We start from the raw sequence: 67,381 nt of genomic DNA on the forward strand, positions 1-67,381 counted from the left end.
GCAAAGATGGCCTCTATTGTTATTCAAATTTAAGGAATGATGTATTTCTTCTATACATGGTCTGGGCATTTAATTGAACTCTTGATGGGATATAATATGCTCTCTCTACAAATACTGATAACAACTCATTATTTTCACTTGGCAACCTCCACATACTATCATACTGTGTCTGTTTGCCTTTGCTCTTGATTAGAGGGTCGACTGGGCAAGGCATCTGGCTCTGCCAGTGCATCTATTTAATAGTATTATCGTGGTGTATCAGCTCAGCTATCACTGAGGGGACTGCACGGGTAGAGGCAAATCCCCAGTGGGCATGTCCCCGTGCATTGAGTGAGTTTGACTCTGCCAATCCCTCCCCTGGGCACTCCCCGGTGCTTCTGGAGGCACCAGGACGTCTCCTCCATTAGCCTCCACTGACATTAGCATTCATGAAGTCTATTCATGGCAGTAGGCCTGTGACTGTACAATGCATACTCTATGTGCAAAGTCTTACTCTGTTACTCAATTTTGTTTCCCATGTGAATTTGCTTATTGTGTTATCAATATTTTATAGTGGTCCACTCTACTCTCGACGCTGACGGGTTATAAAACAGTGGGCTCCCTTCCGCAAATAGAAGCAAGACATCCAGTCTGAAATATTCACATTGTTGTTTTCTATTGTTTCCATTGACTGTAGGCATTTTGCATTATTCGAGTTTGTGTCTTTTTGTAGTTGTTTTGTGTTTATTTTGCATCTCTTTGCTGTCGTTTGAATATAGAAATACTCCTTTACACCTCCTTTAGTTTAGTGCATTCAAGTAAATCTCATCTCTTACAATGAATCATTCATTCAACAACAACAAACTCATCACATACATTCATTCTGAAAAGTATCGGAAAAAATAAAAGATTGAATGTAATATAATATAATTTAATCATACATTTCTGTAGCAGAGTTTAATTCCTTCAACCCTGGAATTCATCTTGTGACCGCTTCAGTTCCTCTTGTGATCCCTTGTGGACGTCTTCATTCCAAATGTGGGAACCACTGCACTTTACATCTATGTGTTTTATTTTGCAGTTGTAGTAGAAAATAGTCCCCAACAAATTCACTATTTACTTCCATTTGAGTAGCATTTGCAAAAAAACAATTTCAGTGCCCAGTTTTTTTTAGGATATTGCTATTCCTTTGTTTGAAATAGCACTTTATGTTTGTGACCTGCTTTTAAAGATTTACATTTCCAGGAAGAACAAATGTGCTTGGGGTGATAGCCATCAACTAAGTAGTAAGAACATATTTAAAGATGGACTAAAGCATTGTTGATTTAGGTATAATTATGGAATTTGTTGACAATAAGAAAAATATATCCCCAGCCTGATCATATATTCTCTGCTCTAGTTAGAAGAAAATATTGGAACTTTACGTTTCTGCAAACGATGGATACGTTGAATGTCAACGTTTTTGCACCAAAAAAACTTGTTTCATACCTTTCAGCCTTGTATCATGCTAGCAGCAACACACAATGTTATACTCATTATTATACCATAGAACCTTCAGTAATGGCCGCTCTCTGTTTCACTTTACTGAATGCTAAAACATCGACATTTTCTGTTTCATAATTCATAAACATTGATTCACTAATGACAACAGCAGGCAAATTGTCTTCTGATCTCAGCGTGAGGACAATTTATTCTTAAATGATTTCAAAATGTGCTGTCGAGGTGCCTCCTAAGGTGTCTCTTAGCTGAAGCGTTGACCGACTTTTCCACTTCAACATGCTTACACGAGGGAATCCTCTGCACTAACTGCTGATCAGTGCAAAGTCGTATCGATTGTCAGACACTTCAGCGGGCATCAGAGGATTGATTTCCTTTAGAGAAGTGTCAAATGGATTTTTTATTAATTGCGATAATTACCATAGTTATTATGGATTCATTTGAAAGATTTTACTGAATTATTTCATGTTCATGTTTCAAAATAAGTCATGTTCTGCATGTAAAACGAAGCTCTTCTTTTTCAGAAGACATAAAATATCATCAATGTGCTCTTGACATTGGCTTGCAGCGTCGACCCCCAAGTCTGTCCCCCCCTCCCCCCTTCAGTCCTTACCCAATCCACCCCTCCCCCCTCTGCTCCCTGACCAGCGGTACTTATTGCTCCCGTATCATTGTAGGCACAGTTGTGTTGATTTATTGGCTCTGCAGCCATCTTGATCCCCCTCATTAGCTTCTTCATTACGCCGTTGATCATTTCACGGTGGGCCATATTGTACACTGAGTTTTATTGAGCTGGCTCTGAGAACATTCTTGTGCTCGGTGGTTATATTGATACATTCCTTATTTTCTCACATTTGAGCTTCAGTTTTTAGTCACTTTGTTGTCAGAAATAAGTAAAAACAGTTCAAGCACCAGAAAAATGTCCTCCTTTTACTAAGGCTATAGTTTGGTTATTTTAATAGATACATTGGGCCAACATGACTACTGGACAGTAAGTTATTAACACTACTCAATCGCTAACATCCTGAATTTGAGACACACTTTGTTTCTGCTTAAACAAGTGCAATAACTGTATTTAACACTGTTACTGTATCTGCCGACACAAGACACTTCCGTTACCTCAGGTGCCATTTTTGTATTTCTTTTTTTATTACAACTTCCTTGTCTCCTCACTGTATTTGTGTGAATATCCTAAACTTTATAGTTCCTATCCACTACAGAAAATTGCTGGATTGGTGAACATTTATTATCCAGGAATTCACATTTTATTGTATTGCTGCTGCTGTGCCGCTTCAATTTCCCTGCATGTGATCAATAAAGTTGATCTTTTATCTTAAATTCAGAGGTCTTTCACCAAAGCTTTTGTTCTTTTCGTACTAATACAACAAACCCATCATATCAGGAAATGTAAACCATCACATGGAGCGGGGGAAGGTTTTAGTTTCTAAGTTGGTGTGATTCACAAAATAAGCAGCTTTAAAAAACATCTGTAAATAAGCCGGTGTCTGCTGCTGCTGCTCTATTCATTTGTCCAGTGATTGTTAAAGCAACAACACACAGAACACCAAATTCAAGGTTAAATATAATATCCCACTTTGCTGACTGGACATACTCTGCTTTACATGTTTCAATAGGAAATTGATTTTATTGAAAGTATCTGAAAGAAACTCATTGGCTCCACTGTCCCTAAACGTCTCAGGGTCGACTCACCATTACATTATACAGCAGGTGAGAATGTCACACATGAACCATGGAAATACAGTATGCAAAGCGCCCATTTTTCTGCTGTCAATCTGAATTATGTCCATCAAGACACTCTGCTGTTTAATTTCCACTGAATTGTATTTCATGAAGTTAATAAATCTGTCTTTCTTTATATCAATAACCATAATGAAGCATGCAGCTATAGTCTCCCTTCCACTGTCTATGATTGTGCTACTCCCGTTTTATATTCATCACCAGTCATAAAATAGAGTCAAGTCCATTTTTGTCTCAACAGCTGTATATTCCAATTTCTTCAGCACTAATTTGAGTCAGTCACCCTTTAATGGGATTTCCATAAATCTCCTAAATGGGTTTAAAAACAGCCTCACCCTGATGTGGATTTCAAAAATCCTTAAGTGAACTTTAAAAATGTGATCAAGATGCACAAAATTTGACTGAATTTGTTCTCGTGGTCTCGCACCCATTTTCTCCAATAGTGGTGTCTGAGCTTGATGAAGTTAATGGGATTACAGAAGAGGCTGCTTACCCACGATTTAACTATCAAATGTTTAAGAGCGGTGCCGAGCTAATGAGGGCACTTCTCATCACGCATGAAGGGGAGTGGAATTACTGCGGTTTATCAGATGACACTGGGGACTGTGAGGTCACCGCTTTTATTGGCGGTATTAAAGTCTGTCTTGTGCTCATAAAGTGTATTATAGCGAGGTGAAACGGGGATCGTGTCTGCCTGACAGGCCGACAGAGGCAACATAAAATCCTCAGCTCTGCTGTGCCAGCTGTTGACAAACCTGTGAATCCAAACACTGAGCTGTTAGTGGGACGGACGTGATTTCATCACATATATCGTCCTCGGCTGTCATACAATGAGCATCCACTGTAATCAGTGATGCTAAAGGCTAAATCCGGTGATATTCTGTGTAGCCCAAGTTTAATATATTGTATTTCTTTATGCTATAGAACTCCATTGATGTCCATATAAATGAAGCACTGTTTCTTTATTGAACACTGAATGTGTATTAATCCACTGCTAAAAATAGTCCCCAACAAATTCACTATTTAGTCCTGTTTTAGCAACTTTCTTTATAAAACCTACAGAGCCCAGGTGTCTTAGGAAATGACTGAGCTTTTCTAAAAAAAACTACACTGCATATTTTGTGAGAGATTTACATTTTGTGTCACAGACAGAGTTGGGAAGTCAGAAATTACTGAGAGACGGACTTTCATATTGTTGGTGTTGGTCTTTTTTATGATAATGATAATGAAAATGATCCTTTAAGACTCTCTCTTAAGTTAAATGTCCATTTACAGCAGACATTAAGGTGTTACTAATAACATTAACGATGGCTTCATTTTATTTAAGTGCCACTGTGTCAGCAGGGACAATAGCAGGGCCCTGAAACTGGTACTTGTGAGTGGAATGAAGTCGTTATTGTTATTAACTGCACCACTGTTTTTCTTGCAGTAACATGTCAACATGTCTGCTTTCACAGGACGGGAATGAAAATCAGAGAACATGATATACTGCGTTTTCTACAGATTCTTTTTTAAATCAAGATTATGGTCTCAAATTAATCTTTCTGGGGTGTCCTTTACATTATTTTGGACATGGAGATTTGCCTTTATTGATTCACCATCACAATATTGTCATGCAGATGAGAGCAACTGGGTCTGTTTACTCAGCTTTGTTAATTAGATCAGCCAGTATAAAGAGGAAAAATAACACGTTATCCACAGACATAAATTAGTGATCATGCACCATTTATATTTGTTTACAAATAACATCTTGCACGCAAAATAAGAAGAACAAGAAGACACATTTTATGAATAATAATTGAAAATGTCTTTTTAGATGCTGGCAGTCACAGAAACGCACATGTAGGAGCCTCAGATTGTCCCCAAAGTGGTGACATGAATGGGTCCTTGGTTTTAAATGACACCAAAAGATGACATCTCTTTAAAGAGTGACAAAAAATCTCTCATCTAATCCTTTAAAGTGTTTCAGGTCCTTCAAATTTGGAGGAGTAGGCATATGAGGATTTGATTCTCAAAAACAAAACAAATCAGTTTATCAGATGCAGAATGAGTCATCTTGTTCCTATACTTTTACTCCTTTGACATCTTCCTTTTCATTCCTTTCTTCGGATGTAATTGGATGTAACTTTTGAATAAATGATCCAGTATCTATATGGGTCGGTCAAGCTGTGTAAAGCATAGAACAATTTAAGATTACAATTTGAAAACAACAAAGACATCATCACCATTGCCGGCATATGGAAAAACATATTGAATCACAGGTTTTTCTCTAATAAACCCTTTAAAATCTGAAGCTTTTGTCCTGAAATCATGATCGATAGTTTTGTGCTCTTTCCTTTAACCGGGCTGTGAAGATTGCCTTGTTGTGATGATTGTTGCCACTGATTAGGAGACTTGCAGCTGCTTTCTTTCCAGCCAGCGAATTAATTAATCAAGACAAACAAAGACGAGCTAATCACTGTTTTAACATTCCCCCATTAAATTAAGTGATGGCTAATTACTGCTTGTGCTTTAAAGACAGGCTTTCGGGAAATTACAAATTGATTTGAAATCAGATATCATCATAGTATGATTTCTAAAATATCTCCTATTTTAACATTGCACTGATGCTACAGCATATTTTTTCTGCTAATGTGCACAGAGATACAATTACCACTTTATTTAATGTGTTTTGTATATAAAACTAAATTCTCCCATACAACATATACTTACAGTATGTCAGAGCTTTTTAAAACATATTGTCCTGCTTCTGGTCTAGTGGTGTCTGGCCAGGCATATAGTTTTTTTTAGTTTGTACATTACTTAATCTAAATTCTTCGGCCAAATATGAAAAAATACATATTTTTCCTCTTACCCTTTATCTTTCAGTAACAGTTTCTACATGAAACTGCTCACAACATGGTGTGTTGCTTATCTTGAGCAACCCGGTCATGAATTCTGGAAGGAGACATTGTTTGGAGCCGAGTGCCATATAGTCTGATAATATCGGACTCTCTCTACGGCCGATACCTCCAAAACTAAAACAAATCTTCTTCTTTTTTAATAATGTCGGTAAAATGACCTTTTAATTGATTATCAAACACAAACATTTATTTACTTACAGGCAATGTTGCACATTCTGAACTCTAGTCGTGTAAACATACGGCTCTGTAACATGTCAGCCATGACAGATATTGATCGGTCCACACATGGTGATATTTTCACCCTTTTATTACATTTAGGTCTCTGTGCCAACAAACCGAATGCCTTTCTATTGTGTGTTGAATCTAAAATTGCAATTCTCCACTATTCCCTTGTCAGGGAAGCAATATTGGGGGATTTAGGGCGACTTTATCCACAATCTCTCTGAACCAGGCTTTGTAAAGACTTTGACATTGTATGCCACAGAGTACGCCCTGATCAGTGCACTCTACAGCAGCAAAATGATTCAAGGAAAATGCTGTATCTTTATTTTGCTTGTATAACATTTCATTTGGATCTGCTGCATTCCTGTATTTTAATCATTTTTAATCAATTCAGCTCTCAAGCCTTCTGACTGGCTGGTTGGTAAACAATCAGAGTGTGATCAATGTCGGTCCTTTCTGTTCATCACGAGGAGAGGCTTACCCGAACAATCACAGAGAGAGACGGCCCCGATGATCAAAATGAGAAATGGTTTCCACATCACTGCCTCCAAGTCAGTGGCTTCCCACTAGGGCGAGGATGTGTCAGTTCACAAGATACAAAAGTCTAAAGAAAATGCTTTATTTGTGATTTGCTGCACAGTCGTACAGGGGTTGTATTCTCACACAGAAACATAACGTGTTTTGTCTTCACTTGCAAACTGGGACTGGATATGCAAAGCAAAAGAAGTTCTCTTGATGCACAATGAAAGTTATTTTTGGAAATGATGTAACAATGGCAACAGGGTATCCATTTATCCACATGAAAGAGATATTGTACAGATGTTACAGATATTTGTAGACAAGTAAGACCTTAGCTTCTTTATACTGAACCTTGACACTGACCTATCATGAGTTGAGTGCAAGTTGTTTACTCATCCGGTAGATACAAAGGAGGATAAATTAGTTTGTACGCTCACAAAGTCAGGCCTCTGGAGAAAAATGCAGCCCTCTTAAAACAGACAACTAGCCAGAGGCAAGCAAGGCACCGTGTCGACAATGAGCGAGTTTGTCCTTGCTTAACGGCGCAGGAAGAGATTGCGTAGAAACTGACAATTTCACATCGCTTTGAAATAAATTCAGAGAATGGTTCAGGGCGGTACTTGGAGCTGAATTACCTCTGCAGCAACTCTCCCTTTCTTCTGTCGTGAGTGTTATGTATTCCCACAGTGCAGGGGACGCGTGAATAATAGTGGTGGTGGTGCTGGAGGGGAGTTCAACTTCAAAACAAAGAGAAACTCTGTTTGAAAATCTTGGCAGATTACATTCATTATCCCGCTGCTTGTGTAATGTCTTACTGTGGGTATTATGTAAAGTGAAGGTGTGTTGGTGTGGACCAAAACTTCCAGACAAAATACTTTTACAGCTCAAATGATTATTTTTGTCTTTGTCTGTCTGATACATTTTTGTGTTTGATATGCTAACCAGCCGGCTGCATGGGGAGAGGATCATCCACAGACACCGGCTGACCAGATGTCCACCAGTCTCTCTGCTCTGGATCATTTTGAATGATTTGCTATTCATGGATGGCTGATTTGAAAACTGCCCGGAGCCAAATGCCTTGGATTGGACAGATAGAAATACACATATATTCATTCGTAAACTGCTGGTTTGTTGTTTATTCAACAATCAATGTCAACCACTTAGCCTTTGGCAGCTGCCATGATAGCGCACTACTGCCATACTGTTTGACTTTGGTCCCTCTGTCAACAACATGTTCTTTTATAAAGGCTTTTGTCTTACTTTCATATATTTGGAGATTGTTTCTATTGGTTATTCAAAAATTACACGCAATTGTTTTTGAAAGCTGAAATCAAATGTATCTCAATCTGATTTACTTAGTTTTACAAGTACACATACACAGCATCCAGTGCTCAGTCAAACTCAGGAAGTCTCTGTATGTCGAAAAGACACATGCTGGAACAATAATCCTTTAATTAAATGACTTTCACAACTTTTCCTGTCAGCACTTATTTGAAACGTGTGAAAACCAGAAACTGACAAATGGTAATGAGAATCACATGCAGAGGCGTCATTTTACAACTGATTATAGGAAAGAAAGCTGTCTAGTGTGAGCTTGATCTGATGTGTGAATATCACACAATGTAGCTGTCTGCATTTCAGGATGAAGTATGACACGGTCCTGAGTTCAGCAGTAGAGACTCCATAGTACAGTAAAGCGAGCACATGTCAGATGTCAAAGGTCGATGCTTGTTCAGTGCTCCTCGGAGTCTGATACCAACGCACCACACTTTCAAGTAACTCCAATGTAAACCCACCCGCGTCATTAATAGACGCTCAGAGCAACTGAGGTATATATGTGAGATATTTGACATTTCATGGAACACCGAGGAGGGCAATAGAGCAACGCACTCTACATTATTTAGTCCTCATCAGGCAAAAACAACAACTGTATTAAACATATCAAGAAAAAAGAAGAATGGAATATGCTGCTGAAGTGGTCTGAGCAGTTGTATGCACACCAACCATCTTCATCATTGGCAGTCACTGTAATGAATTCTAGCCACAGCCGCTGTTCTCTATGTAGGACAAAACTACCAGCAGCCTTTAGGCACACAGGGAATGAGTCATTAGAAGGGGGAGTTATTTTTACTCAACTGTCTGCCTCCTTCCTTACTCTGTCATTCACTGCAGAGGTGTTCGCGCTGCTGTTTCTAATACTGTCTGGCATTTTCATGAGCTGAGCCCAAAATATTTTTCGGGATGATTTCGGCTGCAGGCTCCTTTGCCACAGTTTTGGGGGGCTCTGCGCTCTCATAAAATGACGTTATTAGGTCTCATTGTGCTCTCTGATTATTGACTTTTAATCTTTCCTCCTGGTGCTATTTACAAATGAGAGAGGCATTTTATGAAGCACTCATTTGCAGAATGCAGTATGTTTGCAGTGCAGTGTAGTATAAAAAACACTAATCAAATTATTCATACATCAGCACCTCTAAAATATCTATTAACACTTCCTCCACATGGGACCAGTCAGCTAATTTCAGCTGATAGGATATCCAGCTGAGTATTAAAAAAGTCCACCGCCTCAGAAACATTGTTCTCATGGGAAGCTGGCACTGTAAACAGATGCTACTCTTCTGCAGTAAGTGATACACAATAAGATACAATATGGTCAGCACTCCACAGGTTCGTGTCCTCCTCAGCGCAGAGCAGACAGCGAGCAGGTTACCGATCAGAAAGTCGAGCCCCGCAGCCACAATGTGACGCTGGGCCACCTGTCCGCAAACAAAGGAGCTAGAGGAGCAGATCATTTGTGAACGGAAACATACATTTTTTACATTTCTTTTATGTTCTGGATGCTGTTTGAGTCTGTGAACACAAGTGACTGTTCACAGGTCATCAGCCTGTATACAGTGTAGTACAGTACATATGGTGCAAAACCAAAAGAATGAATGATGCAGCATTGAGACTACACATAAAGTAAAGCATGAAATAAGGTACTAAAAAGTAGTGCAACACGCAGGACAACCACGTAAGATGGTGTTGTAGAAGAATAGAAAAGTATAAATATAAATGAGAGTGTATGACGCCAGGCCAGTCTAGTTCTACCACAACGAACGCACAAAACCATCCAGCTTTGTGAATATTAACACAAGAAAGGACTTTCCCACCATAAATAGAATGCTAATGAAAAGTAATGATTTCTTGGAAGATTTCTGGAAAGACCTATGTAATTTGGTGCTATATTTGCAGAGCCTAGAGAATAACACATGTGGTTGTGTTGTGCAAATCGAGTAAATAATCATTCATCTTTGATTATTATTGGAATCTTAATTCTACATGTTGAAGTTGTATGCTTACCTTTTGGTTACACTAGCTTTGCAAAACAATTTAATTGGAGTTGTCGCTGTCACAATCTCTTTTTCAGCTGAATCCATAATATATAGCGCCAAACGACATGAATATTTCTGGGAAACTTGTAAAAAAAATGATCGGGAAATAATTTGCAATCACCGTCACCAAGACAAGAGAACACAAAATGAACGACTCAAATACTTTTGATCATATGTGAATCTATACTTTTGTTCTATAAATCATGTTTAAATCGTTCTGGTGGCAGAATATTTTGGTCTGCTGCCGTCATGTGTTCGTTCAACCATAATGCATTTTGTAACTAACAGGATATGAATGCATTGACATGATGAGCCTGAAATGCTAATCCAGATTTAAATCCAGTCGCTGCTGCACACCTAGCTGTTAATCTGGATGTTTAATCATATGTGTGAATATTCCTTTGTCTTGATTCCTACACATAGGACCTCTGACCTGGTGTCTGTTATTGATGAGACTCAAACTGATTGTGCAAGAGCTCATTGTCTTTACAGTTCAATATTTAACAAAAATACTTATTAACTCTTGGAAAGATACAGAATACCCCAAAATGTTAAACTATTCCTTTTAAGAATACATGTGAAAAGCTGTGCCGTTTAAGAAGTAAACGAACCCTTTACAGATCAGGCATTCCTTTGCTATTCTGTTAAAACACCCAAAGAATGTCCAAATACTTCAGGCATTAACACAATCATCCTATCCTGTTATCATCACCCTGTTGCCAAAATAGCAGAGGCACAAGGAGCCATTCGTCATGCTCTGAAGCACTGTTGTTGGGGAAAACTGCTCACCGCAGAACCACACAGAGATATAAGACCATTCAAAGCCTCTTAATTATTCTCCACAGCCATTTGTCATTCCATATAATACAGTCGTTCTTTATAAAAGTAGCTGATTCCCAAAGTAGATGGCTTTGTGGCAACTAAATTGATTCTCAAGACAGGATTAATGACAGCATTTGTACATGGCTGCCTGTATTTACTTTTTGTTATGGGACCTCCACGATTTTCTTCTTTTCTTCATCAGGAGCAAAGGCAGACATTCCTGGCTCAGACAAACGTAGAGGAGATTGTTTTTCTTATTTACAGCAGCTATTATGCTCTATTTTGTAAGCCAGTTGATAATATAAAGACTATCTGTACATCATTTGGGAAAAAAAATGAAAAGTTGCCAAGGAAAACTAAATCATCCTGTAAAGACTAGATTTTATTTTGTATCTAATTTGTATGTAAAGTTACATAACATACATAGAGGTAGAGAATTTGACGGAAACAGCATCACTAATCTCGAAACCTATTTTTGTTATACTATTTTGTCTATTTCCCATTAATAGAACTTTTGCACGATTAATTGGCGGTCAAAGAGACCGAGGGGGAATAACACAAAGTTGAAGGTATTTTCAAAACCTAAAAGACTTTATTTTTTTTGTATTACTACCAGCTAAGTATGAACAGAAACTACACCTTTTAAAGGATTTGCTGCTCATTGTGAGTGTGAAACATGACAGCAGTTACGTGATCACTGATTTGCACGTCATTGAAGCACTGAGTCACTGTTATGTTCAGTTGCTGATATTTTCAGACAACACTGTTTACTGTTAACAATTAGAATCAGCAGTGGGTTTATTGCCAAGTAGGTTTTCACATGTATTTTTGTGCATAACAATGCATGCATTTATCAGGACTGGTTCACTGAGAAAATATTCCTCTATTTAAATATACCGGTGGCACAGATCTAGCCATTGCAACATATGTCATGTAGGTTTTTGCTTAAAAATCACACATTCAAGATTTTAAATCTACAGTTTGAAACGCAGCTGTGACTATAACCTCACACTGTATTGTTATTATTGTAAAGAATGTGTCGTATGTATGCTCTGACCTTGCTGTGTGAATAGCAAAGCGTGATAGCAGCCTCCCATACATCACTGTCAAAACGCAGACTGTTCCAGCCACATCCAGGTAATCTATTTATCCTGGTAATTTGTTCCACGTTTCTAGCAAGCGCAGCAAAAAAAAAAAAAAAAAGCAAAGATTTGAGCTGCATCTTATGCATATGGGGTATTTCCCGGTGTTGGTGGTCGAAAAATATATCGCCTTTCTTTGCCAGCGATTCACATTATCGTCTTTACCTTTAGGTCCAATGATGGATGATTGTAGAATGAGGTGTTATTTGCTTCACTGTAAATGGCAACAAAATGTTAAAGTACAGACACTCCTGTCACAGTGTGAACAGCTACAATGCATGACAAGATTCAAGGATGAGGTTGGTGGATCAGCCGCCTTTTACATTAATTTGAAGCCTTTCAGTGTTGGATATGACTAAAACGGCATCTCTTTATTTTGTCATTTGCTTTGGTTATGAATTCTGATTTATGGATTAAGATGAAGACAACTGTTATGTATCTCAAATGAAGAGTGTTGCGTGAGAGATAGAAATCATAGCCCTGAGAGTTCACAGATCACGGGAGCGAATATTGCTGTCCTCTTAATGGGTCTTTATGCCGATGCTGTCAGCAGTGCATTACAGGAACATTTCCTTATGTAACAACCTTCCTAACCCACATAAGTAGTCACACCAACAGCTTAAGGGCTTACAAGAGAGATTGAAGAAATAATGTTTTAACAAAGAACATTTTGAGATCAAAATCATGTTAAATAGCAAGATTAAATAGTTTGAATCCTCGACCCTTTTATCATTCATCATGTTACAGTATGACAGAGTGCTTATTATTGGTGATTTTAATACCCATGTTTGTTGCCCCTTTTTTTATTTCTAATTGTATTAAACTTTTAGATTTTTTTAGTTTGAACCTGATTTGTGAAGCAACTGAGCCATGACAAAGGACACTAGACCTTGTGCTCTCCCATGGTTTTTGTGTGGATGATGTGAACTTAACTGATTTTGCAGTCTCTGATCATAAGGCAGTGCTTTTCTAGGTTCCAGTCGTCTCTCCTACAAACCCCCCACAGTGATTTGCCCCTTAAATTCTCTCTGGTTTTGCTTCTGCCGTGCTTTTACCGAATCACACACACCTTTTAATATCAGTGAACAGTTTGGCCTCCCCGTAGATGAGCTTGTCAGTTTAATTAACAGTTTGTTCACAAACATTTTGGATTTCATAGCTCCAATCAGGTGTAAGAAGCTGACATTCTTCTCTGTCATGGTTTGATGAAGATGTAAGGAACTTAAAGAGATGGACGCAGAGAAGGCAGAACGAAACTGGAAAAAAGATAAACTCAGTGACTCCCTTGCCTCTCGAAAAAATGTAATGTTGATCTGTCAGTACACAATTGAAGATTTCTTTCCAATCTGATCACTAAAATGGGTCACAATCCCAGAATTCTCTTTTAAATCATAAACTCTGTAATCTGTCCCCGTCTAGCCAGCCAGTTGATTCAACCCCAGAGAGATGTAAGGATTTTCATTACTTTTATAATGAAATAGAATTTCTGCAGCAGTTTGATACTGAACTTGTGGAGCCTGATGCTGACTCCTGCCCACCTTCAACACTAACCCACTTTACAAAATCTCTCTGTCACCCTTGGAACGCATTGTTGCACTTTCAAAATCATCCACTTGCAGGTCAGTCTGCATTCCCACTTGGTTTTTAAAAGCTGTATTTCAGACGGTTGGTCCAGACATTTGAGCCATTATTAACTGCTGTCTGTTAACCGGTAACTCAACTCTAATTTTAAACATGCTACTGTTTACTTTACTGTTTTATTTGCTGTCCGGGCCCTTCAGCTCTGGAACTCCATTTCTGGAGATCTAAGGCAGGCTCATACAGTATCCTCTTTTAAAACTCTCCTGAAGACTCACTTTTACTTATTCCTACATATAACAGATTTTATTTATTGCAAATCTTGCTCCATCTAGTTTGATCTCTTTGTTTCTGGATCTTATTTGCTTTTATGTTTTTATTGTGAAGCACTTTGTAACTTTGTTTTGAAAGGTGCTATATAAATAAAGTTATTATTATTAGTAGTAGTAGTAGTATTAATCAATGTGGCTGGATCGAAACATTCAAAGAAACTCACTTTTGCTGGCTGAACACGGATGGACATCACAGAGATACAAAAGATAGGATACTGTATACATCCATCCTCAAGAGTCCCATCTCTGGACATGTTGGGGAAACAAGCAAATCAATCAGAGTCAATTAGAGCTGCGTTCAAAGTAAACCACATCCTGGGACTCAGACTCTAGTTCTGCACTTAACAGCAGGCAACGCAATTATGCTGCAAAACCCTCTAAAGTGCTCAGGGTCTGAGAGGATGAACGGGTGCATATAAAAGACTCTTACTGTCTTTTATCTGTACCACTCCCAGGTACCCTCCTGAGCAGAGACTTTTGCCGGAGCATGAGAGAGTAGAGCTGCACTAGAAGCCCTCTGTTTCATGTGTTTCATGTTGTGATCTGAACTCCTTCATACACCACAGTTTGGGCCGCCATTTCACATAAGTACGCTGATCTTCAAAGGCTCCTTTTCTGCTGCCCTTCCTCTGTTCATACTCTCATTTTGATACCTCTCTGCTGAGGTGGCATGGGGGTCCTTATTGATTTCCATAGGAGAGTATGTACAGTCACTTCCTGCAGCTGCCCTCTGTTAAAAGGTGAGAACGCTGCACTTTAACAGCTGAGTCTGAATTAGACTCTGAGCCGTGGGAGCATAATCACATTTGACTTGCAGTGTGAATCACAGAGGCAGGTTGCGGATCCTTTCTCCCACATTGCTGTCTTGATGCTATATTTGATACTTCATTTGCATGCACACAACACAACGCTCGCATCAGTGTAAACCTCAAGGAAACAAACATTCAGACAAAGACTGCAAAGAAAAAGAGAGAAGGCTCCCAGCTTCCAGACAGACGTTGTTAAATTCTTTATTGTATATTTTATCTTAATGTAAGAAGATGCAGTATGCTGCTGGTAACAAGGAACATTGATACGATTCATCATACAAATGATTAAACTGGATAAGATTTCATACAATTTAAAATGTCTTGTTTAATTCCTTTAAGGTGATTTTTGTATTGTTTATTTGTAAGACAAGGCAAGCTTATTGATATAGCATATAAGGCAATTCAATGTCCTTCACATGATGCACAAAAGACATGAAATACAACATTTAAAGACATAACATTTCAAAGCTGTTTCATCATGTGTGGAGGATTAAAAACAAAGCTCAAGCTGATTTTGTTTCAGGAGTTGCTATATATTTCAGTTTATTCTTCATCATTTTGATTTATCATTGATATATTTAGATTTTTTTTTAATTTGTAGATCATCACTTTGTATCAAAGCGTGCATTCAAATCAATGATCCCATTTTTTTTGTTGCTTGCGTGCTTTTGTGTTCGTGCTCGTCGTGGTCCCAGCCATGACCAGTTTCTGTGGCAACATGATTTTGAAAATAGCTCCTCTCTAACGGCCCACTGCTGTCGCAAGTTCTGCAGGCAGCATCCCGCTCTTGATGCATGACTCATTCATTGCTCATTATCATCCCACCCTCATTTCATCCTACCCCAGGTCCCCATGCTTGGATATCTGATGGAGACGGTTGTGTGGGGGCGGGGTATAGTGCCTACTATAGAAGCCGGTGTGCCCATGCTGTGATTGGCTGGTGGGATCCCTTTAATCTGCTGTGACTACTACAGGGTCCGCCCCCGTACTCCTCCCCCTCGCTCTCCCGCCCTGACGGCATCCATACACAATAGTGTGCTGTTTCTGTTCCAGGGAGAATATCAGCTCTGCACAGGGAGGAGAGGATTAGCACGACCACTCAGCTCATCTGCATACACGTTCCCAGAGAACCACATGAGCACCCAAGGCTGCACCTCTTTTGTATAAAACCTGGCACTCCTATAACAGAGGCTCCATTTCATCTACTGTCACTGCTGTGAGAGGATTTAATAAGGACCACAGTTTTTTCCCTTTCGGATTCTTTAAAAAACACTTCAGGATCTTTTTTACCATTTAAATTTGCAATTTGTTGTCTGTGATGTCTCTATAATTGGGACAATGCAAGCAATATCATTTGATATAGTCTTGCTCTGAGCATCACACAGTTTTCCCCTCCTTTTTGGGACTTCTCTACTGAGGCTGTTCCTTCCTCTGGTTTGGGAGACTGTAGCACCAGAATGCCATCTAGAGAGTCCTATGAGGTTCACAAGGAAGAGAAGTCCCTGGTGCAGAAGGCCAAGCGAGAGGCCAATCAGGAGGATATTCTGGCGGCAGCTCTGGGGATGAGGATGGGGCCACAGAAACCTCCAGCCACTTTCTGGCAGCCACTTAAACTATTTGCCTATTCACAGCTCACCTCACTGGTTCGCAGAGCCACGCTGAAGGAGAGCGAGCGGACACCCAAATCTGAGAAAGTCCACAACTTCAAGGTGAGACTTAAATAATTATTATCAGATGTTGCCTCTCCAAAACGTTGCTTTAATTTCATCATATGTGGCCAGAGGGCTGCTTGTGAGAGATGGGAGGAGGAAGAGGGGGGAGAGTTACAGAGTGGGAGAGATGGGATGAAAAACAGAGCTGTTTTGGTCTGTCCAATGAGCTTTTATCAAAAGAAAAATCTGTTGGGTGGTCTGTGGACCACTGCTGTTAGTTTGAGCTCCAGATGGAGAGATTAGGCCGATGGAGAGGGCAAACAGTGGAGGAGTGTCTCCCTATTTGGCTCAGGCTCACTCTCCTAGTTTGGCTGGTTAATGGGATGGGAGCAGCAGGTGAAATATTACCTTCAAAGCATTCAAACCAATCTATTTCTGCTGCTTTGTTCGTTAGAATTAATGAATGTTGCATTTTAACAGTGTATAGTTCCTGTGATCAAAGCTCCCACAACTAAAGGATGATGTACAATGTGAGTGAATTTATAATGAGGTGAGTATCAACAACATCTGTGTGCTAAAAGAAGTCTCTGAATTTTAAACTCTCTAAATTAAGGTCCCTGGCAGTTAAACGTCACTTTTATCAAATAAACTATAGTTTCACTCTGACATTTTCATAACCTTCTGCCTCTAAAATGAATTACTCTAAATGAATACATTCACCGCCTGCTTGTAGATGTTTTTCTTGCCAGTAAACCGAAAAGGAAGACGTGATGCAATACGTATCACAAACCAAACAAAGAACAATCATATGATCATTTAAACAGCACAGATTGACTAGAGACAAATTGTAATGCCAAGATTCTTTAAATATGAAAAGAAATGTCACATGATTGGGATAACCATCAGTTAATATTCTTTAACACATTGATCAAACTGCACCGTGTTATGCCAGTCAGAAACTAGCAGTTCTTTATCAAAGCGGTTTGTTTGTCTGCTGTATCTGCTGTTGACTTAATAGGAAAACAGGGAGAGCTGTGGCTTGCTCGGGCTCCCAGAGGCCTCCCTGATTGGATGGGCTGTTGCAGCCTGGTGGATTGTTGGGACTTCCTTTCCTTCACCAGCAAGGTGGCCTCCCACTGTTTCCATAGCAGGTTTCCCTGACATCTTGCACCCTCAGTCTGATTAAAAGTCAAATCCTACTGTGCCATGATGGCAAAAAGCCCGAGTATTGTCAGTTTGAGGGTCTGTTTGAACAACAAACCTCCTCCTCCTCCTCTGCCTCATTTAAAGTGGCAGCACCTACAGGTCTCCTGACTAAAGAAGGAGATGTGGTATCTATGGAGCAAACGGCTAAAACTCCCCACTGTTTTCTCACTGTGCTTCATTACTAATGTCTGTCACTGTCCTCCTCTCTGTTGTAGGTCCACACCTTCCGAGGGCCTCACTGGTGTGAACACTGTGCCAGCTTCATGTGGGGACTGATGGCTCAGGGGGTCAAATGTGCAGGTACATCTTGTTCTCAGGCTTATATATAAACTGCCTTCATGGCACATTCATGGTATACAAAGGGGGCATTGCTGTATATGGGTTACTTGGTTATTAGTGCAACTGGAGCTGGATTATTGAGTTTTAATCGAAAATCCCAACAGTGGTTTCTATGGATTAGTTGTATAATAGAGTGAAATGAGAGCTTTATATGATGTAACATGTACTTTACACTATGTTAAAACCTGATTTTGACCTACTTTTTCCCCACTGCTTTGTGAATGGATTAGCTGTACAAACCAGCAGAAGAATCAATTTTAGCACCGTCAGCCATCACTGACAGCTTATTTAAAAAAAATCTAAAAGTAGCTCTTTAGTCTTTAAATAATAACTACGTTTTTTAGTTCAGGACTTGGGTTGTTCTCCTTGTCATTATTACAATAACAAAGGCACTCTGTGTTTCCACTTCCATGACTTTAATGGTTAAACATTTGCTGCATCATAACCTAATAAACACACAACAGTAGGCTCGCTACAGCAGCAGACAAAAGTAATGCGATTAAAGGTGATGTATTTGTACTTTTCAAAATGCATTTCATCATTATATGCTCCACAGTGTAAGCATATTTTGAAAAATATTCACCTTCAATCTGTAATAATGTTCATACTTTGTGTATGTAACATTCACACGTTGTTATTGTGAGGTGAATGCTTCTGTTGAATTTGCCCGTTTGCTTGTCAAATGCTCTGACGTGGTTTCTGTTTCACCATAGCTGTTGCTGGAATTCGTTTCATATCCCAGAATAGTGCTGTAATATAGTCTGAAGTGTGTCTTTGATGTTTTATTGATGAAACAAAGTATGTCACACAAATCTGTGGGAGCTCTGGCGTTAATTATTAACGTTCTGATTTTGAACACTAGCAATAATAAAAAAGAAGGCGGATGTGTTTGGAGCTAATCTCTACAAACTCTTATGTTGCCATTTCTTCAGTCTCGACCACAGCTACCAGAATCTAGGGCAGCGAAGTCTCACGTGATGCTCAAATTTGCATACCAAAAAAAAAAGTTCTCCCACCCCCTTTTCTTTTTGTGTGTGTGAACTGTTATTGGCCGCGTGCCAGGAAGCCAGCCTCTGCTTGTGCTTGTTGTGCCACATTTCCTCATCAGAGTACGCCCCCCCCCCCCCCCCCCCCCCAGCCTCATCCCATCATGCCCATGAAGGAAAACAAAGCTGGCATGTCTCTTTAATGAGGAGCGGAGCTCGGAGCGTGGGGAAGGACCTCTGTTTCCACACACATTAAAATGCAGCGGCTTCAACCAAAGAGCTAGGTCAAGCAGCTCAACCTCTATTTAACTTACTTGGTAAAAAAAAAAAAAAAAGAAACAGACCATCCAACAAATACGGTGGTACATTTTGCTTTCAGTTCCAGTCAGAAAAGGAACGGTTTTAACTGGTCGACATGGTGATAGTGCGCTGATTAGAAATTAGCAACCAGCCACCATTAAACCTTTTCTCAGAGCCCTTTAGCCAAAACGGAGCTGCAGTCTCCTCTCCATAGCAACGGAGACGGAGCTGACGGTGCAGTAATGCAGCATCCCCTGTCGCTTGGCTTCCAGTGTCCCTCGGGCCCCCTTCTCACCCTCACCCGGCCCACCTGGGACCCGGGGCCGTCAGTGGGCTCACATGGCCACCAGGAGCTCAGTGTCTGATGACAGGCCGTCCTCCATTACACTGCCTGTCTCATATCCTCAAGAGAATCATCTCTTAAAGTAATTACATTTCTGCATCAATGCATATAAATGCAGGCGTTTCTCCAGGGATCCATATTAATCTCAATATTGTCATGTGGTCCTCCAGAAGCATAGATTATTTGCTCTCAGATGTATTTTGTATCAAAATTTTTAAAAAGTAGCGATTCTTCGGAGGGATTAAAATGCAATTTTTTATGTTTTTGGAATCAAAAAGCAGACAGGATTTGTCAAAAAACCCTATCAGTACTTGGAAACGACTCAAAAGATCTAAGAGCATGAAGAGCTGCCCTATTTCAGTCTGGGAAACTAGGTCTAGTGTAGCCCGCAGCGCCTCAATTGCTGGTTCCACAGCCATTGTGTGTGAGCTTGGATTTGGAAAGGAATAGAGCACACAGCAGTAGCGCCCTCCTCCAGGCCACAGCGTTTTCAGTGTTCCTCTAATTCCCTCCATGCGTCTCTGTTACAAAGCAGAGCTGCAGTCTCTCTCTCTCTGCATCTGCTCTCCACGGGCTCCTCTGTTCCCGACAAGGTGAATCCTGCCCTGAAACAGCTGTGCCTCAGGCCCCGTCCGCTGTGACTGAAGACAAAACGCAATGTGGGATACTTAAACTGACATCATGACTAATATGCCATTTAAACACCCAGCGTGGTGTATCCTGCGCCTGGAAATATCATATAGAAGGGGAAAGAATCTCCCCACTTTTGATGATTATCTAATGCATTTTGTTTGAATGACCAGTGAATGCTTTCATACAAATTGAAATTAGATACACACAAACATTTAATAGATTACTGTCTTGTGGTTAATCATTGTTTTATTTTACTGTTCTTAATAAACTCTGGAGGTGACTTTGGATCTGTCCGGCTTCTCAAGGTGACTTCCATGCCGTGTGTGGTGGAGAGAGAGAGGAGCTCTCCAGTGGTCATGTGACATTTAGGGGGCAAACATTGATCAAGGGAATTAACACTCCTCTGCAAGCCAAAACACACACGAAACCAGCCGACCAAATCCAAATTAACCTGATGTCGAATGTGAATTTGTATTTTAGTCCTCCGTTTAGAGATAAAATGGCTGACCTACGAGAAATAATTTATTTGACTTTGTATTGGCGTTGACAAATGTTTAAATTAAATAACTCTTTTCAAGCTACAGACATTCATGAACTACACCTGCTGTATGTCTCTTTCTGTAGATTGTGGTTTAAACGTCCACAAACAATGTTCATCTCTGGTGCCCGACGACTGCAAACCAGACCTGAGACACATCCGTAAAATCTACAGCTGTGACCTCACGACCCTGGTGAAAGCCTATAATACAGCGCGACCCATGGTGGTGGACATGTGCATACGAGAGATCGAGTCTAGAGGTCAGTTTAACACGTCTGTGTGTGTGTGTGTGTGTGTGTGTGTGTGTGTTTCATATGTATACCTCAATATAATTTTCCCCCAAGATGTAAATATACAGTTTAGTTTATATATAAATTGAATACATGTTAAGCCCTAACAGCTGTAAAGCTAGACTCTGAGTTACTGACAATAATTGGCTGATTGGAGGCTTTCTATTGAAGGATTATAGCTGACATGCTGCAAACAAACAAAGAAAGGCGATAATAATTGAACTCACCGCTGCATCTTTATTTTAATTTTAAATGCAGCCTAATTTATAATATATATATAACAAATATTTACATCTATATCCATAAGAAAACATCTTGTGATTTCTCTGAAATTTTTTAAGTTCAATTTCAAGTTTTGGAATTTGGAAATTCACATAAAACAATGAAATGTTGAGCATTTAACAAATTCAAAACTTAAATTTCAGAAAATGTATTTTTTTGACACGACATCACTTTTAAAGTTGAGATCCTAACAAACATAACCAATTTAACTGAAGGACTTTGATATTGGACACTTACATTTTCTATCTGTGAAACCAAAAAAATGTAAACATCAATTAATATACAGTTATGGAAAATACATAAATTACCCTCTCGAAATGTCTACATTCAGACGGATAGTTTTCAAAGTACTGTTAGTGTTTCAAAGCCATGAATTAAGTAGCATTTCAATATTAAGCATTTAGTAGTGATTCAACTTCATAAAAAGGTATTCTATTTCTCATGAGATCCAAACCTGTAGAAACTTCTTTGCTTCCATGAAGACAATTCAATTACTTTTAACGATCCCTTTAAAATACCATTTGAAATTAAGTTTATGGATGCTGTTTACTGTATTTATGGTGCTTATGGCTTTCCTCTCATTTTAAATATGCGATCTGCAATATATATACTATTGTTTGAGGTGCTTAAAGTCTGCCTACATTACTAACTGCGGTAATGTTTTTTGGGCGGGGTGAATGACTGAGAGGAGTGATGAGTGTTCTGGTAGTAATTGTGAACGTGTAATGAGGAATACATTACTCTGTTTCCTGCTGCCTTATTTGATTGCATTTCAGTTAAATCATTCAACTATGTAGGAAACTCACTGCTCCCTCATTGTCTGCCCGCTAATATATGTCTGCAGCTAAGTTTGATTTATGTCTTTATTATTTTGCCCAGTGATGCAGAAAACTATTGGCATGCGCCCATGTTGTTCTATTGTGTGACATGGTGGACATTTTATCCTTCATTTCTTATGCATATTTAAGGGTGTTTAATGGCATTTCTTAAATTACCCAAGGGGATATATATGCTGGTGAATTTTTCTACATTACTCATGACAGCCCTGATGATGTCTAAAAGGTTGCTTTTTTTAAATTGTTAATATGTTTTTTTCTCAAGGACTGATGTCTGAAGGCCTTTACAGAATATCTGGATTCAGCGATTTGTTGGAAGAAGTCAAGATGGCGTTTGACAAAGGTATGTGTTCCTTTATTGATTTCTGTCAGCCTATTCCATGACGGTTGACATAGCGTGCTTTCATATGTTTACAAAGGACACACAGAACACTTCAGATTAATGGGAAAGTGACACATTTGTGGAGGATTACTGTCCATCTGGGAGTGCAGATCCTATCCTGACATGTCCCTCTCACGCAGGCTTCCACAGTGTGGACAGACAGGGGGACCTCAGGGGATAGAAACCATGGATGTACTCTCACTGCCTCAAACATAGCTGTAAAAAAACACACACAAAACACTTCCGCTGTGTTGGGATTCAGTAGTAGACTTAGTGAGAATGAGCCTGTCTTTGTCCAGTGCAGTGTGAATTTTAACTGTAAGAAAAACCCTGCAGCAGTGGGCTAAACTCTCCACCAGATCCGCCTGTGGGAGATCATCCATGACAGAGTGTCACTCCAGCTCATAGCGCTGTGATGCTCAGTCTGCCAGCACAAGTAGGCCATGGCCTGCTCTGGAAAGCATGCATAACTGAAGGAAAGTCAGAATAAAACAGGCCAGGCGGATGATAGCTGCTACTTTGCAAAATACAAAGCGAGAGAAGATTTGTCTTTTTTCTTTCCACCCACAGTAACACAATCTCTTTACTCTTCAATTCACACGATGATGTGAAAGTGTTGATGTCAACCATTTTTACAGTGTGAAAACTCACTTCTTCTCGTCTCCATCACACATCCTCACAGATGGCGAGAAGACAGACATCTCAGTGAATGCCTATGAAGACATCAATATCATCACGGGTGCACTGAAACTTTACCTCAGGGATTTGCCTGTTCCCATCATCTCATACGATGCTTACCCCAGGTTCATCGAGGCTGCAAGTAAGTCACAACGAGACAAATTAGTCAGAAACACACCTGTTTTACTGCGTCAGATGTTGCTGCAGTTAAAGGTGGCAAACAGTCACTGTTAAGCTTCATGTCGTTGGCTTCAGGTGGTCACACAGCGAGACACATTACAGACAATAGCTGCAATAGTGTTTTATCTTTAAAATCTTTATTTGCAGATAATGACAGATGACAGACACATCTCAGCTCTAGTATATTGGCTTAATTATATAAAACACTTAAACGTCTGTATGTGAGGGAATCTAATTAACTGACTTCCAGTAAATACTAATGTTTGATTTCTGTCGAGACTGATTCCATAAATATGTTTATAATGCATACATTCTGTAGTTTGCAGGGTTCTTGTGTTAGACTGCACTTAATATAATGTCCTTTTGACTGTGTGTGTCGTGTGTGTCTGCTGCCAGCACAACAGCAGTCCTTTGCTGTTATTTAAAACTTCGCTTACACAGATTGTATGGTTGTTATTGAGAAAAGGGTCATTTTCCTCAGTTGCATTTGGAACAGAATTGTTAAAATGCAGCTTTATACAGCTCACGTAGAATAAGTTGAAAACTTTAAAAGCTGAACAAGTATTCAACTCCAATTGTGCTCCTAATTTGCAAACCACGACAGTCAAGGACACATTCACAATGTTAATCTGCATTAGCCATCTTAAGCAGCCCCAGACTTCCTCTCAGAGACTAATGGCTTTTATTGCCCCACAGGAAATAACTACATTGATTTCTGCTTGTGTCCTCTGAGGTCAGAGAGTGTAGTCTGGCCTCTCTAACTACACGCTCCTCTCCGTTTCTGTTCAGAGCTCACAGACCCAGAGAAGAAGCTGGAAGCTTTCCGTGAGGCTCTTGCTTTGCTGCCGCCATCGCACAGTGAAACATTAAAGTACCTCATGGCGCACTTAAAAAGGTGAGCAATGCAGTCGAACGCTGCGAGAGCTAAGGGACTGTGTGAAAATAGACAAGAGCAAGGGCTTCTAGAAGAGGGGGATGATTAGTGTTTTGTTTTTGATGAAGGGAGAGTAATATATATTATATTTCATGGTTTAAATTGGAGGACACTCAAATTCTTCGCACACTTTTAACTACGGGTGGCTAAATACCAATATCAAAAGTGTTACATTATTTAGAGATTTTGTGGGGAGAGTGTTTCAAAAAGGTGAAGGTCTAATATTAGAAACACTGGGAGGGCCTTGCTCAAAAATAAAATAAAAACCTGATGCCCAGTCCTCACCACAAAACTGATTTTCATACAGTCCCTATTTCCAGAATATGTCATTGTTTAATAATCTTTCTTCTTTTCATACATATTCGCAGGGTGACACAGAATGAGAAATTCAACCTGATGAACGCAGAGAACCTCGCCATCATTTTCGGACCCACCCTCATGCGCGCACCAGACCTGGACGCCATAACATCACTCAACGACATCCGCTACCAGAGACAGGTGGTGGAGGTGCTCATTAAAAATGAAGATGTGCTCTTCTAAACACAGATCAGGACTTTTATAGAACGGCTATCTAATCATTCTTTTGTGTAAAGACTTGAATGACTGTTTGTATTACATTGATTGATACATGTTTTTTAAATGCCCTTTGTATGGACTAGTGCTGCCCTAACATCTCTCCTTTCCTGTATTGGGTGTGGACGATGAACTTTACACTTTTAAGTACTTTATGTCTCCCCATTTTTGTCGGGGGATTTTCAGAAGCTGACAGGCCAGCATGCATGGTGCAAGGTCTTTGTTGCTTTGTAGTCGTAACCCAGCATGTGTTAAGATCGTGTAGTGCTGAGATTTCGCTTTTGTCTGTTTTGTAGTAGTTATAGTCCACATTCCCAGCTGCCTGCTGTGCATTTTCTTTTCTGTCACACATTGTATAGCTGGGTGTAAAAATGTGCTACTGATATTTCTGGGGTAATTTCTATGATGCTGTATTTTTTTGATCTTTGTATGTGACCTGAATACCTGTAGTTGAATGCGCCTTTCCTGTTAACGTGTACACACTGGTGCATCTGCCTGACCGTAACATTTTATTGTGTTTAAATTTTTTATTGTAATGTTTTTGTACGCAACTTGTGCATGATCACTTTAATTTATTAAACCTTACTCTGAGAAATGATGTGCTTCATGTGTCATCTCACTTAGCATAATAAAGATCTACATCAAATTGTGTGTGTCAGGATCCCTGTCAGACCCTACACCTCCCATGGCCACACAGCTGCAGCCACTCCAGCTGATCACCTCCTGCAGCCTGACACACCAGACTCAGGTCCCAATAACGATACCCCTGGCAATATATAAACTCTGGTCCTGCAGTCTGGGGTTGTCAGGTCGTACCGTCTTTCACCCGCTTCAACCCTGTTGCAGCTACTCCCTCGAGCGCCTGCCTCCGGTGTCCGTCGGTCCGGGAATCCCCGTGCCCTCTGTGTTAACGGACTACTCACCGCCGCTCTGCCCTCAGTTGTGTTAGCGGACTACACACGCCGTCAAGCTGCCAGCTCTCCAGTGTCGAGCCACGGGACTCACACCGTCGATCTGCCTACTCTCTGGTATCGAGCCACGGGACATCACGCCGTCAAGCTACCAGCCCTCCGGTGTCGAGCCACGGGACTCACACCGTCGAGCTACCAGCCCTCCGGTGTCGAGCCACGGGACTCACACCGTCGATCTGCCTACTCTCTGGTGTCGGACCTCGGGCTCCACACCTTCACACACCTACACAATAAAACCTGTTTTGCTGTACTCTGTCTCCTGTGGTCTTGCGTTTGGGTCCTATCCGTGAAATCCCGTGACAGTGTGTTAAAACTACTTTTTACGGCCACTTTTGGGCAGTAGAAACAAGCTGTAAACACAACTTCAAAGTTGATATGGTAAACATGTGGGCCTCATTGTAAATGAGAAATGGTTCTCAACCAAATCACTGATTCACGTGTCTTTGCCCTGAAGGATAAGTCCGGCAATGTAAAATATATAACATATTGTCATAAAGACTAAAACCAGAAATGTATTTATTTCACGAACAAATATTGACTGTAAAGCCAAAATTATGTTCTTTGAGCCATCGGCCTCCATTGTTGCACTAAACACCTCAATGCGCTGGCTGATGTTTTCCATTATCACCCTGGACAATTTCGGGTCAATCCGTAACGCTCCATCCTCCTGCCATAAATTCTCACTAGAGCGCCAAACGTGTATTAATCGCTGAAAATACTCCCCAACAAATGTACTATTTATTCCTGTTTGAGTAATGTTAGCTACAAACAGCAGTTCCCAGCTATTTTAGGTAATTAGCCTAATTCAAAAATCTGTAGAATCTGATTGGGCTTGGGGCTGAGTGCCACGGACAGCAAGGGGAAATCAGAAATTATCAAGATACAGACAAACACATTCTTGTCTTTTCATGGGATTTGTTGGCAATAGTAAAAATATATAATAACAGCATATCCTTGAAAAGACTGATATATAAACATTTGATGCTGCTTAAAACATTTGAACTGAGCAACATTGTGGCTGCAGATATGATTAGTGTTCCATTCTGTATATTCAGAATGACATGTTGTGCCTAAAAGCCTCACGTCATGTGACTTTACTGTACATAAACCCCTCTAACAACACATCAGTCACACTGATTCATGGTGAGATTAAAACCAAACACACAACACCTAAGGCAACACCACTCGAGAGACTGTTAATTACTGGATATATGTGCAAACAATGCCACATCAAATTTATGCATTGTGGGTTTAATCACCCACAGGTTATGTCTTTCCAAGCAATTTCTATAAACCAGCCATGCACAGCGATCAGTGACTCATTACACGACCACTGTTTCAAACTGTTTAGCCTCCAATATGAGTTATTTGGATAGTATCTTCATTTTACATTGCGTATTAATTTTTTTTTTTTTTTGGACACGTGAGCTGTCAGGTGTGATTATTGTTGACAGATATAATATCTGACGTAACCACAGTGTTTGTGTTGTTCGAAGCTTTATGTTCAGCTTTTCCCCGTGTTTAGTTTTTTGCGCTTTAAATATCACCACAAAGCATCTGAGAAGCAATCACTGCTTGACATTTAATCACTGGGGTGTTGTGACCACATCACATTGAGTTAATGTAAGCCAAATTCAGACTTGTCTCTGGTGATTGTGTGGCAAAATTGGATTTTCATCCGACCGTTTATCCTCCCCCGCCATTATCAGCCATTTTAGATATATCATACCTTCATCTACATCAGGCACTGACTGTGAAAGGAGGTAAGCCACACCAATAAAGCTATCGAGCTTTTTACCCTTCAGTCGGATGCTGTGATAACATCGTGCGTGTTGGAGTAATGTCTGCCAAATGCATTGTGCGGTGGATTTGCCTCATTCACTGTAATGAGACTACATTTGAAAGGCTGTGATCCATGAGATAACTGACTTTTCACTGTTGACTGGATGCTAATGCTTTCCTCCAGCTGACCTGAATATTCAAATGTAGCAATATAAAGAAATATTCAGTTCACCAATGTGAAGTATTTGAAATCAAAACATTTTATTCTGTTAGATATAATCACGATTTTTTTGTATTTCATAAAGAACTCGCAACAGAGTAATAATCATATAAAAGGGTGAATTAATGTTGCTGTGCTTATACAATGCTAATTTATATGAAGGGTGATTTTACCTTTTAACAAACCAGCACCGTCAAAATAAGACTTGCATACTTAGCAACAGTGAAACCATATAATGGTTTATGATAATGTAAATATAAGAGTCTGCCAAGGACTGTTACTAATGCTGTTCAATGTCAAACGTTGCCATATTTATGTTGGAATATCATGTAAAAAACAAACATTAAACACACATCAGAATCTCTTTGTCTCACATCTCTCTGTGAAAACTCTAATCCTCTTAATCTTCATCGAGGCATAAACATCCAGTATGTTGTCCAGTTTTCATTCACCTCCCTGCAGATATTACATGGACGCTTTCATTCAGATTCAATGAACATTTAATCACACACAGCGCAGTTATATACACACAGCTTATAGTCCTCCAGAGACTGGAATTCAAAGTGTTTTAATTAACAGTTGACAGAGAACCAAAACGCCTGGGACTACAGGTTGGCTGAGCAGATACAATGCTGGCTTGTCCCGTGTTACATGACAGACTTGAAGAAAGGCAAAGCGGTGCTTACATGGTGTAAGTTCAGGTTGCTTGGGTGATAGGAGATAGAGAGGGGGTGGGTTGAGACAAATCTCTCATAATTCAGACATTGCCAAAATGGTCATTTGTCCTTAAGTAAGATGAACGAGGCAGGCGGTTGAGTGACTGGCTGATTGAACGGATTTGGGGTGTGAGGAAATTGAGTTGCCTGACCCCTCACGGGCCGACAGGGTGGGGTAGTGCAGAGCAGAGGAGGGAAACATGGGTGTAACACCTGGCCCCCCCAGGAAACACACAAGGCTGTTTGAACATCTGAATCATCTGAGATTATAATATCATAAATTGTGGGGCAACTGGACATGAGAGACGCTGCCTTTCATTGAACGACTATTAACTAAATCACTAAACAATGAGCAGCATATTGACATTTAAATGGTTTATAACACATTATAATGTTGTACGCAGATATACATTTGTCAGACTAACCATGTAATGTATTACATATTATCACACAAAAATAAATAATGAATAATAATTAAACTCAAATCATTCAACTTCACTAAAACTCTTATTAAGTTTATTAAGTATTTTCAAAGTATAATTTCAAGGTTTAGCGGTAACGTACAAGGGAGCCTTTTATAAATATATATGATATATATATGTACATAAATCATCCATTTCATTTAATGTTTTTTCTGAAATTGCATACAATTTCAAGAAATTCTTGATTTATTTTTATTTATTGACAGATATAATATCTGACGTAACCACAGTGTTTGTGTTGTTCGAAGCTTGACGTTCAGCTTTTCCCCGTGTTTAGGTTTTTGCACTTTAAATATCACCACAAAGCATCTGAGAAGCAATCACTGCTTGACATTTAATTTGACTTTCAAAATTCATCACATGATCTTCCTCAGCAGATGGATATTGATCATGTGCGACAATTTAACTGCTACTAAATGGCCCTTGTGGAGGGATCATATTGTCATGTTTGCAATGTCAAAAATGCACTTGACAGAGCTTTATTTTTTAATTCTAGTTGAAATCCAAAGCTTTACAATTATACCAAATATGACATATGTCAACAAAATTAAATGGTCCATCAGAGAGAGCTTTCTTTGGCACAAACAGATACGGACTAAACATATGAAATCATTACTCAGTGTTTCAAGGGGCTAAACATTATGGATCTGTGTGAACAGATTTGAAAACAGAAGGATAGGACATCACTGTTACAAGAAAAAGAAACCGCAAGCATGTGCTGCCTCTCATCTCGAGGTTGTGTGTGGCCGAGTTCACTATGGGATATTTCAGTGGTGGATTACTCCGGCATGTTGATCTTATAACAGATGACAAAGAATGTGGCCCTCTCAAATGACAAGCATTGGCAGCCAGTCACTCACATCCGCTGTCAGACAATAACAACGAGGCTGCCAGTGGAGAGCTTGGAGCTTGTACAGCAAGTCATTGGCCAGGGCTGAAAGAATGTTTTAGGTGGGTCAAACCTTTCCAATTCACAAGTGGTCAACGGGCAGCGTGCGGAAGTTGGATCTTGGTTTTGGATGCCTGCATTTATTGGCAAGAATGAATACTGTATTTTCAATTTTTCATCTGGTCATTCTAGCAGGTAAGAATTTATTTAAAACTGAAGAAAATGTCTGTTGGTTACCTGTGGAAATATATGTCTGTTTACTTTGCTTGAATTACTTTGAGTGTTTAAAGTATAAAAAGTCTATAAAGTCTACAAAAACAATCAGTTAACTCTGTTTGCGTTTATTGTGTTTATTGAGACTCTTATTTTAGTGAAAGCAACAAAACTAATGAGCAAATTTAAATTCTGTGCAAACCAGCTATTTGATTGACAAGGGCATGTGTGCTGTTTACATTTTGCTTTTCAACCTTCTGTCTGTCTGCCACTTCATGAAGTCACCTGCATAATTATATTGATGTGATTTGTTAGTTTACTGAGTTGAATGTCTGGAGAATCATTCAACCATTCAAACAACATGTTGCTGTAAAATGACCTTCGTTTCAAGGTCAGCTGCTAAATGAAAGGGGATCTTGCTCTGGCTTGTGACAGATATGCAGTGGAAAGAGCATAAGAACATCTCTTTTAACAACCTCACTGGGGTGCTATTGCATGTTATCTCTACTAAATATCTTGGAGCTCCATTTAAGTAAGTAAACAAACATTTAACTTTTTTAAATCACCAAAATGTATTTAAAGCCCAACGTTTTGGAGCTTTTCTCCGTGCACACTGTACACAAGTAAGTGGGTCAGTTTCAGTTTACAACCGAGTCCATGCACATGTATTCACTTTACAGCATAGTATGACACTTGTCACATCTATTTTCAACTCATATTAAATGAAGTCACCTCAAGTATCAGATGTTCTTAAAGCGACATTCTACTTTGGCACAGCATGATAATGTTTCATCACACACAAGTTGTAGCTTGAGGAGTAAAGAAATATTGTATTGCCTTAAATAGAGTAACTGTAAGCAACAATGAGCGTGTACGGTGTGTTTTTTAGGTGCTGCCTGGGCCTCTTTTGATGAAACACGTCTGGTTAAAACCCTCTTCACTGGTTACAATAAGGTGGTCCGTCCTGTCAATCACTTCAAGGACCCGGTGGTTGTTACTGTGGGCCTTCAGCTCATCCAGCTCATCAGTGTGGTGAGGGCTGATGTAACACGTCACATCACCATCTGTATTAAGATGTACTGTCATCAACTGTCTAAACACATTTATCTGGATTCACAGGACGAGGTTAACCAGATCGTCAGCAGCAATGTGCGACTGAAACAGGTTTGATACATGTTGTTGTTTTTTTTATGTTGATGAGATATTATGAAAGAAGAAGAGACTTCGGACACACCATCATATTTACGGATAATAATTTCAATAATGTATCAATGAAAATGAGTAAGAATGATTCTTTAGCTATCAGCTATCACTGATGAAATATAGGAAATAAAATTATGTAGCAATTAATGGAACCCTTTATGTAGAAAATGTAATTTTCCTTTAAAATATTTTTATGAACAAAATGTCTCTCCACTGTGAAAATGTAGTATTACATATTTGCTCATATTTGCTTTTTCTCAGAAAATAAAACATCAATAATGGATATCATAACAGAAGCGCTGTCCATTGTTCTGGGTGTCCTTTTCTGTTTGTTTGTTTTTCAGCAATGGAAAGATGTGAACTTGCAGTGGAACCCGGAGGATTACAGTGGAATCAAAAAGATCAGAGTTCCCTCCACTGACATTTGGCGGCCTGATCTGGTTCTCTACAACAAGTAGGTTATGTTATCAGGCTATATTTGATCCATGCCACATCTCTTTTTTATGAAACCTGTTTTTTCTTCAGTACAATAAGCTTTCCATGACTGGAAGCATCCATACCTCTCGAAACAATTAACAATTTCAAAACTTTCCTATACTCCAGTATGCAGCATGTGAAAGCTCAGATTTCATTAGGCTAAATCTGGACTCTGCATTGACTCCCCCTCTCACCATATGCTGCGTCTAACATGCTGCTTTTTTCCCCACGACAACCAGCTCCGCTGCCACAACTTGTGCCAAGCTGAGCGCTGGTTGGCTGGGGTGCGACACCAGCACTGACCCCACCTCAGGCACCGATGTCCCCTTGTGTTAACATTTAACTTATTATCTCCCATGTTGATGCTGCCTGTGCCTTTCTGTGCCCGCAGTGCTGACGGAGACTTTGCCATCGTTCACGAGACCAAAGTGCTGCTGGAGCACACAGGAATGATCACATGGAACCCGCCTGCCATCTTCAAGAGCTACTGTGAAATCATCGTGCTGCATTTCCCCTTTGACCTCCAGAACTGCAGCATGAAGCTGGGTACCTGGACCTACGATGGAAACTTGGTCGTCGTCAATCCTGTAATTTCATTCAGGCCATTTCTTAAGAGGAATAGTTCAATATTTTGCGAAATGTGCTTCTTTGCTTTCTTCCAAAGAGTCAGATGAGAACATCAATACCACTCTCATATGTCTACATGCGTATAATATAAGGTTATAGACAGCAGCCAGTTAGCTTAGCTTAGCATATGCATTAAGAAGAAATAGCTAGTCTGGGTCTGTCCAAAGGTAAAAATCTGCCTGCCAGCACCTCTAAATCTCACTATGTAGCACAGTACATCTAGTTTGTTTCATGAGCACAGAAACTGAAAGGGGGAGAACTACATATTACAGTTTTATGAGGTCTTTTGTGTCAGACCATTTCTTGGCCAGCAGCAGTGACTTTTTTGTAGTCCCATAAAAACACACAAACAGGTACAGTTTCTGTACAGTTCCAACAAAAGAGATGTAACGCGTTGATTCAGGCTGCTCTCCTTCATTGGTCGTACGTATACCTACAAAAAGTTGTCTCCTGTCTGTAGATTCATACCATACCATCAAAGAGTGGTATTGATCTTCTCATCAACTCTAAATCATCCTTTACACACCCTGTTTATTGCCTCTCTTCACCAGGACAGTGACCGCCCTGATCTGAGTAACTTTATGGAAAGTGGGGAGTGGGTAATGAAGGATTTCCGCAGCTGGAAGCACTGGGTGTACTACGCTTGCTGCCCAGACACACCTTACCTGGACATCACCTACCACTTCCTCATGCTGCGGCTCCCGCTGTACTTCATCGTCAACGTCATCATCCCCTGCATGCTCTTCTCCTTCCTGACTGGTCTTGTCTTCTATCTTCCTACAGACTCTGGTATGTTGACACGGATTCCACATCGTTGATTTTCACAGGAATCTAACCTGAAGTATTAGTTAACAGCAAAATGACATTAAGACAAAAATATATACATATAGACATACTTATATATGTATATATATATATAGTTAAAAGCAATATCTCTGGCATTACAGCACTATACATTGACCCAAGATTGATACCACTCTCATATCTCTATGACAAATATGAAGCTTAACCCAGGAGATGGTTATTGTAGCACAAAGACTGGCAACGGGGGAAACAATAGCCTTGCTTGGTCCAACTGTTATTCACTATATAACATGCTAAATCTGTTTTGTTTAATCTGACATCTCCATATTAGGGTTAATACCCCAGTAAAGACCCACGCGCTGCCTTTTTCCTCTTGTTGCAATTCATTTTATATAAGAAATTGATTTTGAAATGATTTTATTGATTTTAAAATGATTTTATTGATTTAAGAATTACTTTATTGCTTCGACTAAAACAGAATAGTCCACTCACTGTGTAAATCATATCAGTCCGCTATGAAAAAAATAGCAGACTGTAGAATGCAGTAATTGACCAATCAGAGTTGAGTATTCAACAAAGCTAAGTAATTAGCTAAGCTAACAGTTTCTTCGTTGTAGTTTCATGTTCAGCCCACAGACATGGAAGATGTATTTTCTTATCTAACTCTCAGTAGGAAAGCAACTTATTTCCCAAAATGTAAAACTAGTTCTTGAACACGGAGGACAGTAAATGTCATTCACATCTGAAATGTCCGGTCAAGTACAGTAGTAGTGATGCACTTAGATGCACACTGAATATTTATTATAAGGGGTATGCAAAAAAAATATGTGCAAATTGTTAAGAACGTTCTGTAAAAATTCTACACTTTTTTAAATTGTCCGCTTTCATGATATGTGATGAAAACACAGATATGATATGATATGATAAGCAACATGACAAAACCTTGTCCCTTATTCTGAGCCATCAACTGCACCGCATGTGTGCACATCTGGATATGTTCCCAGTGTGTAGGTCTGCCTCATTACCGAGGGTCCCACTGTGTTGTCAAGTCTGAAAGCAGGCCTTTGCTTTAATGTATAATAGATCACTTGATCTCAGTTTCTGATACGACTGCTGACAGGAAAGTGTGGAGGAGGAGCTGGTGCCAAAAGATGCTCTCTCTCTGGGATTACTGCTCGTACTGAACAACAAAAACATGTCTTGCATTTTACTCGTGAAATGGTGTCAGAATCTGTTTACTTGTGCTATTGTTGGGTAAAAGAAACAACAACGACAAAATTGCTCACACTCTTTAGAATGTGATTTGCTGGTTTGGTTGATCATTGCAGTTTTTGTGTAGTTGTGTAACTATCCTGATTGGGTGGGAAGGGAAGGGAAGTATTTACTCATAGCAACAGCCCTCCCCTGTGGCACTGTATTAAGATTGCATGTTATGGGTATCATGAGCTAACAAGCTGTTTAAAGTGGCAGCTCCACAATTCCCACACCTAGTTCAGTTATTTATTTCAATGTTTCTTTTAAAGTATAGGATGTGTTTAAACAACACAGAATGCGTTATTGTATATTCCATTTCTCACTGAAAAAACATCATGTCCTCTTCAACTAAAACTATATTCTATTAGAAACATTTTGGGACGGACGTTGTGGTCTAAAGTTAACCCATCACAATTAAGCAATGATGATTCGTGAACCATCGTTCTTGCTTTCGTATTTGTCACAAGTTCAACTGAAGAACTATTTATTTTTGAAGGATTTTTAGAGTCTTCAAGTAATATTATCCAGAAATTGACAAGAAGAAAAAACAAACATTATTAATAAGGTATTGTTATGCAATTTTTTTAATTGTTAATCTGTGACCTTATAAACAGCGCTGGAAAAACAATCACACATCAAGGTAATTTCAGTAGCTGTTTTAAAGCTTTTTATCATATCACATATCGCAAATGCTACTAAAAGACCCTTAAGGTGAGATTGTTTTGTCAAATGTTACTCATCTGGACCCTTCAGCTTAATCCTGCCCTTCTAATCGTGTCCTGACCTCCTCACTGAGAAACACCGGTCTAAATGTTGATAGAGTATTTCTTAGAACTGCATATTGCATGACGTCCTCTCAGTTTGAGACTAATTAAAACGCTAGTGAGGATGTTATGTTGTGTCTCATAGGTGAGAAGATGACTCTCAGCATATCTGTCTTGCTGTCTCTGACTGTGTTCCTGCTGGTCATTGTTGAGCTGATCCCCTCTACCTCCAGTGCTGTACCGCTCATTGGGAAGTACATGCTCTTCACCATGGTCTTCGTCATTGCGTCCATCATCATCACTGTCATTGTCATCAACACCCACCACCGCTCCCCGAGCACTCACACAATGCCGGACTGGGTCCGCACGGTGAGCACAACAGCATTAATCGAATAGAAATCCATTGGTCCTATTCCCAAGCTTTGGAGAAGAATCCTTAATGATTTTTTCTCTGTGTTATTGTGCCATCTAGTGGTAGTAGATGTTGTATGTCCCTTGACATTGTGCATATCTTTTGTCTTTCTATGACAGGTCTTTATTGAAACCATTCCCAACATCATGTTCTTCTCAACAATGAAACGCCCAGGAAAAGAAAAGCAGACCAAATCTAGTATCTATGGTGCTGATTTTGACATCTCAGACATCTCTGGCAACCAGACCTCTTCCGTTACCTACCAGTCACCCATCACCAAGAACCCTGACGTCCGCAGTGCCATTGAAGGAGTCAAGTACATCGCAGAAACCATGAAATCAGATGAGGAATCCAACAATGTAATCTCACACAGAAAGAGTCACTAATATGGTTCTTTCAGGATCTTTGCTTTTGTGTAAGTCACACGTTGTCCCTTTTCTCTTTTCAGGCGGCTGAAGAGTGGAAGTTTGTGGCCATGGTGTTGGATCATATTCTGCTGTGTGTGTTCATGGCTGTGTGTCTCATCGGCACATTAGGCGTGTTCGCAGGCCGTCTCATTGAGCTGAGCATGCTCTAAAGGCTTGCACCGTATCAGATTTGTTGCTCAATGTGAAACTTCCGACCTTTGTTTTTTAATCTACGGTATGTTGCCCAGCAGCATTTACGCTGCATGTGGAAATCTCTGTTTACCTCTTTAGAGTATCGATCCTATTTGGGATTGTAAAAGAGCATGGTGTTTACAGTGTCCTCAGCATATTTTATGACAAAACTGTTGTTTTTCTGCTTTTTTAGGGAATATATGTGTGCAATTGAAATGTTGAATTCATTCAAAAGAAAATGTCCTTGACATGTTTATAGGGAACAACTGAATAAAAGGGTTTTTTGTCAGTTTTTAAGGTGATAAGTACAATAAAGCTACACATTAACTCTGATATGGAGTTTGGACTTTTCCCTGATATTGCTTTTGCACTTGCCCCTGATTTGTCAGGTCTGGTGGAAAAAACTATTCAATACCGAGTGAGTCCTATGATACTGAAATTAAGAAACATTGAGGAAAGAAGTTTGTCTTTAAAGTCTTTATGTCTCTGTGTAGAGAAGGTTCAATCGTCATACAGAATGCAATGCGGTCTGAAGGAGGAAGAACCTAGAGTGTTGGTTGTGTACGACTTATAAAGGCCTTGAGCACATGGTGGGATAGGAGGAGCTCATCACTCGGACATCTGGACAACAGTGATCATTCACTGATTAACCATTGAATGGTTAATCACTGATTGGTCCACTGGTTATATCCCCATTCAGCCCCCTATCGAAGTTGACAGTATCATGCCCTTGATTAAGACCCACACCTAATATTACTCAACCTGAGAGGACCCCTACTGACCATGTCTGACATTGATTATTAACTTTGTTAATACAAAAAGGGCCAAAACACTGAGTGGTCAGACAATAAAAACAGATAGATAAGTCATAATGGAAATTAGCCATCACACAGGACATGCAGGCTTTGTTGGCCAATAGAAACACGAGCTTTCTGAAGCACTTATGCCTCTCTAATTATGCCTTTCTTCATGGAGCATTCTCCACGGTTTTCCACTGCACTCTTTAGATGTGTTTATTTTTCTCCATTTCACATTCAAATACAGATGCAAATTCTGTTCTCTTGAGTTATTAGCTCCACATATGTTTATATTCACACAGCCTTGAACTGTTTTGGATCTCTCACTTTGCTCTCCTAAACATAGATGTTTATGAGATGTTTATGAGAGCAAAGTGACAGATGCAAAACAGTTAAAGTTGCAGGCCGCAAAACTAAAACAGTGAATTATTAAGATTAAAGATGAAGCACAGTGCAGACTTAGTTATAGTTCTCTGTGAACATATCCCGAAAAATGATCCCACATTAATGTCACAGTCATGTCATCCATTTTTAATACAGATATTGAATACTGCAGATTTAACTGATTTAACTTGCTTCTTTTTGTGCAAGCGTTTAGTAAAACAAATAAGTGATAATAAAACATATGTATATAAAACTACAATACACATACACTACAATAATAGTATGTAACATTAGTCAAATAAACAACTTACAACAACAACAACTTTCCAAGCAACTCTTCACAATACAATGAGCATAAATGTTTTTTGCTAGTAGTCAGGATGAGGATTCTATGGATAGATATAAAAGCCAAATACATTCAAATTGAAAAATGTTTCTTTTTGAAAAGTTGATTAGCAATAAAATACAAATTTAGTTATTTCTTTACCCAAAATTGACTGCCCAGTTTAATTCAGTTTGATTACTATACTGTATATTTGTATGTGATGAGAGGCAATCAAGACCAAGTGTGCAACAGCTTCCAGCTTGTTAATAAAAATGCATATTTTTATATATATATATATTAATATATAGATATATTGAATATTGTTTCTTTAAGGCAGCAGAGATGAGGTCTAAGCCCCGCCCCCTCCCACTGTCTGGCTAATGTGATTGGTTAAACCGTTGTTGACAATCGGAGATTATAAAAGTTGCTGGGTGGGAACTAAACTACCGTTAATACCTATGTAACGTACGCAGTTTGAGCAGCACATATTGGCTAGTGAAGAATTCTGTAAACAGTTCCCTAACAATGGATTTACAAGCTTTTTAACACCACATTTTCGACGACACCCTTAGCTACTCTCGGTTCACCACTTTAGCTTAGCTGGCTAACCGCTCCTCCTGTGTCATGTGACCGTTACAGCAGCGTTACTTGAGGGGGGACAACACAAAGCAGGTGAGTAACTAATGCTCACACTGACATTGAAACGCTCGTTGGATATGGTAACAGTTTTAACATACGGATATGATGTTCGACAGCTGTAACGGCTCCTGATTTAACTGTAGCTCATTTCCCTCTTTTAGTACCGCGGACATTGACATGACTTCAAACCAGGCATGACAGGTCACCCTGGAGGGAGCGTCGGCATAATGGAAGCACCGGAAAGAGCCAACAACTTCAATTGTTCACACGAGGAGGGGGGCGACGGGGACTCCTCTGCGCTCTCATCCAGCATGTCCATTGACAAACTCTTACCGGCTCTGCTGGAGTGCTTTGGGATCATATTGTGCGGGTACATCGCAGGGAGGGCGAACATCATCACGTCCACCCAGGCCAAAGGTTTGGGGAATTTTGTGTCCAAGTTTGCTCTCCCAGCGCTGCTGTTCAAGAACATGGTGCTGTTGGACTTTGGGAATGTCATCTGGCCGTTCCTGTGGAGCATCCTCATTGCCAAAGTGGCTGTGTTTGTCATCGTGTGCGTGCTCACGCTGATAGTTGCCAGTCCCGAGGGCCGCTACAGTAAAGCTGGGCTCTTCTCGATATTTGCCACCCAAAGCAATGACTTTGCCTTGGGCTATCCCATTGGTAAGTATGATGACTTTAAGCCTACCACCCACAGTGCCTTTTATTCACTGCTGCAAATGTAAACATGCATGTTTGCCCATCTTTCAAACCAAACTTATAATTATCTTTATGTTGCAATGTAAACTACCTCAGCAAACACAATGAGATGGCTTCCAAGGCCCTCCCTTATTAACATTCATACAAATACAGAGGTTGTGATCTTTTCATCATCCTGTACTTGCATACTTGCAGAAAACACATCTTTGATCATGCGTATGCACAGCTACCTTTAGTTTATTTGGAAAAGCTTACATTTAATCTACCAAAACTGGCCCAATGATTAAAAAACCCTGTGCTTTAATGGTCTGTTTGCATGTTTTAATAGTCGTCTCAGGCAGTTATCAAATTAATAAAGCACCCATTTAAGCTTGATCGAATAACTGACAATTATGCAAATAAAAAATGGAGTGGATGGTAATTCCCGCAGTTCTTCATTCAAGTGAAGCAGAATTTCTAGCAGCATCAACTTGCTCCTAAGCCTTTCTCCCCCATTTGATATGTTAGTGGTGACATTTCCAAAACGTATCCTTTGTTTGCTTTCACTGAATATTTGTTCCATTTTGTCTTCATCCACAGTTGAGGCCCTGTACCAGAGCACATACCCAGAGTACCTCCAGTACATCTACCTGGTTGCACCCGTGTCCCTGATGCTTCTAAATCCCATCGGCTTTGCCTTCTGCGAGATCCAGAAGTGGAAGAATGGGGCGTATCGCCAGCAGAGAAAACTCTTGATTGTGGGACTTGTAGTCTTACAGGTCCTGAAGAACCCTATAGTGTTCATGGTTATCATCGGCATCATCGCCCACTTTGCCCTGCACCAGACGGTTCCTCCCTTCATGGCTGAATTTGTGGATGGCTTGGCCAACTCTTTCGGGGGAGCAGCTCTGTTCTACTTGGGTCTCACCATGGTGGGACAGTTGGGGAAATTAACCAGATCCACAGTCGTGACACTGATATTACTCACTACAGCAAAACTGTGAGTGGGGAAAACAAAAAACCAACAACTTCACTGCTCCTGATGTTTGTGCAAGAGATGATTTAGTGTTATCAGATGACCTCTTTCTAATGAGACATGCTCTTAGGAGTGTGCAGAGTCAGCAGGTCTGTAAAGTGCTCCCAACATGTTGTTTTGTGCTGATGGTTTGGGTGACTCAGACATCTCCCGCACCACAAAGCCAAATGACATGCAAAGAGGTCTTAGGAGAGTGTAGCATGATAATAGCTCTGTAAATATTTTAGTACAACTGCATTTTTCAGTGTAGTGTTAACTAAACCCTCAAACAATGGTTCATGACACCCGTCTTTGGATTTGACTTTCAGGTTGCTGATGCCGCTGATTTGTAAGGAAATGGTGGATCTGTTGGACAACAGCAACACCAGCGCTATGAACCACTCGAGCCTCTCCAATTACGCTTTTCTTTATGGAGTGTTTCCCACCGCACCAAGCGTGGCCATCTATGCTGTCTATTATAACGCAGAGCTGGAAGTTGTGAGTTCTATACATCTACCTGCCAACCTCTTATGTGCCATACAGGTTCTGAGCTGTTCATTTCTTTGTATCGTACCTCCGTGATTTTGATTTGTGCTTCCCAACAGGTCACCTCTGGGATGATGATCAGCACTTTTCTCTCGGCTCCAATCATGTTTGTTTCTGCCTGGTTACTTACAATGCGTTGGATGGATCCTCAGCTATTGATGAATTCACTGCAGAATGTCAGCTTTCACATCAGCATAGTTTCCCTGGTTGCACTGGTGAGTCGTGCGCTTTAGTGTGACATGTGTGAACTTGTTGTTGGCTAATATTTTATAGCTGACTTTTTAACAGCTGGTTCTTTTGTTCATTATTTTTTCTCGGTATGTGGAAACTGAGGTCAAAGTGAATGAAATTTGTTCTAGCATGCTCCACTTCTTAACTGAAGGCAGTTTGCCCTTTCATGATTTCAGTTAGTTAGCTCCATAACATGGCACAATTCACCATTGATATTACACGCACCAGCTTTTTGAAAATACAAAACAATATGGCCTCTTGTTGTATGTTTTTAACCACCGTCATTCAGAGGATGTGTGGCCAAACAGATGTTTTACTGAATTATGGACCTACTTCCTCTTTAATTTCTACTTTCAGTGTATCCTTTAAGGAACCTGCAACTTATTGCTGTAAACAATGACTCATCTTTGTTGTGGTGAAACATGTTCACATTTGAGTTTGTATTCTTATACAGTAATTGTTCATCTTTAGTGTTTCTTGTTCCTTTGCTTTTAAATAGATAACTTGCCAACACTGTTTAATAATAGTTGTATTTAGCATCTCTGCAAAGGTTTTTATGAAGGTAAATATATATTTTTCTCTTCCAGGTGTGGACAATTACTGTCATGTTTTTAAGCAAGAAATTCAAGAGGCTACCTCACGTGTTTACAGTCAACCTTTTCTTTGCACAGGTGAGCACACTTGCACATACTCACTAAATTGATTTGATTATCCGTTAATTGAATTGACAAGACATCTACCAGTAATTTTAACTTCACATCATGTGTCTGTTCTCTAGTTTCTTACTTGTATCGGGATGATCCTGTGGAACTTTGTGGTGAAAGAAGACAACTTCGTCGGGCAAATCCTGACATTCTCGTTGTTATGTACCTCCCTCTACAGTACCTTTGTTTGGCCAGGTATGCACACAACCATCCAGCCACATTAACCCCACCTTCATTTATCTTGGTGAGCTCTGAAGTTTGAGTGCTAATTGTTTAATGCTTGTTTTGTCGTTTTAGGTTTAATAGCACTTTCTCTTGTGCTTATAAAAAGGTTTGAGGATGTGAAAGTTTCACCGGGCTTGTTCGTTATAGCTGGCTGGGGGTGAGTCATTAAGGAAGACATACCTCGGAAATGAAACTAAGCTAGTTTGTCTGGTCTTTTAAAACAACAGAGCCTCAATCAGAATAACTGCCCTAAATTATAGTTTACATGTTGCCACCGTGACCTGACCCCGGATAAGCGGAGGAAAATGGATGGATGGATGGATGTTGGACAGAGGGGGGGGGGGGGGATTTTACAGGGGTGATGAATGCCTCACTTGAATGTAAATGATCAAACAAACCTTTTCAATTCCTGCAAATTGAATCTGCAGTTCAGTGTCGTTAAGATGGTTTACCTTTTACATCTTAATACTTTTTTTTTTTGTCTTAATTAACAGGGTTCCAGCCTTAGTAACTGCTGTATTGCTCATTTCTGGGGTAAAAATGTCAGACACTATTGACTCGGCATTCTTTTACGGCAAACCACAGGTAACAACATGAGTGGAAATCATTACTTTTTCTGCCATTTAGGAACCGCTATTGAACCCCCAACGAATTACCTAAAAGTCTGCATGTGTGCGTTCTTTGACAGATCATCTGCACTACAGTTGTAGTTGCCTTCAGTATACTGCTGGGTGGGAGCTCTCTTGTGTGTATCAGTAGAGGAAGCTGGTCCCACAGTGACCAAAGCCAAGAGGGAAACTCTGCAGAGGATCTAGTGACTGAGATTGAAGCAGAAAACCAGACTCTGATTGAGCCAGTCAGCCCATCGGGAGATCTCAACAGAGGTACTTTCTCTAATGGAGACCATTTAACAGAAACAACATTTGTTTGATTAGGTAACCTTGATGGCACTGAATAAATACCAGGTTGCCAAGTACAGTAGTTATGAGGTCTGTATCACAGCACATTATAATCACTTGATCATACAGAGGATGTTCTGTCACCGGAGTTGTCAAAGCCCAAGTTGAAAGGAAAGGAAGAGCACAATCAGTCACGACTAACGCTTATCTTTAAGACCTCCACAGAAAACTGCCACGTAAGCAACGCAGCGTGTGTCCAATGTTCGTCCCTCCGCAGATCATTCTCTATTAAACTGAGTAGAAAAAAAAGCTTCTGAAGTTACAAAATCATAAACTAAACACTGTTTAAAAAAAAAAAGAAGAAGAAGGAACACAACTTTCTGCATGTCATTATCTGGAGAACCACGATATCTGGAGTTCCTCCTAAGTTAAGTTAGTTATTTAAAGTAAGCAATGAACAGCAACACTAAACGCATCATCTCTCCATAAGTGGTGCTATTGAATGTGCTTTTTGCTTCCAGTGTGAACTGTGAGGATATCGTAGTAATGTGGTAAACAATCCCTCCCACTTCTATCACTTTGTTATCAGCGTGCCTCATATGTGACTGTGCACCACCCCAGCCCATGCCTGACATGATCACCAGCACAAATATGAACAACACTCCAACAACACTCGCAGGTATTGTGACCAGCAACACAATTTAGAATGCATTAAACCCCAATAAGTAGAACATATCAGCACAGAACAACCATGACCATTGAATAATGAATACGATTCAGTCTTTTAAATCTCTGTTCTGCTGCCCCCCCCCCCCCCCCCCCCCCCCACAGGTCAATGTGAGAACAGTTGTGCGTCCTCAGACTGCCTGCTTGTCCAAGTGGAGGAGCTCAAACAGGGTGCAGATAGACAAGTGGCCCGTCATGTGCTCTTATGTCTGCTTCTGACTGTCAGCTCGCTTGCTGTGAGTAAACCACCACCTTTCACTTCTGCAGTTGACATGAAGTCGGCCTTACTGCCTGCATCATTATATTTAGTGCATCACAAACAAATTCGGACACAAATGGCTGAGCCGTGTAATTTCCACCTCACTCACTCGGCATCGGAGGAAGCCTTCTCCAAAGAAACCCATTCGGAGATTCTTGTGTTTTGATTAGTATTTATTGGTCACAACAGATAGGAAGTATATTAAATATGACTAGTAAATACCAATACAGTGTGTGTAATGTAGTTAACTGTGTTTCTGTGAATATAAAAAAATGAAAAACGTGTAAATACACATTTTTCTTAAATGTGTATTTAAAAGGTACAGTGTGCAGCCTTAAGGGGGATCTATTGGCAGAAATGGAAATAATAATAAATAACGATAATTTAGTATTATTTCTTTCGAAAATGAGAACCGATCAGTTTATATCTACATATAGAGATTGTCCTCAACACAAACCGTGATAGTTCTCCGACACACTTGACGCACGGAGGAAGTTTCAGTTGTAATCTGCAACCTCAGCGCTGGATGCTACACACTAGACTAGATCAGCAGGATTTGCTACTTTTACACGTCACATAAACGCAACAACCCTCGGAACTCTCTCTGACAGAACCTGTCCAGCTGCTTGTGGCTGCTCTTGAATCAGGATCCTGGTCGACTCTACTTGGAGCTGCAGTTCTTTTGTGCTGTGGCCAACTATGGACAGGTTGGTGTTCCAGACACGGTGCTACCAAGATTGTGAGCATTTGTAGTCACGCAGCACCAGTCATGACATGTTTTCTGCCTCCAGGGTTTTCTCTCCTTTGCTCTGTTTGGGCTGGACAAGCATTTGATTATACTGCCATTTAAGAAGAGGTAAACTACATTCATCTTACGAAACTACTGCCGCACTTTTGAAGTTGTTTATACACACGGCATACTGTATGTATAGCATGTGTACACACACTCTGCACTACACTGTACTCCATGCATTTATATTTAGTTGTTGTGAATGGTGTTTAGGTTATACAGTCTGTGGTGTGGAAAGAAGAAAGAAGAGCAGCCGCAGACTGATTTACCTGAGGAAGTCAGGATGACCTGCACCCAGTTCACCAAATACCACAAGGACCAGTGTTTTCATGACATTGTGAAAAGGAGAAGGTGAGAGCTCATCGTCTTACTCACTGCTCCTCTTGTCAGAGGTTAATGAGAAAACGTCTGAATAAACATGTTCTCTGATGTGTGGAGGAGTCCTGGTAGTCATTCACATATAACAATATTATACCATTATTTCTATTACTATTTCATTGTTCTGATGCATGTGGGCTCAGTTTGCTTCTACTCTAAAACATCCATAGACCTTTGGGTGAATGCTTCTTTTCACTCTTTAAGGTGTGGGAAGAGGACTGTGGTGGACTGTTTTCTTGGCTGTGAACTGGTGGCGTGGCTCCAGGTGGTGGGCTTGGCTCAGGACCCTGGTGAGGCGGTACTCTATGGGACACGGTTACAGCAGGGTGGCGCGCTCGAGCACATCAAGCAGGAACACGGCTTCCAAGACAGTCGCCTCTATTACCGCTTCCTGACGTAAGACACAAGGGTCTTTTTTTTTTTTTACCAAATGGCATTTGAATTGAGATAAAATTATATAAATACATCTTGAGGATGTAGAACCTAAGGAACAATACCGGCCTTTGCAAAAATACCTGAACACTGTGGCTGCACTGTACATGCGCTGAGCACATCCTGTACAGTGCAGCACTGCAGTGCAACAGACTTGACCATTTCAAACCTAAAATGCAAGGGCACAATGCATTGTGTGGAGTTGGTCTGGAAGGGAATTTCTTTTTTTTTATTAACATTATTATTTTTGAGATCTTGTGTTGCTACAACAGTCAATCGGGACATTACCTGAGCTGTCAGATGATCGTACATGTACAGGGAATCCCCTGTTTAGCCTTGTTATCATAACCATTCATTTCTAGGTAAAACAAGAATACCTGAAATGGCAGTTTTAATCCCTCAATGGCTGGAAAAACTTACTACACAGCTACCACTTGGTACTGTAGATTAGAGTTTAGTGAGGAAGTCCTGTCTACAACAGACAGTAATCATTTTAAGATTTGCCAGTTTCCCTGCTAGTCACTGCATCCTTTAATCTGCAACAAAGCCGGTGAATATAATATTAGCATAGCTGAATAGGACTGATGGCCAAAACTATAAAATGAACAGCCAATCTTAAAGGGTGAGCCAAGACTTTGCTGATTTTTGTAAGAATTTTAATATATGATTTTAATTTTGTTTTGTGTCATTTGGGGAGCGACAATGCACTGTCCCCGTGAAGCAAATGATAGGTGCAGGCAAAAACACCACTCTTCAGCTGAATGTATCATTTCCTCCTCTGTGAAACTTTAGAGTGAATTATCACTTTTCAACCAAAGCACTTTCCAAGAAGGGAAGATGTGGTTAAATCTGCATCCATTTTTAGCTTGTTTGTAGTCGGTCTTACTCAGGATTAAGTTAGTTTTACCAGTTAATTAACTGGTAATATAGCATGAAGCGTGAGTATTGTAGCTTTGACAGCCTGCAGTTTAACATGACTGCACTGATGTGGAGTAGTGGTTACACTGTTTACCAGGGCTGTTTGTGGGATCACAATTTCATCAAACAACCTGCCAGTTTGACAACAAAAGAAAACTGCCACTTAATAAATTAAGTTATTAATAAATAACTGTATAAATGTCAGTACTTGGTGTTGATGTGTTTTCTGGAAAGTGTTCACGTTGACATTGGAAGTTGGGAAAATACGATAATTCCATTTCTTCTCAGGAATAAAGTAATATAAGTAGAAAACTAACTGCTTAAACATCTTTATAATTAAGTGCAAAGGTTTGTGTTTATTATTACCTCACTTCATGTTGAGAAAACTTGTCAATTTTTTTCTTTTTAATAAAAACATACTTTAATAGAGTGTGTAGCACTGGCTGCATATTTATGGTATGGATTTGTTTTAAAATAAATGTTTACCGAACCCTCAAATCATGTCTCGCATAATGAATTTGTTCTTTCCTCTGCGTCGATCCATAAAAGTCAACATTTTAGTCGACAGCATCCTCGGCTGCTTAGTTCTTTGTACAATAATTTTACTAGTCAGTTGTGTTTTCAGGATTTATTATACAAGCATGTTTGTACTTCTACCTGATAAGAAGTTAAAATGCAGAGGCGTCTACTGCTACTTTCACCCTGGATACACGTTTTGTGGTTTCAGCTTTTTCCGTACACGGCCATCTCCTCCCGAACACAGCTTGAGAACAGATCCGCCAAAAAATCTGGATCCATAATACCGTGAGAAAGAATCTTCTCCATCTGTGTCATCTTGTCCTTCTCCAGCTTCCTCAAACTTTCTGTGATCTTCTTTCCTCTGTCCTATAGACAAAAAACACACAAAAATATATATACTAAGCCAAGTGAGAAAGTTAAGTCAACAGCCGGCTGGAATTAAATTGTTAAACCTCGTAGGATTGAATGATTGCAGCCACCAGCTCATGTTTGACAAACAACCCGTGTTTGCGATCAGGCTTGCTCTGGAAGCGGGGTTTCTTCTTTACAGGGTCATCTGCACCGTAACTGGGAGAAGACGTCTCCTTCAGCTCATTAATGTTCTTCACAAAGATGAAAGGCTTGAATACAGACCTGTTGTACAAAAAAAATGTAATCAAATCATTATTAGCTGCTGTCGAAATGAATTTAAAGGATGCATTATCAGCTGAAGTGAGATCAGGCACTGCACCTTTCAGGGTCTGGAGTTGCTGTGAAATAGTGAACCCCGGGCAGAGCAGGATTCATGGGTATCACAGACACCATACTTCCTGTTGTCATGAACATGCCCTCCATGTTGATGCCACTATCTTTATCCCTCAGGATATCCATCATCGTCTCAGCAGTGATGTGACCTGCAGTAAATACAATCAACACATGCATAAGCAGAGGTAAAAGTCATGGAACCTTTTCCTCCTGTGTGTCAATTCTCCACAGTGAAGTACCAACCGTTGCTCTTTTCCAGCAACTTCTTCCCCTCACAGTATCTGCTCCCAGAGGCTTCTATTCTGGCCGTAGTCGTGAAGGAGTAGACGGTGGAAAAGTTGAACTGAGTCTCTCCGTCCCACCAGCCCTGGCTTCGTGCATATTCCCTCATTTCTGGATGTTCCTTGTCGATCTTGGTCGTTATGCCATACTGGTTCGAGATGTTGCGATATCCAGCTAGAGAAGAGTAAAACAAGATGATAAAAACAGCTTCCTAAGCAGTGTAATGTGTTATTAGAAAACAAATAACTAATAGTGTCCAAATGATTCTACATCTATCTATCGACTACTTCAGATTCTTGCAAGGTTGTTTTAAACTGACTTTAGTTTTGAGTACAGTAACAAAAAAGGAGGGAAATCTTTTAATGTAGAAAACTGAAAACATTTAAAGGCATGATGATCATAATGAAGAATTGGACTGGAAGCTACTCAGAGAAGGACCTGGCTATATATATATATATATATATATATATATATATATATATATATATATATATATATATATATATATATATATATATATATATATATATATATATATATATATATATATATAGTACAGTTGAAAGAGTAACTTAGCAGCGGCCTCTGGTGGACAAACTCGTTCATGGTAACACTGATTTTGAACTACCTCAAACATATCTTTGGCATTTTATACTGCTAAACATTTCTAAGGGGGCATATATACAGATACCAATATATCTGTGATGAAAAAAATATCAGCCAATATAATTAATCTGGCATTCTCTAATTTCAACATGTTTCAAATGTCCTCAGGTGCTTTCCCTTATATCAGATGCGCACCCAGTTTTAATACTATTTTCCCGATTACCTTCCACTCTCTCTGCTGCCCAGTGCTTCCCTGACGTTTCCAGCAGCCACGCCTCCTTCCTGTCTGAAATGAGGAAGCTGTTGTGGTAGGTAAAGCTACACTCATCCTCCATGCAAGTTCCTCCCTGGCCATATTTCTCCAGCAACTCAGTGATCACATCCACAGCTTTCTCAGCTGCATTGGCTCTCTCAAGTCCAATCCTAGAAAGAAAAAAAAAAAAGCATAGAGTCAGTTATGTTTTCCCTTGTCTTTGAGTGTTCCTCACAAATGTATTCTGAACAGACAACTTGAAGGGAAGAAAATGTACAAAATAGTTTCCGGTTAGTACGGTGTCACTAAAATCTCCCTTTTGCATCTCAAGTTGATGGTAGTTCAACAAGTAACAGAGGCTTAGGAAAACTAACCTGACAAGATCCATGCCAAGAAGAGCTTCGTCGCCATCTGCACTCTCTCTGCCCCACACTGCTTCATTTCCAATACACACTTGATGCTCATTTGCACCCATTTCTGCGCCCCACAGCCATGCTGGTTTGCTCAACACAACTGCATACGTGTGGGCAACCTGCTCAATCTCTATGTATGTGCACTGTTCACAAGAGGAGGAAAACACAGGGGCAAAAAAAACAGTTAATAGTTGTCTAACTGCCCTTTCACCGAGGAACAGTCACAATGTCATGTGTCTGTGTCACCTACCTCAACCCTCTCCCCTGCATCGTAGTCTCTGGCAGGAAAGTACACCACCTCCTGGACTTCATCACAAGGCCTGTCAGAGTTTTTCCCAAAGATGATGCTTTGTCTCTCCGTGGAGGGGGGCAGAGCCACGAAGGTGTCACAGGAAGATGGGTGCATTTTGAATCACAAACTCGCTGAGTTAACAGAAAGAACAATTGATTGGATGGGGTACAATATTCAACGAACAGAAGTTAAGATTTACTTGAGCATAAGCAGCCAAAACAACTTTACAATACTTCAAATTCACCCGATATGACATCAGATTTAGAGCTATAACGTTGAATGTGTGCTGTTTAACACGTGTCATGTAATGATGTTACTATACTCAACATTACAATAAGTCAACCTTACCTGTCTGTAGGTCTGACGGAGTACAGTCACCGTAAGTTTCTGGTTTCATTTCTGTCTCCATATAACTCTGAAACGGAAACAGTACAGTCACGTGACCGAGCTGAAGTCAGCTTTATATTCGATGTTAAGCGTATGTTAGCGAAGGAGATGACTATTTATATCACTACCATCAAATTACGTAGCTTTTCGTTTACATTTTTCAAATAATTTGACGTATGTCATTTATATTGTATTCCGTCTCTGGTGTGACACTGTGGTTTCAGCCTACATATTTATGTATTTAAATGAATCTATTATACAACTTTACTGACTTCCGTAGTTCAGAGGTCAAACAAGAAATGAGTCCTCCGGCTCCCCGTAGCACCATTATAGAGCTATCTTCATGCAGACGGACTTGTTTATATGCGAAGGAAGCTACGCTAGCGACTCTGTTAGCCAAACATAAACGCTACGATTTCCACTCAGTTCACGTTATAGGTGGGCAATCATGGGGAAGTCGTTTGCCAACTTCATGTGTAAGAAGGATTTCCACCCTGCGTCGAAGTCAAATATCAAAAAGGTGAGTGCTAGCTTCAATTAACGTCACTGCTTGAGGCTAGAAGACATCGTATTAGCCTGCTAGCTCGCGAGCTATGCTAACTGTCGTTTGCTTTTGCTTGCCTAGCTAGCTAATTAGCTAGAACTGAACTTATGAAACTAGTAGAGTATGTCCTTTTAATAACAACCTGAGCCACCTCTGGTAGGCTACACGTCACTTGTCTAAATTGATATTGTCTATTCACCCTACAGCCTTTCAATTGTACTGAACAAATAAATAAAATAATCAATGAATTCAATGGCTGTATGCTTTCAATAATTTGTTTTTAGGCTTGCAACTAACAATTAATTTTCTCTGTTGATGAATGTTTGTGTCACCTCCTGATTGTTTTATAAGATGTCGATATTTTTTTTCCACAATATCCAAGAACCTAAGTTGATGTCTTCAGTTTGCCATAATATTCAACTAACAGTCCAGAATCCAAATATATTACTAATTATTGCTGTACAGGGCAGTAATTGCATGAAGTGCATTAAAGCTGAACTTCTTTGTAGTCAACTTGTTTCTACTTTATGCAGTTGTGTGTCAGGCAAGTAAGCTGTCCCAAAAAAAAGGTTTTGGGAATGTATGAAGAAGTATGCGTGCAGTAATTCTCCTCACTTTATCTCACAGGTATGGATAGCAGAACAGAAACTGACCTTCGACAAGAAGAAGCAAGAAGATCTTATGCAGGCGTACATGAAAGAGCAAGACTGTTACAACAACAGGTCAGAGGTTACCTTGTACCTCCTAAAAAAACTGATCTTTTCATATCATTTATCAGTATTTTAAACATATTTATTTTTTTGTTTATTGATAAATACTTACTGTATAAATGTCAGTAAATGGCAAGGTTTTTATGAACAGTAACTTAAACATGATTTTCTAAATACCTCTGCTAACTTCACGTTGTGAATGTTGATAATCACCATTAAAATAACATGATGTTTTCTCACCTCTAGGGTGTTGATGGGGGATGATCGTGTTAAAAATGGCCTCAATTTCATGTACGAGGCTCCGCCTGGAGCATCCAAAGGTAAATGATCACTTGAGCAGCTCTGATCCCAAATAAATATTATGTTTAATCTGAAACACCTGATTCTTAAGTCAATTTTAACATTGTAATACTCTCTTGTCTTCTGTCCTGAAGAGGAAACAAAAGAGGTAAAGTAGAGCAAATTATGAATCTATACAATTCCACTTGCATTGTTTCCACTCATTTATATCTCGAGAGGTTGACGTGCAAACATTGATAATGAAAATGTGTCTTTTTCAGGATGGGGAAGAAGAGTACAAATTTGAGTGGCAGAAGACGGCTCCTCGAGAGAAGTAAGCATTTTATTTTTATACACAATTACATTTTTTTGCCATATTGTCCAGCACTCTTCCAGAATTTGCATTCCTTTTAATCCTTAAATTTCTCATAGATATGCGAAGGATGACATGAATATTAGAGATCAGCCATTTGGAATCCAGGTGATGATTTTTATTAGTTTGAAGCATATAGCCTTCACTAGTGGGGGAATAAATCTAAAGGGGTCACAAGTGGAGTAAAAGAGACACTGATTTGTTTTTAGCGGTCAAAAGCTGAAAGGATAGGGAACCACTATATAATTAAATGTACTGTGTATGCATTGTTGTACATCACAATGTTTCAAAAAGTAAATCGGTGTGCCATCATTTTTAACAACTATTTAAAGAGTTTTGTTGTGTTTAAATAATTATGCATACATCGCCACAATTTGTAGTAACGCCTGTTGTTAACTTCCCAGGTGCGCAACGTGCGATGCATCAAATGTCACAAATGGGGCCACGTGAACACAGACAGAGAGTGTCCTCTCTATGGGCTGTCGGGGATCAACGCCAGCTCTGTGGCCTCAGAGGAGGCACCAGGTATAGTACATATACAATAATTGTCTAAAACTGACGTATTAAACGCCTTCCCTGCAGTTCCTTTGTTTATGGATGTAATTAAATGCTAATTTGATGTCTGTTAACAAACCACTACCATCATATACAGGTTTTATTTTGACGCTATTGAACTAAACAGGAGTGATTCATTAACTGAAATTAGCATCATCATATAAGTCCATGTTAACATTATACATATAAAATTAAAAGTATGTGAGCCATCATCAATGCGTCACTTAAAATATGTAACAATCAAAAGTTTAATTGATATCTGCTTGCTGCATTATATATATATATATATTTCTGTTAAACATGGTTGTTGTGGAATAATCATGGCAGCACAAAATGTACAAGGAGCCACGAAATGTTTGTGCTGCTTGATATTTGCGGCGAGTGTGTCAGCTTTAGTCCGTCACAGACTTTGCAGCAGGTACACCGACTGTATCCTTCCTGTCGGGTTTCAGCTGGAGCTCCCAGTCGTGAGCTGATTCTGACTCCAGCAATCAGCGAGTTGAGTAAAGTGCTAATGTTTACCCCGGGAGAGTCCAGTCAGTGCACGGTGTTGATGGAGGAGTGCTGTAATGGTCCCCTTCCTGTGGCGGGAGAAAGATATGTAATTATTGTGTATTCTGATTCCTCTAACTGCTGCTTTGGCAGAGAATGATATTGTATGATTTGCTCAGCCGGAAGTGGAGTGAGTTGATTTGATGTCCCGTTCTGTTAACAAAGCCGCCCCTGAAATTCCCACTGTGGAGATAGTGGTTGGCTTGGGTTTGACATCAATGGGACTCTGAGGCTGTGATTTGTGCTAACAGGTCCGTCGATGCACCCCTCTGAGTTAATGGCGGAGATGCGAAACAGTGGGTTTGCCCTGAAAAAATGTGTTCTTGGTAGGAACGCTACTGTTTGTGATCCATCGCAGGTAATTGTCTTCTCGCACTCCCGTCTTTGCACACATAGCACGATATAAAAACACACATACACGTATACCTTCAAGGGGAAAAGACAAACTATATTTATTTGATGTGTCTCTAGCATACATTAATGCTGCAGAGCGGCCAGTTATTGGGGAGACTTGTCCGGTGAACAGATTAGATTTATTCAATTGCATTCGTGTTTAAAGGTGTTCGACTGATCTATTCAAATGTAGATTTGCTCAAATTTGTCTTCGAGAGTCGTATTTATTTGTATGTTTTCAATGTGCTCTGTGCTTCTGCAGGAATATGTTGCCAGTGATGAAGAGGAAGATCCCGAAGTGGAATTTCTGAAGTCATTAACGACCAAGCAAAAACGGAAGCTCCTTGGGTAAACAATGCAGCACAACTTACAAATGTTTATTCATGAAAAGCTTCAAGGAGTGGAGCAAAATTTATATTATTATACCATTGTTTGAGTATTTTTAAGGATATCCTTATGAATGATCTGATGAATTACAAGGTTACATTAATCTTTTTTTTTTTTTATATATATAAATCTATTTTACATTTTAAACAAAAAGTGTGTTTTGTAGCTTAGTATATCAGATTGTTGCCTTTCGTTTTGATTAAGTATTTTACGTTTCTTTGCTTAAAACATTAATGTGATTCATAGACGTTATGATGTTGATATTCTATTTTTGATCTGCTGCCTGGTTGAATGTTAATTGAACGTGTTTGCTCCTGTTTTACAGAAAACTCGATCGCCTGGATAAACAGAAGGCCAAAAAGAAGAAGAATAGCAAAAAACAGAAGAAGAAGAGCAAAAGAAAACAAAAGAAAAAGCATGAAAGTAGCGAGAGCTCGAGTGACTCCTCCGACAGTAGCAGTAGTGATAGTGGCTCAGATTCAGACAGTCACGGCAAGTTCAAGAGCCAAAAGAGAAAGAAGAACAAGAAAAAAGACTCCTGTCGGGATAACAGCTCTAAGAGCGAGCGGCGAGTCAAGAGTCAGAAAAGGGCCTCCTCTCCTAGAAGCAGGTCACCGAGCCCTCACACTGGACACAAGCGGCGTGATGAGGAGTCCGGAGATTATAGACAAACAAGGACAGAGAGGGGAAGGAGCGGCAGTCGAAATCGCAGCCCAGAGAACAAGATCAAGCTGGAGGGAGGTCAAGAGAGAAAGGGACACAACAGCAGGGACAGGCAGAGACCTAGCAGCTCCAAGTCTTGCGTGGACAGAAGTAGGAGCCGCGACAAAGGCAGGGAGGACAGAGGTAGAGATGGGAGACACAGCAGAGATGATGAGAGGAACAGAAGTAGCACAGATGGAAGGAGAGGCAGAACAGCAGATGGGAGGAGTAGAAGCAGGGAAAGGAGGAAGGAAAGGGAGGGCAGGGGAAGAAGTAAGAGTCGGGAGAGAAGAGAGAGAAGCCAAGACCGAGCAAACAGAAAGCACTGACTGTTTGTTTTTCTTCCCTCTTACAATATTGTATACAATATACAATATTCCTCTTACAAAACGTGTTGACTGTGTTTTGCAATGACTATTCTACGGTGTTCAAAGTGTCCCTGTTTTTAGAGTTGCAGATATTGTGCAGCAGGTCTCCCTGTTCTCCAGTAGAGGGAAGCAGTCCACATGAAATATGTAGACGCAGCTCATGTTGTCCTGTACCTATGAAAGGGTCTAAATCATTTGATTACCAGTCGAAGCAATTTGCAGCTATGATCCGTTGGTGGGAAAATATTGGACTCGTTTTTAATGGCTTCTAGAAAGACAAATTTCTGTTGCTGCAGTTTTATTTAATTTTTTTTTATTTTTTTTTAATCTTGCTTTCATTATTGTGTATTTTTGGAAATGTCGACATTGTAATGTGTAATGCTTAGGCGGCTGTTGGCTGCAAAAAAAATGTGGGACTTTGTATTTTCTGATTAAATTTGTAATCATCTTTAATTTAATGAGTTTGTTTTGCGATGGATGAAAGAATGTCAGCGTCTAAAAATCGGTTGAAAATGTAGAAATCCCTGTAGATTACCGTCAACGTATATCCACTAAGTATTTTTAAATTCTGCTCACTTGATGGCAAATTATTACTTTTACTGTGTTATATTTTTCAGGCCGGTTTCCCTGAATGCCATGACACAATGTGTTATCAATACGTCCTGCTGAGTTTTTGCGGGCGTCAAACAAAACAAATATGGTTTCTGTCCAAATATACAGCGTGTAAATACAGCCTATAGAGACGAAACTAAAGCTGCAGTATTTTTATTTTCATTATTGCACATCTATTATTTTAATTTGGAGGAAACTAGAATTTAAATTATTATTATATTACCTAGATTGGACAATTCTTTTTTTATTCACTTTTGTTTTGGCCGATATTTACACCTTTTTTTATTTGACAGTCTCTACAATGTAGACTCGGAAAAACAATTTTGGTTTTGAAATAAAAAACAATTACAATTGCATTTTATCTCAAAAGCTTAAATTTCCACATTTCTTACTTTAAGTGTTAGCCTATTTGAATTTCATCAAAATATAAAAGCTATCTAATCGTTTTCAATATTTGGCCGTTTACTTGAAGCCGCTGTTGCACAAAAGGAAATGAAAATAATTCCCCTCTATTGCCTTCTGGTCAATTTAACATCCTCTTAAAAAAAAAAGAGGGTGTCTGGATGAGACGCTTTTCCTTGACGTATTCCCAGTCCTGGACTCGCGCTGTAATTATTCCCCGGCTTTTTTCTTTGAGAGTCGGACGCTGCAGTGGGTAAGCACAAAGAAGTCGGAGAGCATCCTTGAACCCTTTCAATACAGGCCACTGATATTCAAATAACATGCACGCACCGTTTGCCTGCGCTGAGCAAAGAGCATTTCTAATTCAAACATTTGCATGTGACTCTTCGCCCCTTCTTTTTCTCGAGTTTAGAAAACTGTTCCCATAACATCTATGTGGCTTCTGGCCAAAAGAACGACGCCGTATCCTTATTCTCGGTCCATCGATTGGTATGCAAATGAAAGCAGTTAATTTGGACAATTAGAATAAATATTCAGGGCCCTTTGTCGTCAAACCCCCCTGGAAACCCCCCGATAAAGTGAAACCGAACAAAAGATGTCTCGGAGATTAATTAGATATTTGATAAGACACGAATCCCTAATCGCAAATACAAGACACATGGGGCTGCCATGTGCTCCAAGTCATAAATACCATTTAACAAGATTTTCATTTGGCCATGAAATGTTTTTTTCCGGTGCATTAAACATTGATTTATTCCATAGGGGAAAGTCAAGGTATTATAGGTGATTTTAAGAAAAATAGCCTAAAAGCATCACTCTAAATTAAATTAAACTATTTTTAAAATGTAAACCTCATGTAAATAATTAAACCAAAAAAAATATATAAAATCTACATCACACAATTACAGCCTTTTTTAAAGATGTTTTAATTACGATAAAATGAAAGTCTTATACGTGTGACTTTATACAGGTAAACATTTATATATAGATTTTTTTTTTAGCAAAGAAATAAAATGGTTAACCAAAGTTAAGTTGAAGAAGCTGTATACATACATATCCACAAAGTGCGTCGAAAGTAAACTCCCTGATTTCCAGGATACCAACACGAATAAAACAATCATAGCCTAACATTTACATGAAAATAACACGTAGTTTTGTCGTCAATATACAAGATGTAACTCACATTGTCCAACCAAAGTTCAACAGGTTTCGCGCCACCTCAAACATCCATTTCATTTTGAAGTTGCCTGTGTTTTCTTTAGATGGATTTACGAATGAAATACTCGTTACGCCTGTGGACAATACATTGTTTTAGACTTTGCAATCGCTTCTGGAAATATTTTCTCCTTTTATTGTCTGTCAAATTAGACCCGTTTTCAATGCTGTGCGGTTTTGAATCTGGTTTCATTTTGGGTGAAGCCTCATTAGGGCTCGTCTTGAGGAGACTGATCCTTAACAGTGATTCTGGGATTCACCCCGTCCAAAATAAGTTCTGGGGACTCGGACCTCGGGGTCTCCAGGTTACTGGTGTCGGTGTCACTGTCGCTGCCCCGTTTGCCTCCTCCACCGGCCGTGTGCGTTTTGATGTGCTTGCTCAAATGGTCACTCCGCATAAAGCGCTTGTTACAAACCGGGCAAGCAAACCTTTTCTCGCCGGTGTGGGTGCGAAGGTGTCTCTGGAGCTCATCGGACCGAGTGAACCTTTTGCCACAGAAAAGCCAGTTGCAGACAAAAGGCCGCTCGCCGGTGTGCCATCGCAGATGCGCTTTGAGGTGAGATGTCTTTCCGTACACTTTACCGCAGCCGGGAATGTGGCAGCTGTGGAGTCCCTTCCTGCGCAGGCTGGCCCCGGCGGGTCCCAGTCGCTCAGCCTCCTGGCAGTTTGGACAGTCACACGTTGCTCTGCCGGAGTACCGCCGGGACGACCTCGAGGAGCTACTTATTCCTGAACTGCCCCCAGAAATCATGGCGTTGGCGGCAGAAGCGTCTGTGTAAGTGGGGATGACCGTTTTGAACCCGTCCTGCGTTAACAGGTGCTGACCGGTGGACAGTAGATGGGACGCGGTGGGGTTGATTCCAGTGGAGCTAAACGCCGAGTGCGTCAGCGAGGAGAAGTCCGGGTTGTAGCCACTCAGCTGGGAGTGGATAGCTTGAGGCGTCCCGGTGTGCAGTGAGGTCTGGAGGGTGCTTGCAGGGTTCTGGACATCGAGCCACGACCCGGGATTAGTGTGGACATCCCACCACGAGGACGCGCCGTTGGCAACATCGCCAGAGATGGTCGAGTGGAAACCGGACTTGTACCACGATTCGTATGGGTGCGCCATCCCCACCCGGGGGTAAAGAGTCTCTGCTGATGTGTGGACTTTGGATATAAAAGCTGACTGTCCGGACTCTTGGGACGCGACTCCCGCAGAGTTGGAAAACAGACCGCTGTAGTCTGTGGAAAATGCAGACGAGGTCGGGGAGGTGGAGGCTAAGCAAAAGGCGCTGTTGCCTGTGCCACTGGTCGGTGTTAGTCCTGTCGACGCGCGGCTTGTTGCTACTGTGAAACCGGGCAGACTGGATCCCAAGTTGCAGCTCGAGGAGGATCTTTTCCACGGATGAAATCCACCTTTTGAGAAAGCGCTCGAGTCAGGTAAAGTTGTAAGAGGACTGGTGTTACCAATTTTGTTGCAAGTTGCAGCCAGCATAGCTAGAGGTGTAGTTCCAAACCGTGGCTCTTCCTGAAAAACACACACACACACACACGTTGGAGTTAAAACAAATGTTGCTGAAAGATTTTCGTTTAATCTGGATATTTGGGAAGCAGACAAAACAGGTCTTAAATAAATAGCCTAAATTATAACAACCGTTATAATTAAAAGTATCATTTGAGCTCAGATACTTGCGCTTGTAGAGAAAGTAGTAGCGTGTTTTAACAAGCAAACATTTTTTTACAAACTTTCTCAGATTATGAACTGCGTCAGATATCTGCTGTGAATATACATAGAGCAAAAACACTGATCTAGATGCCTTTATCGTCACTTAACTGTTTGTTTTTAATAATAAACGAGTAGGCAATCGTAATTAATACAGTAGGAAATAATAACAGCAAACCTGAAAGCAAGCATGTTTATGAAAGCTGCAAACAGCAGCAGGCTACGATAACTTTACGCACAACTTGTTCGCAGAAACAAAGTCGGACTCACCCCAAGTATAGACGTTGCCATATCCAGGGTATGCGCTGTGATGAGAGTGTTCGCGATTTCAATGCTGTAGGGCTCCAATTTGATTCAGACTCACCGTGTTTGACTCAGGTCACACGGTTTCTCTCTTGGCTCGCAGCTCCCAACAACTACCTAGTTGTAGAGAGCGTGTTCTTTGAAGTACAGCTGGCGAGGACGCGCAGCCAATCTGATCGCCGCATGTATGGCTGTGGACGAAGTCAGCCAATGAGAGCCCAGACCGCAGACAGAAACACCACAAACCCCGCCGTCAATCATCTGTTGTGCAGCCTCTGCTCGGACTGTCATACAAGACACGATTTGGCTTTTTTTTTTTGAATGCATACAGTTATTTTTATGTAGTGTATTCTCACACGAAAGCTCAATGTCTCCTTTCATTGCAGAATTGAGATCGCGCGTCAGTTCTCCAAGAGGTAAGCTTTTCAATCATTTTAAAGCGTTTGTGGATTGTGGAGACACCGTGTAGTTCCAGGTTTCCCTTCTGATTTTCAATATTCACATCATGCGCAACACGTCATTGAGAATCGTTGCCGTTTAAGCACATAGTATCCTGAACGAGGTGAGGGACGCTGTTGTTGCCGATGCCTTATTCAGAACAGTGCATGCTCCTGTGTGTTAGGCACGGTACAGTTAATGCTCGTGGGGGAAACAACTGGGGCTATATGTTCTATCCTAAATCCTTAATGTGCTGGGGTTCATAATGGAAAATCACAGATGGATTAAGTTTAGTGCAGAAGTCCAGGCACAGGCCTGACAGCACGGACCTCACTTCTCCAACCACGGTTAGCTCATTTATAAGCTAACGACTTGTCCCTGAATACACGAAGGAACAACAAAGTATGTGGTCGCTGTGGATCAATAACCTATAGTTTGTTTACTTCCAGTCAAAAATATACGCGCGTCTGCGCTCGTGCTTGTGGTCGAGTTCAGGCGCGGCCATTCCTTACGAGCGTACCCCCCTCCCTGCTTATACTTGTTAGGGGAGTGCAGGTGAGGGGTTAATTAAAAATGACAGCTTGCTTTATCAGGGCGTGTAGTGCATGTGTTTAAAAAGAGAAGTACTTTATGGGCGAGAAAAAGTTTCATCGTCCAGGTGATGTTGTAAGGCCGCCAGTCATCTCCATTCAACTGCTTTAACAGGACGCACGGTGCCTGTCTTGCAGAATTCAAACGGTATGCTTCTCTAAACACTCATTTATTAAATTAAGAGGATGCCGTGTTTCAACTATTTTCCTTATCTCGCGACTTTTTTTTCCTTTTAATATCACAATTCAATAAGCCCACATATCCCATAGCTTGTTAAAACGCCCAGGCATAATGGCATAATGTAAAATTGACCTGCTCTTACGTGAACCATCATCCTTTTAAAAGTTAAAGCAATTTTCCAGAGAAAGCTTGACCGAAAGATGTGCATTACAGTGTTCAAAACGGGCAAATAATGCTCCATTATAGAGTATGAATGCTGCCAGTCAACACACGCGCAATTTGTTCAAATACTCTTTTTGCTTTAAAACCACCACCTTTGGAAGGGTGAATAAAATCATCCTCATCAAATACTGAGCGCTGGCAAGAAAATTGAATCATTTTTGCAATCATGACAATTTGGCTGAGTGCTGTTAACAGTATTAAATGTCTATTCCACATAAATACAGTTGATTGTTGCTAAAGAAGTCATATTAATTCGAGCGTTAAATGAGAATGGACGCAGTATGTAAGAGCTTTTTTTCCATTATGCTTTCATAATATTACAAATTCCGAAAATAAATCAACCCTTTAATTAAGTTAACATTTATTAAAAAAAAACATTATTTAAAGTCTTCTGTCCGTTTGTTCAAATGTTAATTTTCTTGCATGAGTATTTGTGTAGCAGGCTTTGATATCTTAATAAGGAGCTGTGTGACCGTTCAGATTGGAATAATGATCCTAACAAAGAAATATGCCTGAATCACTCTTTACGCACCAATACGTGTGTGAAATGTATACCTTAAATTTATTTTGAAGTAAATATGTTTGTCAGATTAAGCTATAATAAAATAATAGTGATTTTTCAGACGATGTTTGCTGGGACAAAAGGGGAGAACAGGATCTCGCCTTGTCATTCAAGTGAGAATTTTGAGTCGGATCTGTAATTCTGGACTCCGCTCGTGAGCACTTCTCTGTGGCAATTAGAAGCCCATTACAAGCCATTAGATTGATCAATGTACCTTAAACAATGGGAATGATTTATTTGGTCGAACAAAACGCTCTGCATCTATTGTGATGAGTCTAAGTGGGGGTGCATCCATCAACAAAAGATAAATGATTAATTCAGACCTATTCATTTGAATTCTTTCTACAAAGCCAGCCTCACTTGCCTCAAATCCAGATTATTAGAGCCTCATTTTCTGCGTGTTAAACCAGACAGGCTGCTGGATTGGCCGACGTTTCTTTTTTGGTTGTGCCCCTGTGTGCTTTAATTTGTATTTCTGCTGAGGGAAGTTTATTTCAGGACATTTAACTAATTGTTGTAATTTTGTGTGCTCATGTGGCTACACCTGTTCCTCTCAAAGGGGGGTTGACGGAAACTATGAGTGCGAGGACGTTTCACTTTGTTTCTGTGGCGCTGAAGCTGTACACTGTTGTCTGACCAGTACACTCAGTGAAAGCTCATTGAATGTAAAAAAAAAAAAAAGTGGACACAAGTATAACGATTGTGTCAAGACGCTTCACTTACGATACCTCCCTTTTCTTTCAGATATTTTTGGGTTGTAATATTCTAGTTCCTTATGAAAGATGATTATATAAACTGTATCTATTCTTTGTTGCTTTAAATGACAATGTCTTGATCTCATCTTCCGTTTCCCATGAGTTTGTTCTTGCACTTGCGACGTCATTGTTTATTTTGGTGGCAGGCAATTAGAGACAAAATATAATTGATATACATTAATGTGCGCTGGGGGGGGGGGGGGGGAGGCGACTTGATAAAAATATGTATTGCTGAAGGAAGTCTATAAGCTGTAACGCAAAGGGAAATGGCAAAAATTGCTCTGACCAGTCAGTATAGAGACGCAACTCGTGGATGTCTTCAGCTAGACGGCTGTCAAGTGAATGAGTCAAATGATTCAAATGTTAATAGAAAGCAGGCCGCTGTTGACAACACAGCCAAGCATCTGATAAATATTAACTTCGCTTTAAATACGCACATTGCAACCAACAGTTGCATGTAAGATTGATCTCTCAGCAGCTCATCAACCTATACATCGATACTATCGTCAGCTAAATGTGGAAGTTCAGGTCAGCTTGCCGGCTTGCAGTGTCAACTTTCATATCCAGAGGCTGCATGTTCTGTTTTGAGTGCGGGGGAGCGAGCCAGTTGAAGTGCAGTCGACTGGTTGCATTTGAGGACTTAGCTTAGCACATTTCCCTCTCAATGAATGTGGTGTTTTCTCTGATTTGGTGAGCTTTTGTGGAAGTGTAATAGTGGGAAATGGCTCCAAAAAAAAGGTGCAGGTTATGAGAAGTAGCTCCATTCAAAAATGAGCACGCATTGTAGATTGTGTAATGGTATTTGGCTCGCTTTGACTGCAGACATCTCCACATTGTCGTTATTAGGGAAAGGGAGAGGACGCAGCAAAGACGCCACTGATTGGAAGGTTTGGCACTTCATTGAAAATAGGAGTTGTTGGCCTGCCCAATGTTGGGTAAGTAAAGTTTTTTTTATTTATTTCATAGATATTTTCGCTTTCTCACCACACTGCATGCAGCAGCATGTGCTCTGTCTACATCTGAACTATGCCTGCTCCATGATACCATACATATAAATGCATGTAAGGCTAGATGTAAGCTGAGTACAGTAGAATGCATGACTAAAGATGAGAAATTAAATGTAAAGAGATGTTTTTAATTTACATTTATTTACATCTAATTTATACAAACGAGATATACAGACAACTTCAGACTTTGAGTTGTTCTGTTGTTTCTCCTGAAGGAGCTTTCTCACCTTTTGCATGTCACACTTTATACTGAAACAAGCAAAAAGCTATGATGCATGATGTACACGATTTGGATGTATTTAATAGCCAGAGAGCCAAAAACTCCTGACTTACACGTGGATGACTGTCTGAGTAAAAGTGTTCCGTGTTCCTCAGGCTGTTAAGTGTCTGGAACCACTTGTTCGCTATAGCCTCAAAGCCACTAGCCTCATGATCAAATCCCACAAGAGCGTTGTCTTTCCTTCTCTACATATTTTTTGTCTAAACAAAAGTGTATGAGCTGCTCAAACTTTACAAAATGCTTCAAACAATACGTTTTGAGTGTGTTATAGCAGATACGTGTTATGAGTGAGGGTAAAGCTGTGACTTCAAAGAGTTGTAGTACTTCAAAAATCATAGTTTTGATAGTTAAAACATTTTACAATTTATTATAAGTGTGTATCCTGTATTGTTTTCATGATCGTGGGTTTTATGATCACGGCAGCATATTGTCAATTAGAGAAAACAGCTTAATTCTATGTGACATTTTATTGATGAGTATGTGTCATGACCCAACATTTGTATAAAAGTGGCATAGCAAACATGGACCATACCACGCTATAGCTGTGAATACAGAGAAGGTGGTTAAATTAATGAACAGCATTAACAAAAGCTATTGTGCGTTGGTGTTAAATACCCACTTATCACTCATGCACCGGTCAAAGGTCGGGGTACATCCTTGACACCTCTCCGCTCCACCACATACTACATACCGTCATTATCACATTCATATATCTGATAATTTGGAGTTTCCAGGTCACCTGACCTGCATGTCTCTTTAGCGTGGCCGAACATCTGAGGAACCACATCACAAAGTGAACACAAACACAGGACTCTCACTGAGCCGCCTTGCAGACCAGTCTTGCTGCAACAAAGCATACAACTCTAATATAAGTATTTACTACAGTTAAAAGAATACCTCCTTGAGGAAATTCACTTGCATGTTCAAAGCAATGTTCAGCTTTCATCAGTTTGACACCATTACACCTGCATGAAATCATACTTTTCAGCATGGCAATCTGCTCCCAATCTCACAGGTCCAATCAGTGCCTGTGAACACTTTAATGAGTGTTGAACCTACAGAAAAACACGTAGTTTCTGAAACTAAAAGACACTTTCAAAAAGTCCAGCATGGAAAGCGTCACAAAAATACTTATAAAGTTATAAGTTATAAATAATACTCGTGATTTCATCTCGTTCTTTGTACGTTTTTTTTTTTTTTTACAAATACAATAACAGATCTACTGTGCTTTTTTTTATTTTGCAATGATAACTAAGCTAGCTAACCTAAAAGTTCTATAGCACAACAAACTTAAGCAATGCGAGTTGAAAACCCAATGAGAACAAGTTGTCAAACGAAGTCCCGTATCTCGTCTCTTTCTTCTATATCGTATTATGCTGTTATATGAGGGGAGACGGTGGGTGCATATATGATGTTGGTGGTGGAAGTTCACAATGAGCACCGAACAGTGAAATTAAAGAGACAGTACCTTATAGACATTCAGGCATTGACGCAGGAATTGGTGTGTAAAAGTCTAAATGAGGTGTTTTCAAATTCTTGGTGGTCAATGAATCCATGTAATCAAACACAATTAATTGATGTGAAGAATGAAAAAACGTGAGTTAGTTGAAGAATATTTGAATTCTCGGAACCCTATAGTCAAAGAGTTGCTCAGTCTGTGAGAGATTATTATCGGTAAGGTGGACAACTTGACAAGAATCTGTATTACATGGCCACAGTGTGTGTTAGCATGGCTGACACACTGTCTGAATGTCAGACAAATCCACCTTGTCAGCATCTACCAAGACCTTCAGCAACATCAGAGACAGAGTGTAATCACAGGGCAGACCCTACATGACTTTCCCTTGAGCTACAGGAAGGGCCACAGTTATAGGTTATCTTCTGCTTAGCTGGCAGGTTCTCATCTTTTTGCAGCTACTTAAAACATTTGGAGTCATTTTCAGCTGAACTGTTGTTTTCAAGAAGCTTAGAAAGTTTTGTAAGAGCTGAACACTGCAGCTTTTGAAGGGACAGAAAAGCCAATGATGTCGTGACGTTATCCACTTACTGTGAACTGTATAAGCCGCAGATATTGTTTTAAATAAACTGTAGAGACAGGCTGAAGGTATTTTTCACAGGACTCGTATCGTCATATATTCACATACTGGACATTGATGATGGAGAATAAATTCAGTTCAAGAGGTTTGTGCTTCTACATGTAGTGTATTTTAGCTGTTTTGCTAGAATTTGGAGCTTATTGCACAAAGATCCAACTCTCTAGAGTCCCTTGTTTTCATTTCCTACCCCAGCAAAACCACAATTACTTTCGTGGATAAGAAGTGAACTCATTGAGGTGGTGGCCTGCCATACCACATTTGTGTCAAAGTATAACTTGCCAACCCTCTCATGGTTTCTTCATGAATGAACCACGTTCAAATGCCAGCCTGCTGTTAGTTGGGCGTAACTGACCATTCTTCACACACATGGGAAACTTGAGAGTGTGATTCAGCCAATCTTGCGGCTGCTTCTACTCTTAGACCAGCACATGTTCTCTTTCTCCTCACAGTTTAGTCTTGTCAATGTAACCCCCTGATTGGACACACTGCACAGTATATGGCCTAACTGACTCAAGTTGAGTTAGTCTCATTCATTTTTAAAATATATTGTTTTTATGGCTTTTATTGCCTTCATTTGAGCAGCTGGAGAGTGACAGGAAATGGAGGAGACAGAGGGGATGACACACAGCAAAGGCCCACGGGTTGTAATCCAACCCTGGCGAGGCTGGAGATGGAGTCGACTAGACGACGTCTATGAGCGGATTGTTTCACATTTATATATATTTCCACCACAAAAACAAAGAATACAGAATCTTGTGATATGAACTATTGTTAGAAACAGAAACAGATACATTTAATAAATGTACAGCAACATGTTTTGTTATTAGCTGCCAACCCTGCACTCTGACCCTATGAGGAAATTAGCCTTTGCAGGAAAAGGTGTGCAATTAGGGAACGATTTGCAAGTTTGAGTATGCATTGACTGTGCAGCTCTCTTCCTCGTCTTTCTCCTCTTCCAGCTTTCCTTTGTATTTTGCTCTTAAGCTACTCTTTTAGCCCCCTGTCTCTTTGGTATAAGGACAGATTTTGATTTCAGGCCGCAACAGTTTATTATTAATTACCATTAATAACCGCATATTTAAAGAATTGTTTGTAGTGAAAAACTGTCATTAAGTGTAACAATTTCTTTCCATTTGATAATCATTTTAAACGTGTTTGTAACTTTTTGCGTGGACACTGATCACCCAGATTTTTATTAAACAGTTATAATTTTGAATTGACAAATCTGTATTAACTGGAGATTTCACACGCTTCTCAGTCTTCATTAGCTGTTGGAGTTTGCTCAATCCTCATGTATTCATTGTATTCTACAATACATATTTTTGTCTGCAAATAGTCTAACCCAGTCCAAGGTTAATATTTGGCCCAGACCTATGTCTCACCTCCCTATAAGAAGGAGTTTCTGCCACCCTGTGGAGAAAGACACTCAAATCTGGCTGCTAATACACATCACTTCCCCCATCGACCAGCGTATTACACTCTAATCTGTACGTATGTAAGTCATTTGCTGTGTAGTCATTAAGAACAGTTTTACACCTGACGATGGTTGTAGTGTTACAGTGGATTGTCTTTCTTTTTTTTCCCCCACAAGGTGACCCAAGAAAAGCCCTCAAGTATGTTAGAGAAACAATTTAGCTTTATATAAGGAATTAATGCATGCACTTTAGCAATCTTCAGCAATTTCTTGCCTGTTGGACGTAACAAACAATAATTTCAATGTGAAGCACTGAGTGAGGGGATAAAAAGGGAAAGTCCTGGATTATAGTTAACTGCCATGCCATCATTACTCTTAGACACTTGCCATTGTCTGTAGATTTTGAAGTACACTTCAGCTGCTTCTTGCGCCACAGAAAATAAATCTCTCTGTGATCACAACATGGGGCGGCGTTTGGCTGATCCTGTTCAACAGCAGCGATCTATCAGAAATGTAATTTGCCCCTCGATTCCATGTACAATTGATCTATTATGGGATTATCTGACCTTGTAATTGGGCAAAGTATTTCATAGAGTATTTTTGGTTTTAAGCCCTACAAATATGCGGCCCATTGGAATAAGCTTTTCCTTCTTGTGCAGAAAATGAAAAAGCCAATCTCGCATAACTTACTGAAGTGTTTCAGGATCATACTATCGAAGCATCAGGTTCTGCACACCAGCACTTTAAAATGGATTGACCTCACTGCTGCTTTTTATTTTCAGGAAGTCAACCTTTT

The 67,381-nt window shown here is 40.0% G+C and overlaps 6 protein-coding genes across 7 annotated transcripts; 4 read left to right on the forward strand and 2 right to left on the reverse strand.

The window, feature by feature from the left end:
• The first annotated feature begins 16,392 nt into the window (after positions 1-16,392).
• chn1 (chimerin 1) lies at positions 16,393-25,054 on the forward strand. The gene is made up of 7 exons (XM_076103619.1): positions 16,393-16,644; positions 18,009-18,093; positions 21,019-21,192; positions 22,606-22,683; positions 23,405-23,542; positions 24,370-24,475; positions 24,883-25,054. The coding sequence occupies exons 1-7, from the start codon at positions 16,393-16,395 to the stop codon at positions 25,052-25,054; spliced, it is 1,005 nt and encodes a 334-aa protein (XP_075959734.1).
• A 5,242-nt stretch (positions 25,055-30,296) lies between these two features.
• On the forward strand, positions 30,297-36,478 carry LOC142962939 (acetylcholine receptor subunit alpha). The gene is made up of 9 exons (XM_076103631.1): positions 30,297-30,342; positions 31,250-31,392; positions 31,480-31,524; positions 31,908-32,017; positions 32,432-32,627; positions 33,219-33,456; positions 35,635-35,858; positions 36,021-36,260; positions 36,350-36,478. The coding sequence occupies exons 1-9, from the start codon at positions 30,300-30,302 to the stop codon at positions 36,476-36,478; spliced, it is 1,368 nt and encodes a 455-aa protein (XP_075959746.1). The 5' UTR covers positions 30,297-30,299.
• Positions 36,479-38,432: 1,954 nt separating this feature from the next.
• gpr155a (G protein-coupled receptor 155a) lies at positions 38,433-46,944 on the forward strand. Its single transcript, XM_076107494.1, has 16 exons — positions 38,433-38,678; positions 38,807-39,308; positions 39,924-40,323; positions 40,668-40,836; positions 40,944-41,099; positions 41,703-41,786; positions 41,894-42,014; positions 42,117-42,201; positions 42,539-42,629; positions 42,733-42,928; positions 43,533-43,622; positions 43,775-43,905; positions 44,540-44,635; positions 44,720-44,784; positions 44,932-45,069; positions 45,301-46,944. The coding sequence occupies exons 2-16, from the start codon at positions 38,840-38,842 to the stop codon at positions 45,494-45,496; spliced, it is 2,487 nt and encodes an 828-aa protein (XP_075963609.1). The 5' UTR covers positions 38,433-38,678; positions 38,807-38,839; the 3' UTR covers positions 45,497-46,944.
• Positions 46,945-47,059: 115 nt separating this feature from the next.
• On the reverse strand, positions 47,060-50,024 carry scrn3 (secernin 3). 2 transcript variants are annotated; one of them, XM_076107530.1, is made up of 8 exons: positions 49,904-50,024; positions 49,514-49,686; positions 49,225-49,406; positions 48,821-49,020; positions 47,953-48,165; positions 47,696-47,858; positions 47,445-47,598; positions 47,060-47,331 (listed from the first exon to the last, which is right to left on the reverse strand). In XM_076107530.1, exons 2-8 carry the CDS (start codon positions 49,667-49,669, stop codon positions 47,170-47,172), a joined length of 1,230 nt encoding a protein of 409 aa, XP_075963645.1. In that variant the 5' UTR covers positions 49,670-49,686; positions 49,904-50,024; the 3' UTR covers positions 47,060-47,169. The 2 variants fall into 2 exon arrangements, with proteins under 2 accessions (XP_075963645.1, XP_075963636.1); XM_076107521.1 differs by having other exon boundaries at positions 47,418-47,598.
• Positions 50,025-50,285: 261 nt separating this feature from the next.
• Positions 50,286-55,258, forward strand: cirsr (corepressor of RBPJ and splicing regulator). Its single transcript, XM_076107507.1, has 10 exons — positions 50,286-50,462; positions 51,114-51,208; positions 51,443-51,516; positions 51,631-51,644; positions 51,757-51,809; positions 51,908-51,956; positions 52,253-52,373; positions 53,207-53,313; positions 53,611-53,696; positions 54,061-55,258. Exons 1-10 carry the CDS (start codon positions 50,391-50,393, stop codon positions 54,764-54,766), a joined length of 1,377 nt encoding a protein of 458 aa, XP_075963622.1. The 5' UTR covers positions 50,286-50,390; the 3' UTR covers positions 54,767-55,258.
• A 1,985-nt stretch (positions 55,259-57,243) lies between these two features.
• sp9 (sp9 transcription factor) lies at positions 57,244-59,028 on the reverse strand. The gene is made up of 2 exons (XM_076103642.1): positions 59,008-59,028; positions 57,244-58,542 (listed from the first exon to the last, which is right to left on the reverse strand). Exons 1-2 carry the CDS (start codon positions 59,026-59,028, stop codon positions 57,244-57,246), a joined length of 1,320 nt encoding a protein of 439 aa, XP_075959757.1.
• Between the last annotated feature and the right edge of the window lie 8,353 nt (positions 59,029-67,381).

This window comes from Anarhichas minor, unplaced genomic scaffold (assembly GCF_050575085.1).
Source record: "Anarhichas minor isolate MPS153535 unplaced genomic scaffold, ASM5057508v1 ptg000004l, whole genome shotgun sequence".
Taxonomy (NCBI): domain Eukaryota; kingdom Metazoa; phylum Chordata; class Actinopteri; order Perciformes; family Anarhichadidae; genus Anarhichas; species Anarhichas minor.

Excerpts from the sequence above, each read along its gene's own strand:
- chn1 (XM_076103619.1), top strand. The coding sequence starts at position 16,393 with ATGCCATCTAGAGAGTCCTATGAGGTTCACAAGGAAGAGAAGTCCCTG. Across the intron at positions 22,684-23,404 it reads CAAGATGGCGTTTGACAAAG|ATGGCGAGAAGACAGACATC; the intron begins GTATGTGTTCCT and ends ACATCCTCACAG. Across the intron at positions 23,543-24,369 it reads CAGGTTCATCGAGGCTGCAA|AGCTCACAGACCCAGAGAAG; the intron begins GTAAGTCACAAC and ends GTTTCTGTTCAG.
- LOC142962939 (XM_076103631.1), top strand. The coding sequence starts at position 30,300 with ATGAATACTGTATTTTCAATTTTTCATCTGGTCATTCTAGCAG. Across the intron at positions 31,393-31,479 it reads TCATCCAGCTCATCAGTGTG|GACGAGGTTAACCAGATCGT; the intron begins GTGAGGGCTGAT and ends CTGGATTCACAG. Across the intron at positions 32,628-33,218 it reads ACTTGGTCGTCGTCAATCCT|GACAGTGACCGCCCTGATCT; the intron begins GTAATTTCATTC and ends TCTCTTCACCAG.
- gpr155a (XM_076107494.1), top strand. The coding sequence starts at position 38,840 with ATGACAGGTCACCCTGGAGGGAGCGTCGGCATAATGGAAGCACCGGAA. Across the intron at positions 42,015-42,116 it reads CAGTACCTTTGTTTGGCCAG|GTTTAATAGCACTTTCTCTT; the intron begins GTATGCACACAA and ends TTGTCGTTTTAG. Across the intron at positions 42,929-43,532 it reads ATCGGGAGATCTCAACAGAG|CGTGCCTCATATGTGACTGT; the intron begins GTACTTTCTCTA and ends CTTTGTTATCAG.
- scrn3 (XM_076107521.1), bottom strand. The coding sequence starts at position 49,669 with ATGCACCCATCTTCCTGTGACACCTTCGTGGCTCTGCCCCCCTCCACG. Across the intron at positions 49,021-49,224 it reads CTTGGCATGGATCTTGTCAG|GATTGGACTTGAGAGAGCCA; the intron begins GTTAGTTTTCCT and ends TTTTCTTTCTAG. Across the intron at positions 48,166-48,820 it reads GGCAGCAGAGAGAGTGGAAG|CTGGATATCGCAACATCTCG; the intron begins GTAATCGGGAAA and ends ACTCTTCTCTAG.
- cirsr (XM_076107507.1), top strand. The coding sequence starts at position 50,391 with ATGGGGAAGTCGTTTGCCAACTTCATGTGTAAGAAGGATTTCCACCCT. Across the intron at positions 51,209-51,442 it reads CAAGACTGTTACAACAACAG|GGTGTTGATGGGGGATGATC; the intron begins GTCAGAGGTTAC and ends TCTCACCTCTAG. Across the intron at positions 53,314-53,610 it reads CTGTTTGTGATCCATCGCAG|GAATATGTTGCCAGTGATGA; the intron begins GTAATTGTCTTC and ends GTGCTTCTGCAG.
- sp9 (XM_076103642.1), bottom strand. The coding sequence starts at position 59,028 with ATGGCAACGTCTATACTTGGG. Across the intron at positions 58,543-59,007 it reads TGGCAACGTCTATACTTGGG|GAAGAGCCACGGTTTGGAAC; the intron begins GTGAGTCCGACT and ends TGTGTTTTTCAG.